The sequence below is a fragment of the Helianthus annuus genome, chromosome 3, assembly GCF_002127325.2.
Source record: "Helianthus annuus cultivar XRQ/B chromosome 3, HanXRQr2.0-SUNRISE, whole genome shotgun sequence".
NCBI classification, from domain to species: domain Eukaryota; kingdom Viridiplantae; phylum Streptophyta; class Magnoliopsida; order Asterales; family Asteraceae; genus Helianthus; species Helianthus annuus.
Window position 1 is genome coordinate 23,388,276 of NC_035435.2, and position 72,089 is coordinate 23,460,364.

At 39.4% G+C, this 72,089-nt stretch overlaps 3 protein-coding genes, 2 long non-coding RNA genes and 1 other non-coding gene across 7 annotated transcripts; 3 read left to right on the forward strand and 3 right to left on the reverse strand.

Moving 5' to 3' along the window:
* The first annotated feature begins 20,793 nt into the window (after positions 1 to 20,793).
* LOC118490377 (protein REVEILLE 1-like) lies at positions 20,794 to 21,393 on the forward strand. The gene is made up of 4 exons (XM_035987980.1): positions 20,794 to 20,799; positions 20,890 to 21,001; positions 21,089 to 21,150; positions 21,229 to 21,393. The coding sequence occupies exons 1-4, from the start codon at positions 20,794 to 20,796 to the stop codon at positions 21,391 to 21,393; spliced, it is 345 nt and encodes a 114-aa protein (XP_035843873.1).
* Positions 21,394 to 21,851: 458 nt separating this feature from the next.
* On the forward strand, positions 21,852 to 22,244 carry LOC118490156. Its single transcript, XR_004888410.1, has 3 exons — positions 21,852 to 21,921; positions 22,002 to 22,065; positions 22,148 to 22,244. It is a non-coding gene; the product is annotated as an uncharacterized LOC118490156 (long non-coding RNA).
* A 6,352-nt stretch (positions 22,245 to 28,596) lies between these two features.
* Positions 28,597 to 30,787, reverse strand: LOC110927591 (retrovirus-related Pol polyprotein from transposon RE1). The gene is made up of 2 exons (XM_035987981.1): positions 29,711 to 30,787; positions 28,597 to 29,607 (listed from the first exon to the last, which is right to left on the reverse strand). The coding sequence occupies exons 1-2, from the start codon at positions 30,785 to 30,787 to the stop codon at positions 28,597 to 28,599; spliced, it is 2,088 nt and encodes a 695-aa protein (XP_035843874.1).
* A 4,186-nt stretch (positions 30,788 to 34,973) lies between these two features.
* LOC110928769 lies at positions 34,974 to 38,694 on the reverse strand. Of its 2 annotated transcripts, none has more exons than XR_002586674.2 (8): positions 38,109 to 38,694; positions 37,906 to 37,981; positions 37,649 to 37,756; positions 37,195 to 37,397; positions 35,886 to 36,193; positions 35,470 to 35,542; positions 35,327 to 35,370; positions 34,974 to 35,245 (listed from the first exon to the last, which is right to left on the reverse strand). It is a non-coding gene; the product is annotated as an uncharacterized LOC110928769 (long non-coding RNA). The 2 variants fall into 2 exon arrangements; XR_002586673.2 differs by having other exon boundaries at positions 37,868 to 37,981.
* Positions 38,695 to 44,339: 5,645 nt separating this feature from the next.
* Positions 44,340 to 44,837, forward strand: LOC110931312. The gene has a single exon (XM_022174711.1). The coding sequence runs from the start codon at positions 44,340 to 44,342 to the stop codon at positions 44,835 to 44,837; it is 498 nt and encodes a 165-aa protein (XP_022030403.1).
* A 10,430-nt stretch (positions 44,838 to 55,267) lies between these two features.
* On the reverse strand, positions 55,268 to 55,373 carry LOC118490904. Its single transcript, XR_004890129.1, has one exon. It is a non-coding gene; the product is annotated as a small nucleolar RNA R71 (small nucleolar RNA).
* Positions 55,374 to 72,089: the final 16,716 nt, after the last annotated feature.

Consider the following 72,089-nt stretch of genomic DNA (forward strand, 5'->3'; position numbering starts at 1 on the left):
AACGGCATCCCCACAAAGAACACAAGCATCAGAGTCTACCGAAAAGTTCCTTCTTACCAAAGCTTGCTTCGTTGGAATGCGATCGAGAACAGTTCTCCAGATGAAAATATTACATTTGGATGGGACCCACCTGCAACCTTTAGCTGAGAAAACACACTCCTGTGTCTCGTCCTCGAACACCAAATCTTTCAGCGCTAAAGTAGAGAATTGGCCCAACGCTCAAGGGGACCACCGCCACCTGTCCACTTCGAGAGATCTATGAACCACAGCAAGCTCCTCCACACAATCAACCAACTCTGCGACTTCCTCCGCAGAACCCCCGGATCTCTAGCCAAATCCCATAACATCAAAGAATCCCTTCTGTCCGTCGGAATGCGATCTTCAACCCGACAACATTTATCTTTTTCCAGCGCGAACAACTTAGGCCATCTGAACATTAAAGGAGAATCTCTTAACTAGTGGTCTAACCAAAACCAAATGTTGTTGCCATCCCCCACCACCCCTTTGATATAACTAAGAATCCTTTTACCTTTAAATCTAACTTTTTCTTCCATTTTAACAATATTCTTCCAAACTCCCGTATTGGTCGAACCTGAAGGTAAAGCCGACCATTTTCTCGATTTACCTTGACAAGCCACCACGACTTTTCTCCATAGGCTATTCTATTCAACCCGAAATCTGCAAATCCACTTTGTGAGCAAGGCATCGTTAATTAAGTTCCATTTACATATACCAAGACCTCCTAACTTTTTAGGCCGAGTAACCTTGTCCCACGCGACCGAATGCGTTTTCCTCTCGTTCTCCGAGCCTGCCCACAAAAAATTTCTCATGATGGATTCCATTTTATTTTCACCGGCGCTTTGAAAATCGAGAGATAATAAATAGGGATGTTTTCCAAGACTGCTTTAACAAGGACCAATCTACCCCCAATAGAAAGAGTATGAGCCTTCCAAGAAGCGAGACGATTTTTAAATATCGTAACCACCAGATCCCAATTATTCACTCTGTTCATGTTTGCTCCCAAAGGTATTCCCAACTATTTAAAGGGGAAAACCCCTTTCCTACAACCCACTACCAAAGCCACGCTATCAGTGATATTCTCCTCAACGCCCACACCAAATAGATTTAATTTGTGGATATGTATCTTTAGACCCGAACAAACATAAAATACTCTCAAAATTGTAGCCATCATACGAATATTCCCCTCTTCCAAAACCCCCACAATCAACGCATCATCCCCATTAGGAAGTCCAATCCCCTTAAGTTTCCCCAAATCCCAAGCCTTATGAATAAGACACGATAACTCTTCCATAACAATAAGAAAGAGAAATGGAGAGAGAGGGTCACCTTGACGTAAACCTTTTTGGCATTGAAATTCGAAAGTAGGCGATCCATTAACCAAAACAGACGATCTTGCAGAAACAAGCACCCCTTTAACCCATTTACACCAACAAGGGGGGAACCCCATTTGATGCAGCATGTCAACCAAAAGTCCCCAATTAACATTGTCGTACGCTTTCTCGAAATCAATTTTGAATATGAAAGCTTCTTTCCCTGTTTTCTTTAACCATGACCACACCTCTTAAGCCAAACTATCCAATAATTCCAATTCTTCTTTATCCCTCACCGCATCCTCTTTATCTTTGGCACACACCTCATCCCTCCACGCTTTAATTTTGGATCTAATATGCTTAAATTTATTGGCCAGAACCACATCAGGACGTACTCCCACGTTACAGTAAGACTCCACTGCTTCGGCTACAATACTATTGAAACCCTCTTTTTCTAACCACGAATTGAAAAATTTGAACGGCTTAGCACCAAAGTTAAGCCGATTAGTTACCAAGATCACCGGGCAATGATCGGAATGTAACCTAGGAAGCACTCTCAGACAAGCTTCATGCCACGTGTTAAAAAAATCCTTACAAACCAGCACCCTATCAATTTTGCTAAGTTTGTTAGAATTTAGAGCAAGAAAAGTAAAACTTCTGCCCTTCATACTGTACTCAACCAACCCGCACTCGTCGATGAAATCACTGAACTCCTTAGCACAAGACCTATTAAACGCATAATTCTTTCTTTCTCCTGGAAACCTAACAGCATTAAAATCCCCTAACAACACCCACTGCCCAACCCCCGATTTAAGAATATCGGCCAGACTGTTTCACACAACTTCCGGTTAGCTTCCCATTGATAAGCATATAATTCCTCTATTTGGAAACCCCATGAACACAAAATACTTGAGGATCCCATATGCAAAGTAGCCCCCCAGATCTCCCCGAAGCACCCACATAATCCATCATAAAATTAGAATCCCCCATATTTTAGCTACACTCCCGAGACTCACCTCATCAGGTTTGTAACTCTTGAATAGCTATGAAACTAACCTTATGTTCCCGTCTCGGACTCTTGATCCAAACCGCTTTAACCTCAGACGCCACTCCTCTGATATTTATTGACATAAAATTCATACTTTTACCGATTGAATACCTTCCTCCCTGACCAGCTCTTCAATTATGCGGCGATGTGGTCCCACGTCAACCCCTAACTCGACACCCACATCAATCGTGCAATCCGTTTCCAAATCCACATGTCTTTCCATATCATCTTATTCTGCTCCGGTAGGATTCACCGGATCCACAGCCGAGTTGACTGGCATCTCATATTCTCCACCGCCCTGTGATCCATTACCGATAACAGTGGGATTTTCCTCATCAACGCAAACATTCATATCCAAATGAAAATTCTTCGCCATCCCTCTACATTGTCCATATTCTTACCTTCTTTATTGGTAACCGAGTCATTAAAGTCAACAGAGACATCCACCATTCTTCTCTTTTTGGACATTAGCTCACCTAAAAATCTAAATAAATTATCTTGGGCTTGTTTTGAAATCTTGGGTTGGTTACGGTGGGCCTTATGCCTTCAAGTAAGCCCGGACTTTTTATCCTGTTTCCTTACATTCTCCCCCTTATTAATTAAAACCGGTATTTCCCCTTCTTCTAAAATCTTGCGCCCCCCACCATTTTCCATTGGGATATACACTTTCTCTGTCCCACTATTTCCAATGCCCATGCATGCATCAGTGATAATTTCAAACCCTTCGACTTCCACAGCTTCGTCAACACACACAACGTCTGGATCGTCAGTCGGACTATCAACCTGGGCACCCGACGGAATCTCCGACGACCTAGTCTCCATCTCTGGCGGAAAAAGATTGTTCCAAGTCATCGAATATGGTATCCTTCTTATCCCAACTGTCCGGTGTACACATGTAATCTGACACCCAATCTCCCTGTTCTTCCGTCACCCACACCTTGAACTTCCTGTCCTTCCATCTAAGAGATACCGAATCGTTTATTCTATCACCTTCCCATACCAGGACACCGACAAGATCGAAAGTCAGATCGGTAGCTTCATAAGACATGGATGACGCGTGTACCACTTTGCCATAGAATCTACCAACAGAATCAAACACTTCAGAATCCAGTAAATGGATTGGGACACCAGTGATTTTTAGCCATGCGATTCTTTCGAATGGAAGAGCTTGACCGACCCAAACCTTGATCCACGAAAACCAAACCTTAGCATTCGAGTTAACATCTTTGAAAAAAACCATCCCCTCAAAACTCTCGAACAGAACCAGCATGTATAAACCTCCAACGTACTTAAGATCAACCTTCATGCCTTCACCAACAGAGAACAACTTATCAAGTTTAACCAAAGTTGAAAGGCCAATAACCCTGACAATGAGAGTTTTATTCATCCATTCATCAAACGGCTTCTCAAAGTTAGACACCTCCACCACCTTCTCATCCCGGATCTCTCCAGTAGGGTTTCCCATCAAACAATCCTTGAAAGTCTTCGCCGAAGTATTGGGGATGAATGATCTATACTCCTTAAACATTTGACCTCCATCCTCCATGCCAAAGGACCCACTCGGTTTGCTATAGACCTTCACCAATGGCCGAGGGTGCACATTGATCTCCACCGCGAATCTTGCTATGTTAACTCTAAGCTCGGAACTCCCCCAACTTCACATTTCTCATGCTTACTTCCAATCCCTTACACCTGAAAACGTGACAAAACCGAACTTGTTCCAGAACGTATCTCTCTTCCTTGCCACATAGACTCCCACGACCTCCCCGAAAGTGGTGAAAAATTCCCAAATTTCCTTCGCACTGGACCTTTCCGGTAGGTTTGAGACAAAAAACTTAATCACATCTCCGCTACTATCGCCCATATTGCCCGATCCGAAGGAATCGTTCTTTAAAAGGTTAATGGGATTCTTATCGATCTAGTTAAACTATATAAGATAGCCGTGTTCGATCACAGACCCACTAAGCAATCAAGAGCAAAATCCCGGAGAGAGGCTTGACAACTGTGGAGAACAATGGAAACAAGCCCCAAAGGCGAATGGAATCGATACAGATCTGATAGGGAGAAAGGTACACTCAAGACGCAGGCCGAGAATAACTCGCACGCTATTCCAATGAGTACATCCTCGTCGAGCACTCCGATGACCGTTGGTATTCAGAGATCCGGATAAAGGTGGGGTTATTTAGTGACCAATAATAATGATTTTTATAATCTATTCAAACTAGTTTTATACTTGTCCCAGTATGGGTAGTGCAACATTTTTTTTAAAAAACATATAAATTTATTTATACATCTATGATACGGTAACTAAGCAATAGGATATATAAAAAAACTCGCATACATCAAATTAAAGGTCGTTTAATCACAAAAAATGTCATAAATCACCTTGTAGTGGGTCACTGATTACTAATACATAACAAAAATAATGGGGTGAAATAGAAATGTTAAGTAATAATCATGTATCTCCTCATCACAATCCTCGGTGTCTATATAAATTTTTTTTTGGAAGATAACTTTCATTAACCAAAAACGCCAAGGCTATCTCCAAGGCGGAAATAGCCAGGACAAAAAACACAAATTACATGAAATCAAAGTTACACCATTTCCTCCAATCTACCGTATCACTTTTATATCTATTCCTGTACCATAAGAATCCATACGCTTTGACATCCGAAACGACTTCGACCACATTACAAATTTTGTTAGAAAAAAGCTTCTCATTCCGCGCCTTCCAAATCCTCCAACATGTAACTATAATAACACCTTTGAAGATATTCCTCTTAATATCCGATCCAGGAATTTGTTTATGAAGTTCTAACAAATCTTGAATCTTGAATGCGAATATGCTAGGAACTTTGCACCATTCAGAAATACCTTGCCATACCCCATTAGCAAAAGCACACCCGGTAAATAAATGTTCTGACGTTTCATCCATATCTTCACAAAAAATACAATGAGTGCTATCTATAATTATGTTCCTTTGTCTCAACGCAACTTTAGTTGGAATTCTATTCAATTCCGCTCGCCACAAAAAAATGTTACATTTGCTCGGAGTCCATTTGCACCAATCGAAAATATACCGATCCTCCGTTACAACATCAAGCGCTAACCAATCTTTTACATCAGAAACTGAGAAGTCACCATTCCGACCCTCACTCCACAACCAGCGATCCTTCCTAGCTGACAAAACAACCGAATACATCAGATCTGTGCAATCTGCAAGCTCTGATAATTCCTGATGCGACGCAGGCGCTCTCAACCATTCCCAGCAGCATTCTTCTGGACTCTCCCTACTACCGAGTCTACTCGCCACATTGATATTTTTGTTCTTTTCCAATCCAAATAGACTCGGAAATCTATCTTTCAGTTTTTGATCCCCAACCCATCGATCTACCCAAAAACGAACCGTCAACCCATCACCTATCTCGCACCGTAATTTACTGACAATACCCATACCATCAACCTTGATTTTACCAGCAGCTGTCACAAGCCGCTTCCACAAACCTGTTAGACGAGAATTAATTGGAATCAAATCCCATCTTCTAGTGGTCCCATGTATCGCCTCTATTGTTTTCCTCCACAAAGCATTGTTTTCGTCTTTAAATCTCCATATCCACTTAACAAGAAGAGCATTATTATTATTGCTCAGCTTGCTAAGCCCCAAACCCCCGTGTTTCTTGTCACAAGCAACCCTCTCCCACGCCACCCAATGCAATTTTTTTACCCCTTCACTTCCCCCCCACAAAAAACTCCTAATAAGTGATTCCAACTTACTTAACACCTTCACCGGCGCCTTAAATAATGAAAAATAGTATGTGGGTAAACTCTCCAGCACTGACTTTATAAGGGTCACCCGACCTCCAATAGATAACGAATTTGCTTTCCATTTAGATAAACGTCTTCTAAATACATCCACAACCGGGTCCCAATTTGCCACTCTATTCATATTGGCTCCGACTTTAATCCCTAAGTAGATAAAGGGGATCTCTCCTGATCTACATCCCAAACACTCCGCCTTCATCTCTATCTCCTCTCTGTTTTTCCTAATACCAAACAGTGTCGATTTATGGATATTTATATTCATTCCCGAACACAACCGGAATATCCGAAGAATCCGTCTCAAATTGTTAAAGTTGAAGTTCGACCACTCGCCTAGGATAATAGCATCATCAGCATAAAGAAGGTGCGACATCTCAGGACCATCATTTGGAAGACGAATGCCATCAAAATACCCAATCCTACTAGCTCGTTTAAATAAACTAGTAAAAGCCTCCATGACTATTAGAAAAAGAAATGGTGACACCGGGTCGCCTTGACGAATACCTTTCTGACAATCAAATTCAAAGGTTGGCGACCCATTGACCAAAACAGAAGATCGAGCCGACATCAACACACCACGAATCCAATTACACCATCTATCCGGAAAACCCATTTGCACCATAACGTTAATCAAAAAATCCCAATTAACGTTATCATAGGCTTTCTCGAAATCAATCTTGAAAAGAAATAACTCCTTCCCAGATTTCGAGGCCCACGTTAATATTTCATTAATCATAACTGGCCCGTCTAATATATATCTCCCACTAATAAAAGCTGATTGATTGTCCGATACTATCTTCCCCATGAGCGGTCTCAACCTGTTCGCCAACACCTTAGACACTACCTTACTTATAACTCTAATCAAATTAATCGGTCGATATTCACCAAGTTCCGTTGGGGCACTCGTCTTTGGAACCAAAGTTATAAAAGAAGAAGATACTCCTCTGTTAATCTTGCCTGATTCAAAAAAATACTGAAAGATATCAACAAAATCAGATTCAAAAAGGCTCCAAAATTGCTTTATGAACCGGAAATTAAAACCGTCCGGACCGGGAGCTTTATCATCCCCACATGCGAAAACCGCTTCCTTTATCTCCGTACTCGAAAATCGTCTAATCAAAACTTGGGAATCCCCGTCTTCTAACTTCTTCAGCCCAAAACATTCTAGAACAGGTCTCGACTTCAAGCTTTCCGTAAATTTTTGTTTAAAAAAACTATAAACCTCCTTTTTCACCTTCGTTGGTTTAGAGATCCAGTCACCGTTGACTAACAAACCTGGTATGGAGTTACTAATACGCCTCTTATTAATCAGACCATGAAAGTAGCGAGAGTTGTCATCACCATATCTTGCCCATTTATCCCTTGCTTTTTGGCGTAAATCTTTATATCTATGTTCTTCAATCTCCCTTATCCTTCTTTTCGCTTCCTCAAACACCCAAGTCTCCACTTCTGTCAATGTTCTGTCTTCCAAAACCATATCCAACTGATGTAATTCCTTTTTCAGATTTTCCTCTTCTTCACTCTCTTTAGTTTTCAACTCATTCTTCCATGTCGTAATGGCCTGTCGTAACCTTTTGAATTTCTGCATCAAACGAACATCTGGATCCCCGTCCACTTCGAAGCCTTCTAAAGCCTTACTAATCATCTCTTTAAATCCTTCACGATCAAGCCATGAATTAAAAAACCTAAAAGGTTTCGGCCCAAAGTTCCTCGATGTAACTTTCAGAATCAAAGGACAATGGTCTGATTTTTCGCGTTGTAGAGCTCGGTACTCCGCATTTGGCCAGTTATTTAAGTAACTCCAAGATACCAAAATTCGATCAATACGACTCATTTTATCGCCATTTACATACATGAACTTACGCCCTTTAAGGCTGTACTCGTGAAGATCCGCACCCACAATAAAACTATTGAAATCGTTAGCCGCTAACCTGTTATAATTAGAATTCTTCCTTTCATCTGGGGTTCGAACAACATTGAAATCGCCTGCTACTATCCAATAACCTTGTCGCTGGATCATCATGCTATTTATCTCTGACCATAACCTTCTCTTGAGAACTATGTTTTGCGGCGCATACAAATTTAACAAGTTAACCTCCTGCTCAATACCTTTCACCTTACCAGAAACCAGTAGAAAGTACCTTGACTTCAAGACCTCATTCATACTAAAAATCTTCATATCCCAAAAAGACATTAAACCACCAGATCTACCCTCCGATTCAACCCTCATTCATACTAAAAATCTTCATATCCCAAAAAGACATTAAACCACCAGATCTACCCTCCGATTCAACCCAATATGAATTTAAAAGTAACCCCCTAAAATTAGGTAAGCCAAGTATATTATATAAATGATGTGTAAAGATTTACCTTACCTCCATTGGTTCCTCTAAGAATATCAACCTGACCTGTAGCTCGGACTTGTGATCATATTTGCACATCAAAAGGATGACAAAGAGTGTTCACATATAAGCCCTATGTAGGGGCAAGGTCTAGCTAGGCACCACGAACTCACGTAAGGCGACCGTCTTGATCACTGTTTTGGTATAGTCGTATGAACAATATACAGTTTGTCAGTTCAGTAAAGTAAGGGTAATCAAAACCTTATTTTTTATAAGTTGATTATTGTAGGATTTGATATTACCACAAAATTAACACACAATATGTATAGTCGTACGAACAATATGTATACGTTTTGTATGTCCATAAGTAAGAATAATAAAAATTATCAATGACATTCTAAGGAACATAGAGTATTTCCTCATAAGTTTAATGTAATAAATCAATGACCATTATAAATTTAAATGGATTGCTAGAAAAAAGTAAAGTTATTTATGTCATCACTTATATTCTTCATAATAAACAGCAAAAAAATCATTTTTGTGGACTTCTTAAAGCTTCATTTAATTGTAAATGACCAAAAGTATTTGTATTGTTACGTCATGGTTTACTTACAACTGTTTCATGCGCTTTGTATATGATATAATAATAAATTAATATGTATTATTATGAGATCAAATAAAACATTTATCATTAAACCTAGTATAGTGGTATGAACTAATGAAAGAATTTCATCTCTCTACCTGAAAAGTAAGTGAATGCTAAAAAACAACAATATGCAAATAAAATGCACACCTAACAAAATGAAATAACTTAGCAAACAATGACATGAACAAAAAAAAAAAAAAAAAAAAAACAATTAGTGAAACTACATATTTTATGACGCAAGAGTCTCTATGCATACCACGCCTTGTGTAGGAATGCCGATCACAAAATAAAACAAAATACCACTTTATTAATAATAAATTGCTCGTCAAACCCACATTTTAATAGACCCTGGCGGTAAAAATTCAGGCGGTTACCTTCAAGATTTAATCTCAGCCGTTCAGACCCAAAAAATTTGGCAGTTTCCTTTTTCAACGCCAGTTAAGATTTCCTTTGTTTTCTGCATGTTTCTCGCTACGTGGTACGCTCCCTCAACCGTTGCCACCTACATATTATAACAAAAGGGTGGATATTGATCTTGCTGGCTAACCGTTCTAACGGTTCTGGGAGCGAAAAGGAGATCAAAAGGCCATCGTATGACTTCATTATCGTACATGGGTAAGTTCAATCTCCTTCTGATTATGTTTGGAATTCATTAAACTTAATTCTGCATATAGGGTTCTTGGTAATCAGACTTGGCAATTCGTTTATTTGAGTAATAAATGGTGATATTTTCTGATTGACATCTTGATTATCAGGAAATTTGAGATGAATCTGATTGTGAACAAAATCTCAGTTTACAGCAATTTGAAGAATCCTTAACCCTCTGTTTTCTTGATGTGGACTGTCAAAAAAAGTCACAAATCCGGGTTAGTTTTGCTGAGTATTCTTGATTGTGTTGTCAAAACAGTCACAATTAATTTTGTTAATTTACTGTTTTAATAAATTTCTTGATGTGGGTTCGTTGCAGACATAACGAGTCTTCTTGTACCGATAAGAAACAACCCTTTGACAGAAAATTAGAAATGTTTTCGTCTGCGTTCTTCTTGCTTGAGAATTTCCGTTCGTTCCTCGATTTCCATATATGCCAAAGGGAATTGCAGACAGACAATGATGGACGAGACCTTTCAGCAAAGATTTTTCGCAAATTACAAAAAGCGAACTAGCAGCGGATACAGAGGTTGTCCACGACTTCGTCTTCTAAAAGAGACAACAAACAGGAGAGAACCGGGGTGAGGGAATCCTCCAAGTTAACTGAAACTAACCCTGATAAAAACAGTAGATGTGCTGCAAATCCATATGTAAAACAGCCCAAATCTTGTAAGTTTTTTTTTTTTTTTTTTCAATACACTTCGTGTGCTGGTTAAATGCATATATATGGTTTGAAAATGGGTTTCAGGATTATTTTAAAAAATATATATAAGGGGGCTCTAGGTCCCGTTTTTCCGGTGGATCGATAACGAAAACCTATCCTTGTTTATCACAAACACGGTAACGGGTGCGGAATCCCTGTGACGGTGCAAACCAAACATAGTGTAAAAAGAACACACACGTAACCAAAAGATTCAATATCTATTGATTAGGGATGAGAACGGATACAAACATATACAAACAATGTTCAAGACTCTCTCTCAAAGTCTCACATCTATTGATTAGGGATGAGAACGGATACAAACATATACAAACAATGTTCAAGACTCTCTCTCAAAGTCTCACAGCTCTCCTCTCTCATATCCAAGTTTCACACAGAAACTATGAGAGCTATTTATACTAAACAGACACAGATCAATGATGAAACAGAAAGAGGGACGGCGAAACAACACAAGTCGACGAAACGGGGTGAGTTTCGTCGACATACATTTCAAATCCATTCAACAGTTTCGTCGATAATAGTTTGGCCCAACGAAAGTCAAAGCCCAACTGAAAAGTTCAAGGCCCAATTATCATACGAAACAAAATGTGTTTCGTCAGACTAAATTTTCACCATTTTAACATAAGACAAAACTTGTGACATCATCATGACATCACTAAGGTGATGTCATGGTGATGTGTCGGCAGGAAAGGCCGCGGCTCTCCGTGCTTCGCGTGTCGAACTCTAAGGCGCACGACGGAGGAATGTCGTGACGTCGGGCTTGAGCCGGACCTAACCGTGTCGAAACCAAGTCGAACCGAGCCGAGTCGAACCGAGCCAGTCGCGTCCACACAAAGTGTATCAACAAACTCATTATTGGACGCTACTCGTGATGGTTCGTCTTCTGTGTCTTTCATGTCGGAGGATCTTCAAAGTCTTCACGCTTCGTAAGAAGAAAGTGTATCAACAAACTCCCCATTTTATTTAGAAAGTGTGTTAACAAACTCCCCCTTAGAATGAACTCTCCATTGAGTCATGCTCGTGAATCTTTTGATCGTTAATTCTTCAGATCCTTGTGGTGTTGATGAGGGGTCAGCGGCAACTCGATCATCTTTATCCTTTGAGTGCCTTCACGTCGTGTCTTCATTCCAAAGCTTGTCATCGAACATGTTCTCCTCGCCTTTAGCATTTGCACATGCAAGAAATCTAAACGCATAATGAGAACAACCGCTTGGAATATAGTTAACATTTAAACAAATGACACATATGTGATCAAATCTCAATCAACCACCGACCGACAAGAGTTTGAAAGTTTAAAAATTGATCAATTTTAATCCTTTAACTTTCAAAACCTGTTAACTTCGAACATTTTGAAGATGCAATTGTTTTCCGGCTTAATATCAGGATTTTGGGTAGGATAGACTCGAGTTCCAACATCGGTCAATCAAAAATAAACTAGAAGCAAAATCTTTTTGGCTTTTATAAAGTTTATATTAAAACACACCTATTTCATTTTTCAAATGTAAAGACGGAAAACAACAAATAAATATATACAAAGATGCTGAAACTGAAAGCAATAAATAAATATTTACAGACATCCTTTTTGCGAGTTTCGAGGGTAAGAGAATCATATCAGTGTACGGTCACACCAAAATGATCTTGTTGTTCAATTAGTTAACATTTAGATAAGCATCCTATAATAATTATCGGTACTGTTGTCCACTTAAGCTCAACTTATCAGATGTAATCATGGCGAGGGGATACGTTAAGGTATGATTTATACTTACCGACCGGTGTTCATCTACACACGACACATTCCCGTATCAAGGTATGCACGAGGGTTCATCTTACCGGTGAGTATACCGTTTATCATCTGTTTGACCGTATAAAAGGTGTGAGAAACTCACTTATTTTGATTGAAAACAAGCCCTATGTGATTGAATCACTTATTGATGAGGAACTTGATTTTCGATGCACGAGGGCATAGGAGCAAGTCCGTGAACAGGTCAGTACTTTCATAGAGCAGAGAGACGAACTTGACTCCCGGATAAATGTGATATATTATCACTTATTTTGTTTGGACATGTGATTGTTGATCACTTATTGAGGTCGAATGCAATATGTATACGTATGTATGGTATCATGGAAGATCTAGACTTGCGTCCCCTTTTTTTTCGGTAAAAGATACAACCATGATACCAAGATGATAAGCAGCATAAAGACCGAATATCTCAGAACCTCGGCAATCAATCAAACAAAATTTCGGTACTAAGACCATATGCCAATGAATGGTTCCCACCTGGTCTTCACTCGATTAAGGTTTATATCACCCTGCACACTTTAAAATGATTGTGAGCCTACCGATACATCTTATATAGAGCTGCTTAACATTTTTCATTTAAGGTTCATTTCAAAGAGGTTTGGACAGACAACTGATTTACTATCATTTTCTCTTTTTCTCGTCAGGAAACTCATTTTTGTTTTTCTATTGTTTTTGTGTTTTTGAAATTTTTGATGTTTTTGGATTTTTCAAATTTTGGATTTTTCAAATTTTGGATTTACTCCCCCTAAAAGCAACAAACTAAGATAAAATTTAAAAGACACAAAGATATTTTCAAAAACGATTTCCCGATGTCGGTTAACTCATGTTTTACCTCAATGCTGTTTACCAGAATTAAGTTAATCAGAAATGATTTATCGAATTTTGGAAAAATCAGTGGGCATGTCGGTAAGCGGTGTGGACCATGACAACATTGACGAGTTTCATATTGAAACAATCACGTATGAGGTGATATTCGAGATCAACGTGTTAGGTCACAGAGTGTTGTACGAGATAATAATTCAAAAAGTAGCTTAAATATCGACATGTATAGGAGAGATTAGAAATTTAAAACCGTATCCTGCAACTGTTTCATGCATTACAAGGAATCTGAGCGTTCTCCCAAACTGGATATCCACCCGGTGTGGATTTCAAAGCCGATTTTTGGTAGCTACTGAGAAATCTCTTCACAGCAACAAGATCACAAACCTTTGGGTCCGGCTGGTCTTCTACATTGCACCAGCGAAGGTCTTTGTCTTTCTCCTTCAGAAGTAGTGTGCGGTTGTTCAATCCACTCCAAGGCATCCGCACACCCGGTTGGTTTGTTCAACAAACACATTTTCTTTAATTACACCGCGAAGAAATGTACACTACACGTTCATCTTATTGATTGTGAACTTCAAACATGCTGCAGGTGCGTACATTTTGATTGAATCTATCCTGGGGACCCGATCAAAGCGTTTAATAATCACACTTTGAAATGATTTGCATTTTCTCGAAGTTATCAATTTCTTTCAACAGACAACTCTGTTTCCCCTTTCCTTTTCTCTCCATCAAAGGCAACAATTTCTTTTGTCGGTGATCTTGTGCGAGGGCGCTCCAATATCAGTTCCTCCTGGAACTTCCTGCACACTCACTCAGAGATTAGTTGGAGAGGGGGACCCAAGCCTTAACAGACTTGGGTTGCCCCTGAGAATCAAGAAATGTAATTTCAATTTCCTGATGATTTTCAAACACTGCACCTCCCCCTGAACTTTCACCCGATTTAGGTTTCCAAGTTTGTTTTTGTTTACCAGTTTGATTCTTATAAACAGATTTTGAAACTTCTGGTTTTAATGATTGTGAAGAACTTGGTTCCCTGTTAACAAATTTGACTTCAGATTTTAAAGCTTTTTCAACTGCTTTGATGTTTTGACGTCGTTGTTTCGTTTTTTGTTCCTTAACAGTTCTTTTATCATGTTTTGGTGAAACGGGACGACGTTGAGGGTGAACCTTTTCAGGTGGTGCTCTTTCAACAAAATTTGGTTTGGGCGAGTTTGTGCAGTCTTTAATGATGTGCCCAAATTTCCCACATTTGAAACAAGTTCTCCTTTCAACAAACTTAGGAGAATCTGATCGACGACCTGACGTAGAAGTTGTAGACCCAGAGGTACTAGCTTCACACCCGTTTGTGTGTTGGGTGTAATTGTTATCACTATTACGTTTCAAAATGTTGACTTTTTGTACAAAATCGGTATTTGATTTATTTTCAAAAGTCTCCACTTTATCAGTACCTTTAGAGGCCACAAACTTAACGTCTTTTGTTTTCTTCTTGTAACGAGCTCCTTTAGAATCAACCTTAGCCTTTGGCTTTGGCTTTGGAGCTCGTTGTTGTTATTGTTTACCCTTAAAAGCAATTGGTTGTTGCTTTGTCGGTGATTTCTGTTTTCCAAATTGTTTTCTGATTTCAGTTTTTGGAATTGGGTCACATTGAGTTACAATGACTCCTGGAATTGTCTTTCCCAAAAACTTGTTTGTATTATCTTCAAAAACTTTATCAATCGAAGATGGATTGACATTTTTAATTGGAAAATCGTGATCTGAATAGATTTTAGAATCACCAACCAAAGTGTACAACACATTATTACTCTTAATGGTAGACACAGATTTCTTATCATCTTTGACATCCTTGACAGGATCTATCACTTGCTTGGCAACAGGTTGCATGGCAGGAGTAGGAGGATCACAAAGAATATGATTCTCTATTGGAATCTCTACTCCTTTCATCTCATCAAGTGATTCATCCAGGTCATTCACATCTGATTCATCATCTGAAGAATCATAGTCCACAATGGTTGGAGGGATTTGATTTGAAGCACATGATGACTTTTCTTTGTTATCCGATGAGCCCTCCGATGAATTGTCCGGTTTGAACCCTAGGCCAGTAGTAACTTCCTCATAATCAAGAGGCACACTGGGTTCATACCGAGGCATATCCTCTTCATCGGACATTTTGGTATAGTTATGTCTCAAAGGAGGCGGACACGACTTATACCCAACGCCTTTCACGTTCCCTTTCAGTTGTTGAACGTCAATTATGTGATTGAGCACAAATCAGGAGTTAGAATAACTCTCCAATTTTTGCTTGATAGCATCATGCTCGCACTTGGCAATGGCTAGTTCCTTTTTGGTTTCCTCAACGATGTTAATGTAATCGTTAATACTAACTTGTTTATGATAAACAACTTTGTTCACTTCGGAAACACTTTTCTTTAAGGTTTCAATTACAGATTTAAATTCCTTTTCGTTTTTAACTAAAGCCATATTTGCCTCTTTGCACTTTGACAGTTCAATAACCAAACTCTGATTGTGACTATGAACCGTTTCAGATTCACGTTTCAAATCATCACATTTAAGTTACATATCAGCACAATCACTACATATGATAGGAGTTTCAGATTTTACCTGACTCGTAGAGGCTGAGACATTTTCCATAAAGGCAGTTTGACAAGAAAAAGATCCATCTTCAAAATTACAATCTCCCGCATTCGAGCCTTCTTCATCTGAACTCCCGCTATAACCCGAGCTATCATCACTTTCAGCAAATTCTTCTTTGTGAACATGCTTGATGTGGTTGATGATTTTTGCATAGCAAGCAGTTCCACCTCCTTGATTACCATCTCCGAATTGTACAGACCAATTACACCCTTCATCAGCTTGAACGGTCAATGCTCGATTGGTGTTTGATGGTCCATACTGGTTCTGGTTGTTGGTGTTGTTCACAGCTACTATCCCTTTTCCACGGTCATCTTGATTGGCATTGGAAGTACTTGTCTGATTTCTGAATGGATTCTGGTTGCCTTGTCAGCTTGGCCGAGTGCACTCACGTTTGAAGTGTCCCCTTTCACCACAATTGAAACAAGTAACCGCATTGTTATCAAAACCGTACTTCATATCATTCTTGCCTTCCAACGAAGTTCTTCTTGTTCGAGCCATGAAATCCTTTGCCCTTCTAACAGCACTTGCAAACGCCCACTTGATATCCATTAACTCCATTTCATCACGGTCTATCTGCTGATAATCTTCATTGGTCATATTGATGTTTCCAATTTGACCTGCTACCAATCCACAATTGGAACTGAACATTGTGTTGAGAAGTTCCAAATGTTCCATAGCAACTTCTACACTGACTTTTGAAAGATTGGAAGTATCAACTATGACAGTGTTGGTGTTTTGGACTGAAGGATTATTGATATAATGTGCTTGTTGTTGTTGTGGTTGGGCTGTGGTTGGGGTATGGATTGTGAAAGATAAACAATTTGATTCCACTGTGGAATCGGTGACGAGCTTGTATTGGACATAAACGCCGTTTAAAGCTTCGGTTGCTGAATGGAACAAGAACTAGCTGAAGGACCAAAGCCAGGCAAATACATTTCTGTGTTTTGAGGAGGTGCAATCATTTTAGCTTTCCGAATTTCCTCTTCGTTCTTGTGCTCCAACTTCTGAATGAATTCATAGAGAGTGCCATTGGTTGTATCCATAGCGCCCGTATGCTTTAGAAGTTCAATGAATGGACTCCACTTAGGAGGCAGAGCATCAGCAAACCGTGCAATCATTTCCTGATGAGTTGCGGCAACATTATAAGAATACATTTCACTAATCAAATGATAAAAGCGAGAAGTCATATCATTTAGAGTTTCATTATCCAAGAATCGAAATGATTCAAACTCTTTCTTCAATAAATCATGGCGTGTCTTCCTAGAAGCTGCATTTCCTTCTCCTCTCGCTACCAATGCATCCCATAAATCTTTCGTGGTCTTATAATAGGAGAATTGATGATAGATGCCTTTGTGAAGTGCTTGAGTGAGAATAGCATACGCCTTCTTCTCCAGATCATATGCCTTTTTGTCGTTTTCAGGTATATTAGTAAAACCCGCTGAAGTTGATGCTGCTACTTCGAGGGCAGGGTTGCATGCATTAATGAAACATGTCCAAAGTTCGCTGCTTTGCCCTTGAACGTATCTGTGGAAACGACCCTTCCATGATGGATAGTCGTTCATGTGATTCAACTTTGGTGGCCGATTGTTGCTACCCATCTCACTCTCACTAAGCAATAGACTTTGAATGCTCTGATTTTGATTCGACACCAATGCCCATTGACTTGCACTTATTGACTGTTGTTGTCGAGGTATGGTATTCGCTAAATATTTGGCCATCAAAGTCGGTTTTGATTTTTGAACTGGTTGTGAGTCCGTACTCCTATCCCATGGGCTAGTACAACTCATATTTGATGTATGTTTGTGAAAAATTGATCACACTCTTGAAAACAGACTGTTAAGACACTTTTGCAGAGCCTCTGTTAAAAACTTTATGTCTACTATCAGTAAATCAATGCTAATATCCACGAAGACTATTTTGTTTGCTGACTAAGGCCCCCCCCCCCAAAAAAAATTCGTGACTAGTGCCCAATAAAGAAAATTTGTGAACAGGCCCCAAAAAAAATTTTCTTATCTACGAAGACGTTCAGCACTAACTTGATTCTTTTTTTACCAATGAGAATTCACGAAGACTCAATACAGAAAGTCACGAAGACTATTTTTCACTAGTAAAGGTCCAATGAAAATTTTATGTTGTCCACTAACAATTAAAGCATTAAGAGCCCATGGCTGCTTTGGCCCAAACAGTGTTTAGTGAGCCCAAACAAAAGACCTAGCGGCGATCAGTTTACCTCAGCCGACAATGCTGCTTGACTTCATCTCTTTCTTCGATACACCACCAAAACCAGTACCCACTCTCTCTCTCAGCGATACCTAATTCGATTTCACCTTCAAAGATCCAAAACCCCACTAATTTCTTTCAAACCCTCCTCTCTGCGATACAACATCAACACCTCCACCTATTGAAACAACCAATTTGGTTCACCCCAAAATCAAATTGAACCCTAAATCGTTTTGGGGGTTTTCGTTTTCTTCAAACATCCTACGATTCCACTTTCAAAGGATCAGCCGACATCACTTTTGATTCAATCTAGAGGCCTTAATCGATCATAGAGAACCTGCAAGATCAGAAGGTAATGAATTTTGTCTGATGGGTGTGATATTTCATATGTGATATAGTTTCAATGGGTGATGAAGTCTGGTGTTTGACAAACTCTGTTGATCTTGTTTGTTGGTGACGAAATCTGATATATATTTTGTTTGCGACGAAACTGATTTGATCTTGGCGAAACTGATTTGATCTTGACGAAACTGATAATGATCATGACGAAACAGCTCTGATAATTTGTTAAAGCGACGAAAGAGGATGGATCTTTATGATTCGACGAAACTGATTGCTAAAGTTGGATGACGAAATTGGAATGTTATTGTGCGACGAAACAGATGGAAGTGTAAGCGACGAAACTGGTTAATGGGCGACGAAACAGATATGTGTGAACTCTTTTTGACGAAACCCAATTCAGTTTCGTGGATGATGGATTTTTGTTTACAAAGGGATAAGGTTTGGTGAGATATTTCAGACAAACCTTATCTTCTCCTGACACGTGACACCAAATTCAAACTTTCACCATACTTTTTGAACACAAATTTCAAACAACATGCAATTTTTAATTCACAAACAGATTGTACAGTAACTCTATATAAGATCAAAAAGTGGATATTATGAACAACACTTTGAATTTCTGATGAACAAGCGATGAAGGTTTGAAGATTCCGGCCATTGACGAAACCCGAATTCCCTTAAAACTTTCACTAAAAACCCGGTTTAACACATGAACAATCAACTAACAAGGTTTTTTAGAAACCGAACACATTTTTAAGAAAATTTTTCAGAAATTTATGAATCTTCAAGAACAAAGTTTTTTAGAAAAACATAAACAATCAGTTTCAAACTTGATAAAAACCGAACAAGGTTTGGTTTTAAACAAGGATTAGAGCCAAAGCACTGATACCAATTGTAGGTCCCGTTTTTCCGGTGGATCGATAACGAAAACCTATCCTTGTTTATCACAAACACGGTAACGGGTGCGGAATCCCCGTGACGCGGTGCAAACCAAACACAGTGTAAAAAGAACACACACGTAACCAAAAGATTCAATATCTACTGATTAGGGATGAGAACGGATACAAACATATACAAACAATGTTCAAGACTCTCTCTCAAAGTCTCATAACTCTCGTCTCTCATATCCAAGTTTCACACAGAAACTATGAGAGCTATTTATACTAGACAGACACAGATCAATGAAGAAACAGAAAAAGGGACGACGAAACAACACAAGTCGACGAAACTTGGTTGAGTTTCGTCGAAATACATTTCAAATCCATTCAACAGTTTCGTCGATACTAGTTTGGCCCAACAAAAGTCAAGGCCCAACTGAAAAGTTCAAGGCCCAATGATCATACGAAACACATTTCGTCAGACTAAATTTTCACCATTTCAACATAAGACAAAACTTGTGACATCATCATGACATCACTAAGGTGATGTCATGGTGATACGTCGGCGGGAAAGGCCGCGGCTCTCCGTGCTTCGCGTGTCAAACTCTGGGGCGCACGACGGAGGATTGTCGTGACGTCGGGCTTGAGCCGGACCTAACCGTGTCGAAACCAAATCGAACCGAGCCGAGTCGAACCGAGCCAGTCGCGTCCACATAAAGTGTATCAACAGGGGCATTCCGAGAATTGAACTCGGGACCTCTCGCACCCTAAGCGAGAATCATACCACTAGACCAAAAATTTCCTCTGATGACATCCTCATCCAGATTATATTTTAGGGCAAAAGATTAAATATAAATAATCTTAACATACTAAACATACAAATTGAAGGAAAACCCAAAAAGACAAGGTGGCATTTTTGTAATTACCACCAACTATCAAAGTTACAACCAAAAATACCTAGAAAAACACAAATTTTTTTTTAACATTTTTTATTAAAAAATCGCTACATTTCGTTAGCAAAAAAAAAAACTTTTTTTAGTTTTTTTTTTTTTGCTAACGAAATGTAGCGATTTTTTAATAAAAAATGTTAAAAAAAAATTTGTGTTTTTCTAGGTATTTTTGGTTGTAACTTTGATAGTTGGTGGTAATTACAAAAATGCCACCTTGTCTTTTTGGGTTTTCCTTCAATTTTTATGTTTAGTATGTTAAGATTATTTATATTTAATCTTTTGCCCTAAAATATTTTTTTTTAGGTTTTTGGGGGGTGGGGGGTAGGTTTTTTTTAGGTTTTTGGGGGTGGGGGGTGGGGCGGTGGGTTTAGGTTTTTTTTGGGGTGGGGGGAATGGTTAGGTTTTTTTAGGTATATTTGTAGAGTAACTTTGATAGTTATTGATAATTACAAAAATGTCACCTTGTCTTTTTGAGTTTTCCTTCAATTTGTATGTTTAGCATGTTAAGATTATTTGTACAAGAACTTTACCCTATATTTTAGATATACAGTTTCTGTTTTATTTCATTTCGTAATGCAGGTTGTATGTAAATAGTTAGCTGCGTACCAGGTGTTTGATATAATATTTCTTGATTTGTGTTCTTATGTTGTTGCTTTTACTGTCAAATAGGTTAGAAAATCGTACACGATCACAAAACAAAGGGAAAAGTGGACTGAAGAAGAGCATAACAGATTTCTTGAAGCGTTAAAGCTACACGGCCGAGCTTGGCGTCGAATCGAAGGTATTTACAGTTCATCTTTAATCAACTGTTAGTTTTAGTAGGAATTCAAACATAGAAACTTGAAATCAAACACTACCTTATTTGCAGAACACGTTGGCACGAAAACTGTGGTTCAAATTAGAAGTCATGCCCAAAAGTTTTTTTCTAAGGTCTACTGCTGTTCTATACGTCCCTGAAAATTCCATTGTTGACATTTCGCTCATCTTTTTATATTTTTAAATGTTTAGGTGGTTCGCGAGTCGACTAGTGGTGATGCAAGTGAGGTGAAACCTATTGAGATCCCACCTCCTAGACCAAAACGGAAGCCGATGCACCCTTACCCTCGTAAGCTTTCGGCTCCACTTAAAATGGGAGGTCAACACGAGAGGTCAACTTCTTTTAAGATGGGGTAGCAGTGTTTTAACATGTTTATATTTGCTTTTCGTTTATTCCAAAGGGAAACTAGAGAGAACTGCTGTATTACGAGCCATATGTTCGGGTTTTGAGGAGACAACTGATCCACCAATATGTTTAAGTGGAGGTATAATTTGAGACAAACGAACGGCGGTTGCTGGGTCGACTCTGAATATGGCATAAATGCTTGCAAGGTATACAGTGCGGAAACACTCTGTTCATCTAAAGCCATTTCTTTCACATATTTCATAAGGGTTTTGTGGTTTTAGGACACTTGTAGGGGAAGAGTATGTGAATGCCCTTCAGTAAATGGTGTGCAATATCAAGGAGATGGATACACATTTTGTAAACGTATCCATATGATCCATATGTTAAAACATTTAATTGAAACTGACAACATATGTTTCATGTTTTGTAATATGGGATTGTTTAAATAAATGACAGTCGTTGGACCTGGTAGATGTACGGGCAACAATGGAGGATGTTGGTCAGATATAAGGGATGGAACGAGGTTTTCAGCTTGCTCGGTTGAGTATCGTTTCTTTGAGTATGTTACTAAAGCAGTTTATGTTTCTGGTTTCCCATCTGATCCGCTTTTGTTTTACAGGTGAACAACGTGACCGGTTGTAGTTGTCCACAAGGTTTTCGCGGGGATGGTCATACGTGTAATGGTAAGATCTTTGTTTGCACCATTGACTTGGCTTCTGTTTAAAGCTTTAGTCATATAACTATATAACATTCTGTAATGTGTAGATATCAACGAGTGCCAGGAACGTTTAGCTTTTCAATGTAACGAGTTCACATGCAATGTGACAACTCGGTATTTATATACAAAACCCCATATCAGGAGGCGTATGAGATGTCATATTAATATATTGAACTCTAAAGTTTTATCCGGCAACAAAAACCTTGCAAATTTTCACATGTAAGGTCAAGACTCCATTGATGATGATTAAGAGTATTGGGAATAATTCAAACTTTTGTTAAAGATTGGAAGCTATGGACTGTTGGGTATTACTGCACGTGCTTGGATAGTAAAACAAATAAAGTCCAGGCCGTATGTATGGACGGGATTACTAGCTCTATCTGTTTGTTATTTTTGTTTAGTCTTTTGTGTCGTTTGTTTGTTTCTATTTAAGAGCTCTCTCAGTTATGAATAAATCATCCAATTGAATACTTTGCTTTTCTGTTGTATGCTTGGTTTTGCTCTAATAAAGAGATCTGAGAAATAATAAGATCTGAAATGTATGCATGACTACTTGTATATCCAATTCATTATCTATGGTCACTTGATGTTCAAGATTTAAGGTAAATATATATACTGGTGATACGTTAGAACTTATATTGGAACTTATTTCTTTCATATATTTGATTAGAAGGGAGTTGTAATCGGCTAGACAGGTTCGATATAGTGGGCATGATTTCAAATGGAACTCATGGGCACCAGACACATTATGCCCAGTATGCTCGGTTGCACAGGAAAGTTGTGACCATCTTTTTGTCTCATGTGGGATGGCGAATCAAGTTTGGACTCAGGTGTGCTACCAGACACATTATGCCCTCTAAACTTCCATCTCAAATACTTCACTTGCATCACCGGGTTACCATCGATCCGTATCACCAAACACGAGTCATCGGTCAAGTTCACACCCATCGTGTCACATTAGATCAATATCTCATGAACTTGCCCCTTACCACAAAACTGAGCCCGTGTCGAATACGCCTTCTTTCCAAACATATACGCTCTTTTCGAAACAAAAACCGCATTTGGCGCCAAATTAGTAAATTCATCTTATCTTCTTATGCACTTCCTTCTCCATGTCCCCTAGGACCAAGATGTGTTCGCGGTTTATAGCAATCGCGAAGTAGAAGCCCGTGGTTGGTTCGGGTGATGAACCGAACTTTGCATATGTTAAGTCCCAGTAAATGTCGATTAGTATAGAACCCGAACCCGAACCCGAACCCGAACCTGAACCTGAACCTGAACCCGCTTGGATGGTTCTAAACCCTCTTCTTTTGGAGAACAACCATGGCTTGATGTCGAGTTTACAAAGAGATAAGTTGTTTGAATCGTTGATTTCTACAGAAAGACTTTGGCCCATTAAGTTTTTAGTCCAAGTCTTTATTCATTCTTTCTCTCACACATAAACACATAGTGGTGTCATAAAATGAGTATGGCTTTTCATGTTTTGGGTCACTTTTTATGATTGGTAATTTAGCGTTATAAATGGTGTTTATGAAGATGTTTTGGTTGTGAAATGACTCATGCGCAAAAGCTATCATGTTGTTGCTCATGTAAAGTGGGAACATCTACAAATGGGGTATAATTATTGGTTATGGCTATTAGTATTACCTTTTTAGCATTAAAAACCATGAATCTTAAAGGCGGGAGTGTGATACTTATTGGTTTCGTTGGTTGAAATGTTTATTCTTAACACGAATTTTCAAACACATTATCTTAACCAACACACATCTGAACTTTTGAATACCTTATTAGTTAGTGTGTAAAATGGTTATCTTAGGTTTATTTGTAATAGTTTCTATGTTAAGTTTTTATTTCAATAATGATAAAATACTTAACCAAATTTTGAATACCTTATTAGTTAGTGATATCGCGTAAGTATATAATATTTGTTTCATTTTTATATTTCCCTTTACATTATACCAAAAACGATATGTCCAAGATGATATCAACATGTGTTTTACACTATACCAAACAAGGGTTGTTAAATTACACCAACTAAATTACAAAATTTGAGTTAACATTGTGTTATTGGTTTTGATTATTGTGTTTTTAACTGGGTAGGTTTTCTGTACATTTTTATGATAGATTCTGGTCATTGTGTTTAGTTTGTTATCCATTGTGTTTTAGTCTGTTGTTTAATGTGTTTTTGTTCTGTTGTCCATTGTGTATTAATATGATATTCATTGTTTTTTTAGTCTGTTGACTGCTGTATTTTAGTTTGTTATTCATTGTGTTTTTATATCTCCACTGTGTTTTTATCGGAACCTATAACACAATGTATGACCAACCAGTACCGAAAATATCGACACCGAAAATCCCAAAAATGGGTACTGGTACCGATACCGGAAGTACCCGGTACGAACCGGTATTTGAAGGTAAATACTGGTACCAAACACGCTAAATGTCGATACCGAAGAGTCTGTTTAAGAAATTCAACTGGGTGATATATTTGGGTTTTCTATTATTTGTGTTATTGGTTCTAAGTGTTGTGTTTTTCAACTAGGTGAGTTTTTTTTTATGCATTACGTTATCGTATGGGTGTGCAAAAAACCGAATTAAGCGAATCATAACCGAATTAACCGACAAAACCGAATCAAATAAAAAACCGGTGGGTCGGTTAATGGTTTTTTGAAAACCGAAAGTTGCAGGTCGGTTATGGTTATCATTTTTTCCATACCCACTATAACGAACCAAATCGACATGTAATAAATCTTTGTAGTATTTAGGACTTTTCAACATATTTTTTATATTTGATGTTTTTTACTAAAGATTTTTAGTACTTACGGGTTTTTCATATCATTTTGTAGTTTTGGTTGAATGTTTACTTGAATTTATGAAATGTATCATATCACTTTATTTGAATATTCGATAATAATTTGTATTAATATTTTAGATTATATGTATTTTTTAATACTATGTATATATTAATATATACAATAACAATTTATTCCATGTTAAAAACTTAAGCTATTTTTAGTTAAGCTAAATACACGGTTATCACCCATAACCGACCCGCTATAACCATCAAAACTGAATAACCATAACCACCATAACCGATTGGTTATGGTTATGGTTATCCAATAACTGGCATCGCGGTTATGGTTATGGTTTTACTCAAAACCGACTCAAACCGACCCATGCACGCCCCTACATTATAGGTTGTGGTCATTGCGTTTAGTTTGCTATCTATTATGTAACGACCTGATCTTTAACAGCAGGCCCAAACAATTACATAAAGTTGTTGGGGAAATTACGGCACTATCCTTCCTTTGGATTAATTCAAGAGCAAAAACTTAGAAGCTGGATTGGAAAAAATGGAGCGAATTCAAGGTGGCCCGGTAAAATGGCTCTACAGTTATAGTGTTTGGAAGCAATTGGAAAAACTTAAATTCTTATTACTTTAGTTCATAGATGACCTGTAATACTCAAAAAAAAAATAAATAAATAAATAAATAAATAATGATATTAATGATATAGCAATTAAATAGAAGTTTAACTATTTTGAATTGGGTAATTTATTCTTTATATATTACATCAGCACCCCATTTATTGAATATTGCATGGATATTTTTTTTATTAGTTATTATTAAAGAATGATAAACTTGACTATCAACTTATCAAATTCTAGAATTTGAAACTTCACTATTTGCAATGTATATCGCATCCTACAAAACCTCCGATAATCAGGAACGATAACCCAAATAATAGATTTTTTTATGGCCAACCTCTCATACGCTTCTTATCCAAGTCACCGCACCATCCTATACCGCCTTAAGCCGCCATAAATCTTTGTTCGCTAGAGCTTTGGGCCGCGTCGCACAACCTTACCGCCGAGAGCCATTCGCCACCGTGACCACCTTGTTCGTCGGAGCTTTTCATCGTACCATCGGTTCCGTTACTTTAGTTCTCCGATCAAGACCAGCCACTATTGGGACTGTCGTAGTCGCACTCCGTCTTTGGTCTAACTCCAGGCCGCGACCATCGCTACTGTTTGACGCATTTGCTTTTGATCATCCGAAGTTCTAGCTATCGTTGGTGTCCGGTTAGCTCCGTGTAGTGTTTAAGGTATCCAATCGAACCCTTTTACTGATTCGAATATAAATCTACAAAGTGCGGTTTCGTCTAGATTATTCCCGCAACCAATCTTTTATAGATTCGACTAAAACTTGAGTAGAAAATAAAGAACTTAACTTGAGTCTTAACAAGCAAAATTGTTACAGTTTCTTTTCATTATTGATCAAGTTATTTTGGAACATTGTAGAGTTTGGTAAAAATCAACCTCAATGATTTTGAGGATTGAGAGAATAAATTATATACTGAATAATTACAACTCATACAAGGAAACAATATAATTTACAATAAATACAAATTATTTCCTAATACCCCCCTTCAATCGAAACGGTGGCGGTCCGAGACGTAGCATCGTGCGAAATACATCAAATTGAGCGCGCGGAAGACTTTTGGTGAAAATATCAGCCACCTGTAGATTGGTTGGAACGAACTTGGTATAGAGTTTGCCCGAGTTGACTAACTCACGAATAAAATGATAATCCAGATCGATGTGTTTAGCACGCTTATGTGAAATCGGATTCTGAGTCATAAACAAAGCACTCTTGTTATCACATAACAAGGTAGGACGATCCGGGGGCAAAGCATGCAGCTCTCGTAAAAGATGAGTTAGCCAGACTAATTCAGCAGCAGTGTTTGCCATAGCACGATATTCCGATTCACAGCTGGATCTGGACACAGTGGGCTGTTTCTTAGCACTCCATGATACGAGATTACCCCCCAAAAAAATAGAATAGCCATAAGTAGAGCGTCGTGTATCAAGACACCGAGCCCAGTCAGCATCAGAGTAGCCAAGGATAGATGACCTGTTAGAGCGACTATACGTAAGACCAAAGGATAACGTGCCTTTGACATAGCGTAAGAGGCGTTTGACAGCACGAAAATGATCAACAGTGGGACTATGGAGAAATTGTGAAAGCTGATTAACCGCATAAGATAAGTCAGGGCGGGTAATCGTCAAGTATTGTAAAGCACCAACTAAGGAACGATAGAAAGTGGGATCCGCATAAGGCTCACCGGAAGCTGTGAAGGACTCATGATGAGGTGAAAGAGGTGTGTCAACAGGTTTGGAGTCGAACATAGCCGCCCGTAGAAGAATATCCTTAGCATATTTGGCTTGTGTAAGAAAGTGACCTGTAGTGGTGTGAATAACCTCTAAGCCCAAAAAATAATTTAAGTCCCCAAGGTCTTTAATGGCAAACTCACGGTGAAGACGAGAAACAAATGAGTGAATAATGGTTTCATCGTTACCTGTGAGAATAAGATCATCCACGTAGACCAAAAGATACATAATGTGAGAGTCTCTTCGAAGAATAAAGAGAGATGTATCGGCACGACTGCAAGTGAACCCATAAGATAAAAGAAACGTGCTTAAGCGTTGAAACCAAGCACGAGGGGCCTCTTTAAGTCCATAAAGAGCCTTGGATAATTTGCAAACATAGTTAGGAAACTGAGTGCTGGCAAAGCCAGGTGGTTGCTCCATGAAGACAGTTTCATTCAAATTTCCATTTAGAAAAGCATTTTTCACATCGAACTGATGCAATTTCCAGTTGTTGAGAACCGCAAGAGAGAGCACAATGCGAACAGTGGATGCTTTGACAACAGGACTAAACGTATGAGAGTAATCTAACCCAGGAATTTGAGTGAAACCCTGAGCGACCAGGCGAGCTTTATAGCGTTCAATGGATCCATCAGCATGGTACTTAACTCGAAACACCCATTTAGAGCCGACAACATTCGATGAGGTAGGACGGGGAACAAGAGTCCACGTATGATTTTGTTTTAGAGCCTCAAGTTCATCCAACATGGCCGCCATCCATTTTGGGTCTTTGGATGCCGATTTAAATCCCCGTGGTTCGAGCACAGACGACAATGCAACATGTAAAGCATGTGAAGATAAGGCAGCAAGGTCGGCCTGGTGCTTAGGTTTAAAAACGCCGGCCTTAGCACGTGTCGTCATAGGGTGAAGGTTGGATGTGGTGGTGGCAGTAGGTGACATCGGGTTGGGCTGAAGTGTGGATGGTTCGGATGTTGTAGGTGATTCGGTTGATGCAGGTGAACCGATAGGACTAGGTAAGGGAGGGGTGGGTAAATCGGTTTGTGAAGGTGGACCAGGTGGAGGTGAACCGGGTGGTATAGAGGAACCAAGGGGAGTGTGGAGCTCGGTTTGTGTAGGTGGATCTGTTAAGGTGTTGGGCTCAGTGTTGGGTGGGTTTTGGTGTGATGGGCCAATTGGATAAGTAGAAGAGGTTTGGGGTGGATCACATAGTGGGCAGGGGATAGTGGGGCCTGTGGAGGAAGTGGGGCGAGTTTGTGGTGAGGGTGAAGACATGTGATTGTGAGGTTGGGATAAAGGAAGGTCTTCACAGAAAGTTGTAAGCACTAATTTTTAGGAATCCATGTTGACATTTTGGTTGGCAAAGGGATATAGAGACTCATTAAATCTGGCATGCCGCGAGATGAATATCCGATTTGTGGAAGGTTCCAAGCACCGAAAACCTTTATGAGAGGGACTATAACCCATAAAGATACATGGAAGACTCCGTGGTTCTAGTTTATGCTTTGCATAATCGCGAAGATAGGGGAAAACTTGGCAACCATAGACCCGAAAATTTGAATAATTTGGTACATGTCCAAACAAAAGCTCAAATGGCGATTTGTGATCAAGGAGCGGTGATGGCACACGATTAATGATGTATGTAGCCGAAGTAAAGGCGTCAACCCAATATTGAGCGGGAACATGAGCATTGAATAGCATAGCAAGTCCTGTTTCGACAATATGGCGATGTTTCCTTTCGGCACGCCCATTTTGTTGAGGCGTGTATGGACAAGAATACCGGTGGAAGGTTCCATTTTCTTCAATGATTTTTTGAACCGTATGGTTTACAAATTCGGTGCCTCCATCGCTTTGAAAGGTTTTTATTTTCCGCGAGCATTGATTTTGGACAAGTTTAATAAAAGCGGATAGAACCGCATAGAAACCTGTTTTTGTCTTGAGCGGATAAAACCACGTGAATCTGGAAAAATCATCAATAAAAATAACATAGTAACGAAACCCTTCAGGCGAAGTCATAGGTGCAGGACCCCACAAATCACAATGGACTAAATCCAAAGGAAATAAAGCACGTTTTTCATTCAAATTAAAAGACAAACGATGTCCTTTTGCAAGTTGGCACGAAGTGCAAATATCCGGTTTAGGTAATAAAGAAGTAACATTCAAAACACCACATTTGTTCAACTTTGAAATAACATCAAATGAAATATGCCCTAAACGAGCATGCCAAAGTTCATAAGACGCTTTATTTGAGACATCAGCAACAAGGGCTTGTGGTCCATTCTTGAGCACATAAAGTCCATCAATGCATGACCCACGAGCAAGAACCTGTTTAGTTTTCCGATCCTGAATATCAAGTAGTGTTGAGAAAATAAAACATCAACCGGATGATCTGCAGTTAGTTTACTAATGGATAATAATTTTTAGTGAGATTTGGAACTACAAGTACGTTCCGAAGATGAATATTATTGCACAGGTTGTGAGTTCCTGTGTGAGTGATTGGAAGATGCTTTCCATCACCAATAATAACCTTGTTATTACCTTTGTAGGGAGCCGAGTGATGAAGACATTCCTTGGTAGGAGTCATATGATCAGTGGCGCCCGAATCGCCCGTCCAATCAGGAGAATCATCGGTACCATGACACTTAGCATGAAAGGCTTTAGCTAAGGACTCATCAGAAGTTGGGGCTTGACTAGCAAAGGTGTGCAGATTTGGACATGCAGAAGCATAATGACCGTTGGTACGGCAAAGCTGACAGTAAGGAGGGCGACGCGTGTTGCCACGGCCCCTGCCATAAGAACCGCGAGAAGAATTTCCACGATGAGAACCACGACCTCTGCTAGACGTTGAAGATTCACGCTGTTGCTGAGCATGAAACGCAGCAGGGGGTGTGACAGAACCATGAATTGACTGAAGAAACAGTTCATGGCTCTCTGCCTGAGCGACAAGATCACGAAACAATGGAGCCGGTTTCGTGGCCCGTAAGGCTGTAGAGAAGACCTCATAGGAGGGACCAAGTCCGCATAAAAACCAATGAAGTTTATCAATGTCAGCAACAGGGTGACCAATAGCCGCAAGCTGTTCACAAATAAGTTTGAAACGACGTGCGAAAACCGTAACAGGAGATGTACCTTTGGACAGTTGGCGAAGAGAGTCCCGAAGGGACTGAACCCGTTCCACGGAGGCATTGCTATACGCCGCTTCGAGAGCACACCAAATCTGTCTCGCGGTTGTTAAGCCGAGAACTTCAGCGGCGGCTTCTTCAGTTAAGGCGGAGAGGAGAAGCAGCGATGCCTTGCGATCATTTTGGAGCCAGGAATGATATTTGGGATTGGGGATATCTTTATCATCGGACTTAATGGTTTCGGATGGTGAAGAGGACGAACCATCAATGTGGGGCGATAACTGATGGAGACCAACAAGGATGGTCATATGATTACGCCAAACTAAATAATTGTCGGCTGACAATTTGATAGGAGATAGGTGTGGAACAGAATTAAGAGTGGTAAGATTATCAGAGGCCATGAGGGAATAACAGTGATTAGCGGTTGAAATTGGAGAGAAGAACGAAGTGGGGGAAGGTGGCAGGAAAGAAAGAGAATAGTTAGGCTGATACCATGTAGAGTTTGGTAAAAATCAACCTCAATGATTTTGAGGATTGAGAGAATAAATTATATACTGAATAATTACAACTCATACAAGGAAACAATATAATTTACAATAAATACAAATTATTTCCTAATAAACATGAATCACCAAGCTTTTTGTGATCATTTGTCATTGCCTGTAGTTCTTATTATGCTTCTGTCATTCTTGTAAAGGTTACAGTGAATATGAAACTCAATTGATTTAAAATAAATATGAAGCACTATCAAATTGTGATGTATTCAAATGAGATAGCTGGTATATTATGAAAAGAGAGTTTAATTATTTATAATTTATTAATTTATTTAGTATATATAATAATTCTCGAAAGTTCATTGTTTCGTAGAGTAAATTGTGTTCTTGAAGATTATTAATTAATTAAAAAAAAACAAATGATTTAAGATTATTATTGTTCGAAGTGGTGAAGGGTATATATCAGATGAGGTGAATTATAAATAAAAATTATAGATATCACACTAGTTCCTACGGACTCAAAAAAATTAGTACGAGAAAATAGTATCTATCGATTAGTACTTAAGCATTCAACGATGGATTAAAGTTTAGAAAGTTATTCGTTGCCGAACAATCGAGATGTTAACAAATCGTGTCGATGTAATGCTCACAAATTTTAGATAATGAATTATAGGTCCGCGTACTCGTTAGAGACGACTTGATTTGTTTGCTAAATTAAGGTACGGATTCTGTTTCTTTTACATCATAGTATAATTTTATTCAATCTGTTATTTTGCAGTACGGACATTTTCGTTAAATGTTTCAGTTCGTATTGTTATATGATTAGTCTTTATTGTAGCATGCAATAGACCTTAGATTTTGTGCTCATTATTGTATGTTCCCTTTAGACTTATGTCACGATACATTTATTCTGATACAGCTTTGTACTCTGTCACCCGAGCAATTATAAGACTTGTCGTTGGGGCGTCAACGGCATGGCACTCATCGTGAGGGTGCGTAACTAAAGTTCACGGCGTTTCTAGTTTGTGCTTGTGTAGCACATGGCCCCTAGAGGCGAATAGATCGATCTTAGCTCTGACTCCTGACTCCTGACTCCTGTTGAGATGGAATAATGTGTGTACGCCTACACGCACCATCTCGGCACATGGACTATAGCCATGCATGTCTCTGTTTAGGCTCGTGGGTGCTTCTATATTACGTGACTTGTTTTATTGTTATATGTTGTCACGTATGTTTTGTCTCTGTTATGATATGTTTGATGTGATTATATGCATCTGGTTTGTTCAGTATCTGTTATCTGTTCAGTATAACTTTTGGGATTCAAGTTATAAAAGTATTTGTTTCAATGCCATCTTTTAGACTTGTTAGTGTCAGTACCGATCTGTTTTGCTTCTGTATGAATGCCTTACTTTTACTGTTGATTTCTCCGTTACTGAGCAACTTTTTGGCTCAGCCGTAGTTTCTTTCTTGTGTTTGTCTTATTTGTTTGACAGATAATTTGGCAAACTTGGGGAATAAGTGCAGAGTGTTGTGAAGATAAAGATTTATTTTTATTTCGGTAATGTAATGAAAATGTAATTAGGATCTTTTGTTTTCAACGTTATGGATTGGTTTTCGTTTTGATATCTGTATGAGTGACACATCAGGCTGTTCAGGTTGGGGTGTTACATGACATTTTTTACTAACATTTACTAATGAGTTGATGATTGTGTTACTCTATGTTTTTGTTTGGATAGATTTGCAGATCGAGGTTAGTAAAGTTCCTTTTTTCTCTTTATTATTATTATTATTTAAAGATGGAAAAATGGGTGGGTCGAAGGATTAGGTACAAGTCAAATGGGTCAGGTCAAACACTTCACATCGGCAAAAGTTGTTTAATTATTGGTTTAAGAAAGGGCGCTTAGGTGCAAGGCGCAACACATGTATAAGGGTGTACGGGGTGTTCGCGGGGAGTGGTTGCGGTGAGGGTTGTCCCCGATCGGGAATACCGCCGCCATCAATGCGGGGACCCGAATCGGGGGTGATTTAGGTGTGGAGTCACCGATGTTTATGCACGAGAATTGAGGAACGGATCTTTTGCAACGGTCCGATTTAAAAAAAAAAATTCACTTTTTTAAAACATATGTAAATAACCATCTCATTCACACCATTTTTTTATACTCAAACCATATCATTATCACACATTTTTTATACTCTCCAACCACACCCATTTCACTTTTTATTTTTTATACTCTCAAACCACACCCCCTTCACACCGAGCAAGGGACGGGTCTCGAAACCGTCTCGTGGTGGTTCGAGCGGTGCAAGTGCTCAACCACAACCCCCTTTCGGATACACTTCACAACCCCCGTTTTTTTTCCAACAACCTTCACATCCCTCGTTTTACAACACCCAACAACCCAATTTCGGCTATTTTCAAAATTTGTTATCAATGGACGCTCCTCCTCAATCCCCCGCCTTCGACCCATATGCTTTTCGTTCTCCACAAGTTCCATCTACACGAGGAAATGTCGAACGTACTCTCCCTATTTATGATGACGAGGACGATGAGGTAGTGCCCGAAACTCAAAATTTGGGTGACGACGACGAGGAAGATGAATATAATGTGGATGAAGACGCGGGCAACGAAGAAGATGACGTTCGGGAAAAAAAGGGAAAAACGAAGAGCACGAATTGGACAAAGCTCGAAGAAGAGGCGTTGGCAAAGGCGTGGGTACATTGCTCTACCAACAAAAAGAAGGGCAATCAACAAAACCGCGATAGTTTTTGGCGTAAGATTTTAGAGCATTTTAACAAAACTGTCGGTGGAAGTAACCGGACCGTTCATCAAGTACGGTCTAAATGGAACCCGATGATGACGAAAATAAACTTTTTCAACGGCTTATACCAACAAGCGGTAAAAATTATATTTTTTTAACATTGTATATTTTTTAATTTTTTTTTCTAAGTTCATATTTTTTTAACACTTTTTAAAGAGAGTCGGAGGCTCGCGAGCTCATATCGGAACAACGCGAGACGATAAAAAACTACAATTACGATCGGATATGAAAACATTGTTTAAGCCGCACGACGATGTTCCGCCAAGTATGTTGCCGTTCATCCTCGCCCGAAAGCGCGAAATCGCTAACAAGTACGGGTGGCCATGCGATTTCTAAAATTTTAATTTTCTAGTTTTAATGTAATTTTTATTTTCTACTTTGAATGTGATTTTTATTTTCTAGTTTGAATGTATTTTTTTTAAATTTAATGAAATGTCTTTTATTTAATTTATAAACATGCATAATTTTACAAAAAAAAAAAAAAATCGAACTCACCTAAGAGGGGAGTACCGCCATCAAAAAGGGGTATTAGGGGAGTATTAGAGGGGAGTTGATGTGGCACTAGTTGGTTGGTTGGGCGTAAGAGAGGGGACTTACCTCTTAGGTGAGCACCCCTTACACCCTAAGATGTTGGGTGTTATATTTTGTTATTTTTTAAATATAACTAACAGTAATATTTATTTGATTGTGTAATATTTTAATACAATTTAGTGTTTATTAAATTAAATAATACACAACAATTACTTGAAAGCAACTATTTAAAAGCCGACTAACTAACTAACTAAAGTACTAAAGTACTAAACCCACTTCAATTAAATAACTAGAGGGAATGCCCGCGCGTTGCGGCGGGTGTCTCGACTAATATTAGATTTAATAATGATGTCTGTTATATATGGGTCCTCGTGGTTTCAAAATCTTGTCATTTTCATCCCTGAGGGCCAAACCTCGAGGGTCGAAAAAACAGAAACAGGTTTCATCAATTTTATATCATTTTCATCCCTAAGGTTTGGCCACTTTTGCGATTTTCGCATATGGGTCCTCGCGGTTTCAAAAACTTGTCATTTTCATCCCTGAGGGCCAAACCTCGAGGGAAATATATCACGTAGGTTGGTGAGTTTAGAGCTATGTATTGGGGTTGTTTATAGTTGGTTTATCAGTCACTTCGTAATTTATTGTATAGTATGCCTGTATCGTTTTGATTCCTTAAGAGTACTGGTACGACATTCAGTATAGCAATCCAAAAAGATATGCCAAATGGGATATTCACAACTTGATTTTAACGTAAAAACGTCAACAACCATCCAACTTGATTTAATGGGCTAGTTCCGCCACTGTCTAAGAGTAATTGTTTATTAAAAAAATAAATATGTTGAACAAGTGTCTTGGATCAACGTAACCACCTGTTTCAGTCCACACAAAACCTATCGACCCAACCAGTCCACTGGTTGACATTCTCTAGGAACAAAAGGAGGATACAAAGAATGACGGTCGTCCTGAACTACTTTCGCAAGATCTTCTTCGTTATTATTAGGTCGCCACCCGTATCCTGAATAAATGTAAATACACGAACGTTTATTTACAGTCGATAAACAATATACCAAAAGTGTTTACAAAATAAATAACTTACCATTTGGTTTTTTCATCTAGACACCAAAGTCCCATACAGAAGATCTACAAATCAAATAGAACAATAACTGCTTATTTGAAAAACACATAACACAGGCACATGCTAAAGCTATCATTTTTAAAATATTTTTCTTAATGTTGAACCTGAGAGACAAAGAAAGGCTCCATGCAGTTCTCTTTCATTAATTTCTGAAACGTTGGCTGTGGATACTCAAATCTACATAGATGTCAAAAGATATGAAAATCAAAATTCAAGACTGTAAAATCAAGTATACGAAATTCAAGACTGTAAGATCAAACGTTAAAAAAGTGGTCTTGTAGTTCTTTTCCACCCGTTTCTTTTTAAGCGAAAAAGCATTCGACCCGTTTCTTTTTAAGTGAATAGGCATTCGACCCGCTTCTTTTTTAGCGATAAAGCACTCAACCCGTTTCTTGTTAAGCGAAAAAGAATTCGACCCATTTTTTTAAGCCGAAAATTGATTCGACCCATTTTTTAAGCGATATACTATCTATTTTTTTTTACATATTTTACCTATCAAAAAAAAACCAAAGAGTCTCACCAGCCATTCCCTGTGACTTTGAAAACTTTCTTGATGAAGCTTTTTGACAGCAATAACAATGCTGGTTCCGGGCTTAGTAGCAGTGAAAGGTTGTTCATCTATCCAGCCCTTGAAAACCGTACCGAACTCGCCTTCTCCCAACATGCTATCGGGTCGGAAATTACTGGTGGCCATTTTCAGATCAGAAAAGCTAAAACTTTTCAAATTGGGTGACTGTAATATCTCGCCCTCACTGCGGTATAGTGGCGGCACAGATGATATCGTACTGTTGTTTGAAGTGCTGTGATCATTAACATCTGAATATGCCCCTGAAATCATTTAGAAAACATTCAATTCAAGTTCATGTAAATTGAAATTAAGATCGTTCGAAAAACTCGCTCGAAATTGGCTAGTTTGTAAACGAGCCAAGCCCGAAGCAAGGTAAGCTCGGCTAGTTAGATTGTAAACCAAAAGTATAATACAATTTTTAATATATGTTAATTGTAAACCAAAGGTATAATACAATTTTTAATATTAATAGATTACGAAGTCTTTTGTTATAAATTTCATGTTAGAGACTAACACACATAAACAACAGGCGTTAAATAATCGTAGATATATGTTTCTAAGTAACGTGTCAGGTAACGGGTCAATGTGGATTTGTGTCAAACCACATAGTTTTGGTATGGTTGACGCAAAATCTTTTAGTGTTCTTTTTTATAAGCAAAATTAGTATGCCCAGTATGATTAAAAATGTTCTTTTCTACAAATAATGTTCCTTATGTATTAAAAGCGCAGTTTGGGCAACTTTTGACCGGTTACCTTCATCGCTATTTTTCTAATTTACCAGTTTGGCCCAGTAAACAAGTTGGAATTGCCATCTCTAATTAGAGCAAAACTGAAAAATTAAATACCTATTTTAGCATAAGATTAAAATGCTGGTGCCAATTTATAAAAACTTACCAGGTTCACGAAACTGACCCGTTTAACACCCACTGATTCAAGCTTAAAATAACTCATCAACTTATTAAAAGTGACCCAGTTAACCCATGTAAGAAAATTGGCCATTTAGTAACATTCGACCCATTTCAGAAAAAAAGATAGTTTTACTTGTTCAATGAAACGGACCCGCTTGAGCCACTTGATAAAACAAATTTATTAACACGTTCAAAAAGGCTGGCTACTTTGACCCATTTAAAGGTTCAATCATATGAACCTAACCTTGAAACATATGAAGTGGATCATTGACCATTTGCTTAGAGGTTCAATAACAGGGTATAGCAGCATAAAGAATTGAAGTTGCAAGCATGATAAACAGGGATTCAGTTACCTTAACCCAGGACTGATGTAGATCAGTTTCAGAAACAGCCTCCTCGTTAGTGAAATACTGATAAAGCCCGTCTGAAGATGCAACATAATCGATCCTAAACGCCTCTAGAAGTGATGGTAAAGGCTCGGGAGACAGTTTATGTACGGAGATTTTCCAACATAATCGATCCTAAACGCCTCTAGAAGTGCATCATTCCATTTAGGCTGCAACAAATCAAAAAACAAATGAATATAAAATTTTTTGAATGATACTTCTGAAGGTCAATATACAGACACCCATTTCACTAAATACAATTTACAATATCCTTGTCTTTTTCTTGAAATCAAAACTATCATCATATACAAAGGCAAGTTACAAATGAAGGAAATGAATGTCACAGGTTATACAATAAGTAACCGGTGAAAAATTATAGATTTGCAAATGCATACGTATATAAACTTGAACATAAACTCACAGGTACACATAAGAGCAGCCGACGATCCCAGAGGCGGGTATCCGGGGAATGACGCATGGGAAATTGAGAAATGTCTGTGAATTTGTTGCTATTCCATGTCCCTTCATTCTACAAAAGATAAATTATAATAACAACAATCGTAATTTAATACAAGATTCAAAAGTGGGACCTTTGATTAATTAGCATCTCTTTTGAACCTGTTATTATTCAGAATCGTACCTTATAAGGACCAACATAGCATTCATTTCCTAACATACCTTGTATCATCCCACAAAACCGAACTAACAAATTCGCTTGAGCCCATTTAACCGTTGAATGAGTCAGAATCGAAACCTAAAAAATTATCATCAAATACTCAAATCAATCAGCACCCGCAAAACAGCAGAGTGATTTAAAAAAGTAGTCACAATCATAAACCCTAGAACGTTGTCGTTTTGAAATTCATAAACCCTAGAATCACCTGACTGACGGCTTCGTTTTGAAAAAGGTATTCTCGAAATAGATCTGATACGCCCCAATCTTTACCGTCAAATGATGTCGGATCTGCACCAGTTGCCACCACCTTCTCAAACGTTGATCGGACGGCCCCGAGAGGGTTAATCAAGCAATCGTATTGACGTCCCACCATATCCAGATACAACACTTCAAACTATTGCGTCGCCACCGTTTGATCCTTAACCGCCGTTGAATCATTGTCATCGTCTCCTCTGGATCCCTTCTCGCTCTCATGTGTGTGTGGATTCAATTCAAGGGTGGAGACTGGAACGAAGGGTTAGATTATTCGTGAGGAAGGGCGTGTCTTAAAGGAATTGAAACGATCTAACTGAAGCACTTCATTTACGTGCTATTATATTAGGGTTCCATAGCTTCTGTCTACTAATTAAGACTTTTGTTTGAATCATTGAATACAGGGAAGGAAGATGAAGTGAAGTAACGATGAGATTAAATGCAAATCAACTACAGAGGTCGATTAGGTTTCTTAGAGAGAGGCGATTTGGCTGAAACCCTAGATGCAGGATTGAAACGTGTTTTCTTTGAATTATCGTGATTGATTAATAGGGTGTCTATTTTATGTGAGAAGGGCAGAATGGGACCAAAATGGTAAAAAATTAGGATTTTAAGTTAACCTTTCATATGCTATCTTAAAATTTCAAGGTGAAATTACATTTGAGTACATAGGAGATGTATTATATAGTTATATAGATATATAGATTAATACATTAGAAATGAAGTGTATAATGAAATAAAATATATTAATCTTACATTCAGGTTCAGTCCTATTTTATATGGTTAGATTTAGAGGGTTGAGATTAATTTTAGGTAAAAAATTAGTAGAAGGCATAAAAAAAGAATATCCTACATTTATTAACTTTCACTCTCCACATGCAAAACACATAAATCATTATAATCGAACAATCTATTCAAAACGATATAAATTAGTTTGATTCACCCTTTATGATTTAGAATACTAAGTTTAATGGTCCTTTTTCCTGTTTTAAAACTTGCAATGGCCGTGTAAACCGAACCATTGTGTAAAGCGGTTTACCCTTTTATTATTCCATTTTCTCTTTCCTAGAATATGCAACTATTTATATTTATAACATTCATAAACAATTTTACATATTTTTTAAAATTCAATTGAGACTATAGATTTTATTTTAAAAGTTCGTTCAAAACGTTAAACCAAATGGTGAATATTTGTAACATTCATAAACCATTTTACAAATTTTAATATAGGCATTTGGTTTAACGTTTCGAACTAACTTTTAAAATAAAAACGATAGTCTCAATTGAATTTTAAAAAATATGTAAAATTGTTTATGAATGTTACAGATATAAATAGTTGCATATTCTAGGAAAGGGAAAATGGAATAATAAAAGAGTAAACCACTTTACAAAATGGTTCGGTATACTGATGCGGCCCAGTCATCATCAGCTGGGCTCAATACCAGGCCCAAAAGGAATTGCAGGAAGCCCGAAAAGCTATTGGATTGAGACTCAGCTACTTTTGTTAATTTTTGCACGTGTCTTTGAATTTGTCATATGCTTGCATTCAGTTATTTGCTTTCTGTTAGGAGTTAAGTAGTGGCATTATGTGACCATGAAATAAGGAGAAGATGTGCCTTAGTAGTCCATGTTCTCTCGTAAACATGCATCTTTAAATTCTGTACTTTGCATTGGAAATTAATCAAGAAAATTGCCCCAAAGTCTCTGTTCTCTTACTGTTATTTCTTGGAGTTTTGCCTACTCTACAGGCTACCCATCAATTGGTGCTTTCATTCCTTCCTTACCATGCCTCCCAAAAAAGACCCCACCTCCACTGATGAATCCCTTCAGAATTTGTGCGACCAATTCGCTCAATTTCTGGTCCAAAACGCAACTCACAATGCCGAATCAGAAACCCGTTCCATCACCCAATTCGAAGCTTTACAAACATCCATTAAACAACAAACAGACTCCACCAACCGTCTCATTGAATTTCTGGTCAAAACCCATGAAAAAGAGCATATGAAACCTCCCTCCAGTTCACTTTCGTTCACCACTCCACCCGACCACCATAATAACCCCCGTCCACCAAAAATCCTTCTCCCAACATTCGACGGATCCAACCCCTTGGATTGGATTTTCCAAGCTGAAAATTAGCTATTATCGTATTCCGGACACCGACAAGCTTCAGTTAGCGGTGTTTCACTTCACCGGAGAGGCTTTAAGTTGGTACAAATACCTCGCCAATAACAAGCTACTCGGTACGTGGCCTGAATTCTCCCGGGCTCTCGAACTACGGTTCGGCCCCTCTGATTATTAAATCATCAAGCTGCCCTTTTTAAACTTAAACAAACCACTTCCGTCGCGGCTTATCAGGAAGAATTTGAACGGTTATGCAACTGCATCACAGGCCTTCCCACTAAGGCTTTGCTGAACTGTTATCTTTCTGTCCTAAAACCCGACATTCTCGCCGAGCTCTCCATCTTAAAACCCACATCACTACATCAAGCTTATGGACTGTCAAAGCGGGTTGAAGATAAACTCTCCCTGGCCAAACAAAATACCTTCCAGCCTCGTTCGTTTTTCAGCAAAAATACCACAAACTCCACTCCCAATCCCGTGACACCTCCACCGTCCACCAAACCGAACACCACACCACTCCTTCCTACTCCCAAACCAACACTACCATTTACCAAACTCTCCCCTGATGCCCTACAAAAACGTCGTAGCGAGGGACTGTGTTTCAAGGGCCCAGAGAAATACTTTCCAGGCCACAAATGTAACCCCCCTCAATTTTTGTTGGTTGTGGATTACGATGACGACACCAACTCCGACCCACTCCAAAACGACGAATCCATTGACGCTCCAAACACTGATTCCACGAATCAGTTTTTCTCCCTATCATCCGCTGCATACTTCGGTATCTCCTCACCACAAGCTTTGCGAGTCACTGGCTTTATAAATCAGAAACCCATTCAAGTTCTTATCGATACGGGGAGCACACATAACATTATCCAACCAAGGTTAGTGTCATACTTGAAATTACAAAGCCAAACGATTCCAGGATTTTCGGTCATGGTGGGTAATGGTGAGAATTTGCAGTGCAATACGATGTGCCCTAAGCTAGAGGTATATCTGTCAGATACTCCTTTTGAAATCCCTGTGTTTATTTTGCCAGTTGAAGTGGCTGACCTTGTATTGGGCTTGGCCTGGTTGCGAACCCTAGGCCCAATTTTGGCAGACTTTGCCATACCCAACTGACCTTTAATATGGGCCAAAAAGCCATTACTTTGAAAGGTGAAGCCCGTCATAGCTCAGTATCTCCTTCAACCCTACACACCTTAATTTTAAAAAAAGAGCGTGGCTTCAGTTCATGCTCTGTTTCTTCTTAGCCACACTCCAACGCCACCCACAACCACAACTCTCCACCATTCCGATCCACATGTCTCCGAATTACTTCATACTTTTAAACACATCTTCTCAAACCCCACCTCATTACCTCCTCATCGACTTCAAGATCACCAAATTCCTACCCTTCCAATGTCCAACCCCGTTAATGTTCGACCATATCGTTATCCACAATACCAAAAGGAAATTATGACTTCTTTAATTCAGGATATGTTGAAAGATGGGGTTATCAAACCGAGTAACAGCCCATACTCCTCCCCAGTTTTATTGGTCCGAAAGAAAGACGGCTTTTGTGTAGACTATCGAGCTTTAAATGCCATCATAGTGAAAGACCGATTTCCAATACCTACCGTGGATGAATTACTAGATGAATTACATGGTGCCACCATTTTTTCCAAAATTGATCTCACATCTGGCTATCATCAGATTCGTCTTGCAGAAGCGGATACCCATAAAACGGCGTTTCGTACGGTCGATGGTCACTACGAATTTTTAGTTATGCCCTTCGGGCTAACAAATGCACCATCCACTTTCCAGGCCACAATGAATGACGTTTTTTCGTAACGCATTACGCAGGTACGTGCTCGTTTTTTTCGACGACATTTTGATCTACAGTGCCACTCGTGATCAACATTACAAGCATTTACATTCAGTCTTTCAAACATTGGCCAATAACAACTTTTTTGCCAAGCCATCCAAGTGCATTTTCGTAGTGGATTCCATTTCATATTTGGGCCATATTATCTCCTCTAAAGGGGTGGAAGCCGAACCTGACAAGTTACAAGCAATACAAAATTGGCCCACACCATCGTCCTTAACCAACCTTCAGGGATTTTTGGGTTTAACGGGGTATTACCGCCGGTTTGTACGTGATTATGCTCGGATTGCAGCCCCACTTACTGACATTCTAAAAAAACCAGCCTTCAAATGGACCCCAGAAGCCTCAATTGCCTTCGACAAATTGAAATCCTCAATGGTATTCCTCATTACCTTGACTCTTCCAAACTTTACTAGACCCTTTGATGTCACAACCGATGCGTCCAATGTCGCTATAGGGGCTGTACTTTCACAAGGGGACCGTCCCATACCATTTTTTAGCAAAAAGATGTGCCCAAGAATGCAAGCTTCTTCGGCGTATGTTCGTGAACACTATGCAATCACCGAAGCCGTGAAGAAGTGGCGACAATACTTGCTGGGTCGGAAATTTAACATTTTTACGGATCAACGAAGTTTGAAACATCTTTTATCTCAGGTGGTTCAAACACCGGAACAATACCGGTGTGCCACAAAGTTACTCGGTTTCGACTTCGAGATTTTTTACAAACCAGGTAAAGAAAATAAAATGGCAGATGCCCTTAGTCGCATTGAGAATCCTGTTATGTTTGCCACCTCTTTTTCCACTCCGGTGTGGCTTAATGTTTTGAAGGAGTATTACAAGTCAGATGCAGGGTCTGACTTTGCTGCTACAATGTTAAAAAACAATACAGGTTCGAGTCAATTCCAATTTAAAGATGGGCTACTTTTTCATGAAAGCAAACTTTTCATTCCAGAGTGTAATAATATTCGTGAGCTGCTACTTTGTGAATATCACAACTCAACAATTGGAGGGTATTCGGGTATCAAGGCAACTATGAAGCGTCTTTCAGTTGTCTTCACCTGGCCAAAACTTAAAGCATCAGTCTCTGACTTCATCCGAAAGTGCCAGGTGTGTCAACAAGTTAAATACCCGAACCATAAACCGTATGGTGTTTTGTAGCCGCTACCGATTCCTAGGGATGGGCTTTTTTTCCCAAATACCCGTACTCGTACCCGTACCGTACCCATACCCGTACCTGTACCCGTACAGATTTTAGGTATTTGGTACATGTATCGGTACCCAGTTTTACTGATTTTGGTATTCGGTACTTTCGGTATTGGTACGGGTACAGGTACGGGTAAAAAAGGGTATTGGTACCGAATTTTATGTAGACCTTTAAAAGTTTTTTTTCTATTATGTTTTATTTTGTATTGTGGTATTTATAGTACTCGTATTGATTTTACCAATAAGGTACCCGTATCGTATTGGTACTCGTATCAATTTTACCTATTTGGTACTCGTACTATATTGGTACTCATGTCAATTTTACTTGTCTAGTACTCGTACAAATGCTCAAAAACTAAATAAAAACAAATTGGTACCAAAGCGGGTACTGTACCGAAAATACCCGTACCAGTACCCGTACTCGTACCCGTACCGTACCTATATATTTGGTACGGTATATGGTACCCAGTTTTGTTCAAATTCGGTACCGGTATTTTCGGTACCGGTACGGGTATGGGTACGGGTACTATACCAATCCCATCCCTACCGATTCCGTCCACGGTATGGCAAGACATTTCCATGGATTTTATCACCCACCTACCTTTATCTCAAGGGAAGTCGGCTATATGGGTGATTGTTGACTGATTCTCCAAATTTGCTCACTTTATTGCACTACCACCAAAGTATGGAGCGGTCTCGCTTGCAACACTGTTTTTGCAAAATGTTTATAAACTGCACGGTTTTCCTAAATCCATTGTCTCAGACCGTGACTCTATATTTCTAAGCAAGTTTTGGCTGGAGATGTTTAAACAGGTTGGCACAATGCTGAAGTTTTCAACCACTTATCACCCACAATCGGATGGATAAACCGAAGTGGTGAATCGTTGCTTACAAACGTACCTCAGATCATTTGCAAATGATGAACCTCACAATTGGAGCAGATATTTGTACATTGCTGAATTCTGGTACAATACTTCGCATCATTCAGCAATTAACATGTCGCCCTTTCAAGCATTATATGGCAGACCTGTTCCAGATGCAAATCGTTACATAGCCGGTGCGTCGGACACGGCTTCCATCGATGCGACTATGATGGAACACGACCGTTTAAGGAAACTACTTACAACAAATCTGAAACGTGCTCAGCAATGGATGCTAAGTTTGACAAAGGCCCAACGATTAGACAAGGAATTTCATGTTGGTGATATGGTTTTCTTGAGACTGCATGATTACAGACAAACCTCAGTGGCAAATAGGCAATCAAAGAAGTTATCACGACGGTTTTATGGTCCCTTTCGGGTGGTGGAACGCATCAGGGCAGTAGCGTATAAACTTGATTTACCAGTAGACACACGTATCCATCCGGTGTTTCATGTTTCATTACTCAAGCAAGCATTTGGCAGTCCACCTGTTGTTCCATTACCACAAATAGAAAGTAACGGAGACGACGTGTGGATACTAGAATCAATTTTGGACCACCGCTGGAATGCATAAAAAATTCAAGTCTTGGTCACTTGGCAAAACAGACTTATGGAGGAAGCTACATGGGAGCAGATCAATGTGCTGCTGACACGTTTTCCAACCTTCACACCTGCTATTGATTATGTTTCACAGCTCGAGGACGAGCTGAATGCTAAGGGGGGAGCAGTTGATGCGGCCCAGTCATCATGAGCTGGGCTCAATACCAGGCCCAAAAGGAATTGCAGGAAGCTCGCAAAGCTATTGGATTGAGACTCAGCTACTTTTGTTAATTTTTGCACGTGTCTTTGAATTTGTCATATGTTTGCATTCAGTTATTTGCTTTCTATTAGGAGTTAAGTAGTGGCATTATGTGACCATGAAATAAGGAGAAGATGTGCCTTAGTGGTCCATGTTCTCTCGTAAACATGCATCTTTAAATTCTGTACTTTGCATTGGAAATTAATCAAGAAAATTGCCCCAAAGTCTCTGTTCTCTTACTGTTATTTCTTGGAGTTTTGCCTACTCTACAGGCTACCCATCATATACACGGCCATTTCAAGTTTTAAACCACGAAAAAGGACCATTAAACTCAGTTTTCTAAATCATAAAATGTGAATCAAGCTAATTATATTGTTTTGAATAGATTGTTCGATTATAATGATTTATTGGACTTGTAAAATTTGTTGGTTGAATAAAAACCAGTAGCATAAGGAATCTATTTTGATTGGGGGGGAGGGAATAGAAGAAATAAAAGTAAAGTGAAAGACATGTAATTGTTTTGTTTATAAAAGGGTGGGGGCATGATATAACCTGTTAAAAATGGTAAATTAAATAAATTAAGACAATGACTAAAAGACCCCTCTATCAAGTTAGTTTTGTTAGAGTGTTAGTCATTTTGGATGGATTTAGCAACTTTTTTGAAACCTCAGTGGTTCCTATGAGAAAAAACTCTTTTTTGGATGAATCTAGCAAATGTGAATAAACGTCAGGGACGATTTAGCAATTTACTCAAAAATCATTATTTAGTGGGTTTTATTTGCATTGTATTAATGGTTCTGGTCATTTTGTTTTTCAACTGGGTTTTGGTCATTGCGTTGTTTACGATCGTTTCTATACATTGTGTTATTATCAAAACCTATAACACAATGCTAATTTGATTTCTGCCCATTGTTTTTTATATATTTATAATTAGAGTACAAATAACATTGTGTTTTTAAAGACATTGTGTTTTTGAATACGTAACAATTATTTCTTAACTGAAGCAATTTTCTCCTAAAGAGAGTTCATGTTGACACTTTGACCTGGTCAGCCTAATGAAAAGAAGATAACATTCCACGATCTAACAAAATAATTATAAAATTAATTAAAAAACTTCTAATTAGTTAGTCCCCCCCCCCATTGATTTTCTGCCCACATTCTCCACCTAAGACAGTTCCGACATAAAAGGAAGCAATTTGAGAAAGAAAAAAAATGCAGTTCCATGGGTAGTGGGAGTTTCTTTATATTCTTATATAAAGGTGTGCGACTGATCTTGGCCGTACAAATTAGACGGTTAATCGTCAGGCTTAATCCTAACCAGAATAACCTGGTAGTTATGGCCAGAATTTGAAGGCTTTTTAGGTGTAGCAGTTTCGTGAGGTGAAGCTTTATCGCCACATTGTGTTAATGTCATCGTGTTTTTGTTCCACAACGAGGTTTTGTAGATGTTTCTGTTTTATATATGTAACATTGTACAATACTATAACATTGTGTTTTTATATAAACATTGTGTTCTTTATATGACATGATATACTTTTTATTTGTATTTTTTACAACATACAATGTCGTCGACTCCCTCCATTGTAATTTTAATTAGGATATGTATTAGCAGTTTATTATTCAAGTTAAACCATTTTCGTAGTTGTCGACCATGTTCTCTTACATAACTGATAACATCAACTGTTGTATTAATGGTTAATAAAACTTTTCTTTCTTGATAAATAATTAACCTCCCTTAACCCCCATTAACTCCCATTTTTCCAGAAGATAGTTAACTTGAGCGGTTATTATTTACATGGGGTGTTTAGGTAAATATAGGCTACGAGTTGGCTACAAAGTCCAAATTTCCTAACACAATATTATTCAAAAAACCAAAGCATTTGTTAAAACAAAATTCGTTGTAAAAAACAAAATAAGACAAAAAAAGGAAGCAATTTGAAAAAAAAAAAAAAACAAATGCAGTTCCGAGGGTAGTGGGAGTTTCTTTATATTACTATATAAAGGTGTGCGATTGATCTTGAACATACAAATTAGACGGTTAATTTTGAGGTTTAATCCTGACCAGAATAACCACCAGGTGATTATGGCCAGAATTTGAATGTTTTTTAGGTGTAACAGTTTCACGAGGTGAAGTTTTATCGCCACATTGTGTTATGTTATTGTGTTTTTATTAGACAACGAGGTTTTGTAGTTGTTTCTGTTTTACATATGCAACATTGTACTAAACTATAGCATTGTGTTTTTGTATAAAGATTGTGTTTTTTATATGACATGACATGATATAATTTTTATTTGTATTTTTTTACAACATACAATGTCGTCGACTTTCAGTTTTGTATGTGTATTTCCCTCCATTATAATTTTAACTAGGATATGTATAAGCAGTTTATTATTCAGGTTAAACCGTTTTTATAGTTGTCGACCATGTTTTCCTACAAAACCGATAACATCAACTGTTGTATTAATGGTTAATAAAACTTTTCTTTCTTGATAAATAAATAACCTCCCTCAACCCCCAATAACTCCCATTTTTCTAGAAGGTATTTAACTTGAGCGGTTATTATTGTCTGCCCACATTCTCCACCTAATACATTTCCGACAAAAAAGGAAGCAATTTGGGAAAAAAAACAAATGCAGTTTCGTGGGTAGTGGAAGTTTCTTTATATTCCTATATAAAAGTATGCGATTGATCTTGGCCGTACAAATTAGACGGTTAATTGTGAGGTTTAATCCTGACTGGAATAACCACTAGGCGGTTATGGCCATAATCTGAATGTTTTTTAGGTGTAGCAGTTTCACGAGGTGAAGTTTTATCGTCACATTGTGTTATGTCATTGTGTTTTTATTAGACAACGAGGTTTTGTAGTCGTTTCTGTTTTATATTTGTAACATTGTACTATACTATAGCATTGTGCTTTTGTGTAAACATTTTATATGACATGATATACTTTTTATTTGTATTTTTTTACAAAATACAATGTCGTCGATTTTCAGTTTTTTATATATATATTTCTCTCCATTATAATTTTAACTAGGATATGTATTAGCAGTTTATTATTCAGGTTAAACCATTTTTATAGTTGTCGACCATGTCCTCCTACAAAACTGATAACATCAATTGTTGTATTAATGGTTAATAAAACTTTTCTTTCTTGATAAATAAATAACCTCCCTCAACCCGCACTAACTCCCATTTTTCTAGAAGGTAGTTAACTTGAGCGGTTATTATTTACATCGGGTATTTAGGTAAATATAGGCTAGACGTCGGCTACAAAGTCCAAATTTCCTAACACAATATTATACAAAAAACCAAAGCATTTGTAAAAACAAAATTCGTTGTAAAAAACACAATACGAGATGAACTTCATATGTTGGTTAGTATCAGAATGTTTAGCGTGGATGTTGAATGGTGGAAACTGCAAAATGAAACCTGGTCAAAAGTGATTTCTTTTATGGCCGGTGTCTCTATGTCATTGATGATTAAGTCATCTGTGCACTATATCAATAGATATAACAAGTTCATTATAGTTCAAGAATGAGGTGAGATTGCTGAGATAAACGTAAGGACAAAGGAGATGCATTACATTAAAAGTATAATGTAATACTATATGTACACTGTTATCATTGACATGTAATATGTATATATTTTTTGTTTGTTAAGTTTATGGTGATAGCAACACTTACGTTAATCTGGGCCGTCCGATCATGGCGGTTATTTGTGAGATTAAATCTCATCCGTAATAACCCCCAAAAATTGGCAGTTGTTTTTAGAGTGCAGCAGTTAGGAAGTTACCTAAAATTACTCCCCACGTTCTCCACTCCCCCATTTAATTAATTACACATTTGCAATAAAATATAGGCAACATAAAATTCGTTACTAAATCCAATTATTCCTTTATCAATGTATCATCTAGCAACAATAAAAAAAGTAAAACTAATTTACCTCTAAAAATCATAATGTTGACAAGAAGGTAGAGGGAAAGTTATGTATTCTTTGTTTTTTTCTGTATTTTATCAACTCTAATAGTTCTTTGTTCTAAATTACAGAGATTACTGGTTTTTAAAGGCAACTTAGTTCTTACAAGTTTCAACATGGGCGAGAAATTAGTGAGGTAAAGTGCTTGGGCATTTCATTTACATAGAAAGATTATTCTAATTACCTTATTTTCTTTTATTTGTCAGTTTCTCAAAACAATCATACGAGCAAGAACCATAATAAACATTAGTGTAATACCCAACCCAGTCCGGGTCTTGCAAAAGTATAACATTTAAATATAACTAAAATGCTCACACTAAAATGGTTATTAAATGATCAGAGTGCAGGCAATCTAGAATCATAACCAATCAACAACTTTTTATGAATACAAAAGTTGATAATAGGGTAGAGTGTTTTCCGGTGCTAGATCAGCAAACAACACCCAACAACACCACCACACCATGGCGTAGTTAAGAATTGGAAGTGGGATGAGGTGATTGAAATTGACAGTTTTGTTCAAGATTCGTAAGATGATGATATGCTTATTAAAAAAACTAATTGATGCTTTTGTTTCACTCCACGATAGGCTACCATATATTGTGCTTGAAGACTTTTGTTTTTTGTTTCGTTGTTTTTTTTTCCCTTGGAAAAGTTAGGTTAGGTTTTTAGGGTATTTAGTTATGTAGTTTTTTATGTATGATGATGGTTAGATGGTGAAATGGTTTGTGACTTACTGGTCGTCATAGTTTTGTTTTAATGGATTCTTATGTTTGTTGTCAAAAGTTATTTTGTTAAGATATTGAATTTCAATGTGTTTTTTTGTGTAAAATTTTGAATACATTACATTGTGGTAATGCTATTAAGTTGAGTTGGAGTTTTTTATATGTATATTTTCCCTTCATTTAAACACGCATGAGTGGTTTAACATTTAGGTTACAGTGCCTAGTAGTTATTGACCATGTTTTCCTTAAAACATGCTTGGTTGAAGTAGCTGATATATAAATAACCCCCCCCTCAATCCCCACCCACACACACACGACACTAAGGAAAATGTATTTTTATGGTCTACATTGTGTTAATAAAATTGTCATTTATATTCAGAACTCAACATGTTCTCCTACAAAGATGGTAATTGTGTTTTTTCTTACAATCGTTTGTGTTGTATCAAGGAAAATGTCTTTTTATGGTATACAATCTGTTAATTTATTTTATTTTGTGTAACATTGTGTTAATAAAGTTGTCATTTATATTTAGAACTGATGATGTTCTCCTACAAAAATGCAAAGTTCAATTGGGTGATTCATAAATCCCCCCCCCCCCCAAGAAATATAATCTATGTTTGTTTGCCATTGATGGTTTTTTTTTATTTTTAATACTTTTGTAAACATGTAACATTGATAGATATCATTTATCTTCATTTAATGGTGTTAGCAATTCCTACGTTAATCAATTTACAAATAATTAATAAAATATATTAGATTATGCGAATTAGATGTAAGATTTTAAATTAGTATGTACGAGAATTCAAGAACAGTTGTAGTTACTGATCGAAATCACATCAAAAGTCAACATTATCTTATATATAGACATAGTTATTGATGTTCTTAATAGTTAGATAAGTAGTAATGGTGATATTAAAATATACAGTGAGTTTGGATGGTGTTAATCATATGTACCTGGACAGCGAACGGGTAAACTACTAGCTACTCATAGTTTTAGGAGTTTTTACTCACCCGTGTTAACTATTAATTGGGGTAGTTTTTATGTATGTTTTCATTTTTCAAAGGAATCGTTTTTCGTATATGTTTTCTTCCTCTCTGTATCTACGTCAGTATTTCTAATTAAAGTATAATCGTAAGTGAATATGAAGGATCTTCCATCTCTGTTAATATTGATGAAGATTATTCCTAGACTTCCGGCAAAGGCTGTTATATGGTGCAAGGTTGTGTTTAAAGATTGGTTAGCCCATCTTTCAACTCTTGAGTTTGCTAAGAATAATTGTCATTTCTTGCGAATATTAGGTGACCAGAAAATAATTGCTCTTAACAAATCATCATGTCCGATTCGTTATGTTGATGTTGAATCTCCTAGATGTGTTTTAGGCACTGTGATCTTTCTAGTAAATTTGGATGGCATGGTATGTGCTTGCCTATGTAATACTAGCGAATTGGTTGTTTGGAATCCACTAACTCGTGTGTTCAAGATGATGAAAAATTCGAATTCTCAAGGATTTTACAATATGGGTGATGATAGTCTTGGGTTTTGTGTTGACTCTGCTAGTGATTACAAAATTGTGCACATTAGACGCACTCATTTCAGGTTAACTGTTAACATTTATTCATTTAGTGAAGGTTCATGGTCAACTCCAAGGTTCTTAATTTATAGTCCATATGCTATTGCTATCTATAGTTGGTCCGTTGGGACGTTTTGTGGAAATAGTTAGTAGTTTTATTGACCAAATTCTGGTGTGTGGGTAACACATCGGTTCTTCATTTGGATGTTGAGTCGAAGGTAATATAAAATCTAGGATAGCCATATACGGGATGAACTTCATATGTTGGTTAGTATTGGAATGCGTAGTGTAGATGTTCAATTGTGGCGTTTGCAGAAGGATACTTGGGCGAAAGTGGTGTCTTTTGTACCCCTTGTGTTTATGCCATTGATGATAGGGTCATCTGGGCACTACATTGATGGAAATAACAAATTAATTATAGTACACGATTGGGGTGATGTTGCTCAGATAAACGTAAGAGGAAAGAAGATGCATGGTTTTTTTCCTATCATCTTTACGCAAGGCATCATAGGTGCAAGCTATATTGAAACTATAGTTTCACCACATGTTTAGTTATGGTTTTGTATTTAGTTGTTCATTGTTATCTTTGTGTTATATACATACTATTATGTTTGTGGTTTTTTTTTGTGGTTGGTATATTTTTTTATATGGAGAATCAATTTTCAAAATTAATGTGTTATTTTAGTTGGTCTATTATGTTTAGAATATGTTTGCTGTGTAATATTTTATGCCAATAAATATAATCTACATTTGATTGTCATTGGTAGTTTTTTTAACATTTTCGTAAACATCTAACTTTCATAGATCTTATCTAACTTCATTTAATGGTGTTATTAATAGCTACGTTAATCAATTTACAAATAATTACTTCAATATTTTAAATTGTGTGAATTGGATCTAAGATTTTAATTTACTATGTATGACAATACAAGAATAGTTGTAGTTACTAATCGCAATCGCATAAAAAGTCTTCATTATCTTAAATATGGAGACAGTTATTGATGTTCTTAATAGTTGGGTAAGAAGTCATTGTGATATTAAAATACGCAGTGCGTTTGGCTGGTGTTCATCAAATATACCCGGACCGCGGACGAGTAAACTACTAGTTATTTTGTGATAGAGTTTACAAATCAGAAGCAAAATGAAACAAGTAAATAGATTACACTTGTTCTTGAAAATTACAAATATAATGAAAACAAAAAAAATATCAAACATATTGAAAACTGCAAACAAAATACAATGGAAGAAAACAAAAACATGAAAAGATACATGAGATGGCTAAGACACCTGTTCAACATGTTTTCCTTAGAATAGATTTTGGGCCACCCAAGAGAACCCGTATGTTTCCAAGGTACAACCGCTTAAGGAGGTTGTGCTGTCGGAGTTTTGACGGGTGGTCCATTGGACAACCCTTTATGATGTTAAAAGATAAGTTTATCCCTCATTTAAGTGTGTAATTATCTCGAATTAGATAACTATTGTTGCTTATGTCTCAGGTGCGGTTTGGCGGCTTAAAGTGAAGAAAAATGCAGCTTTGGAAGGTTCGAAGTTGAACGGGTCGAGTGTGGAGCAAAAGATGAATCAAAGAAGAATACTCAGCTTGTCACCGTAAATTACGGTCCTACCTAATTTACGGTGGACCTGATTTTTGCCTGGTTCCCACCGTAAAACAGATAATTTGCACCATAACACTTTTATGCGCACCGTAACTTACGGTAGAGCCGTAAGTTACGGTGAAAGTGACGCTAAAACCGTAACTGCCATCATTTATGCAGTTTTATGGTGTCTTTTCATGTATTTCTCATCATTGGTCGGTTATTGGAGACATTAGGGGCGATTTTGAGTAATTTGGCTTGGCTTGGAACAATTTCTAACATTCGGTTTGTGATTTTGATTTGTATGAACATTGAACTACTTGTTATGATGATTCACCAAGCTATGCGTGGCTAAAACTCTCGGTGATCATCTTAGGTGAAGGTTTATCTTGAACTTTTGTGTGTTTATTTCTGAATTTCTAGAATGATAACTTGCGTTGCTTGAATATCATGGTATATGCATAATTGTTTGTAGCTTGTTAATCAGTAGTGCAATTTCTAGTCTTGATCGTACGTTCTTGGTGCCGTTGGCAACCGAGATGTCACGGGAAGGGTTAGGGTTGGTTATTGGTTAATTGATCATCGGGAAACAACCTCGCATTAGAATCCGAGTACTTTGTTCCCTTTTATCACTTCGATTATGTATGTACGAGTTATGTCTATGTAACTCTTTCTAGTTGAAATTTCACACAATTGCTAAAGAAAACTGAATCCTAAGATGGTCATTGCTCTCCTAATCTGTTAAACAACCAATCTTTCTTTGCACTTAGTTATTAATTTAGTTTTCTAAAACACAATCCAAATCATTGAACTTTATTTTTCTGCAAATTAGGTTAATTGTAGTTGATTCGCAAAGCTATAAAATCAACACACTTTCCACATACTCCCTGAGTTCGATACCCTTTTACCACTATCTATAGTTGTTATTGGGATTAAATTTGCGTGTACCACGACAAGCACGTCAAATTTGGGCGCCGTTGCCGGGGAGTAGTGCGCAACGTGTGTCAGTTTGTTAGTTTTGCTTTGTTATTTTCGGGTTTACACTGGTGTGTTTAGTGTGCAGGTTCTACAGGTGCATGCATACTAGAGGCTCTCACAAAGCGTCACCATTGTCATTTGATCCGGAAATCGAAAGAACGCTAAGGCAAAACAGGGTTTTATTACGAGAAAACCGAATCATTGGTTCACCCATTTCACCAATTACACCAAGAAACATCATGGCTGATTCACAAATTCCACCTACAACGGGTCAAACGACCTCATCATTTATACCTACTTCCACACAATCATCACCAAACACAACCATACCAAATTCCACTACAATTCCTACTCCACCTCATGACACTACACCAACCAACATCACACAACCCATTACTACCCAAGAGGAACCAACCATTACCTTTAATCCATCCACTACTATACCACCATTGTCCCATTTCTTCCCGGGTGCGGGTCCGTCATATTCAAGCCATACCATAGCACCAATTTCGACCATTGTTCATGCTACTTCAACATTTAGACCATCGAACCAAGCGGGCTTTCAATATTCAACCCTTCCATTTGGGCAATCGTCGGGAATTCAAGAAGATGGGTATAATGAAGGATTTGAGGAGTTTGAGGGTTATGATGAAGATGGGTATGCTTACGGGGGTTATGGTGATCAAGGAGAATTTGGATATGTGCAAAGTCAATCTCAAGGGATGGCAAGTGTCGGTGGAATGCCACAACAACAACAACTCATACCACAACACATTCGGCCAAGACCACAAGGGCCACCAATGCAACATCCTATCCCATTGCAACAAGTCCGGCCGCAAAATGTACAACCACAATTTCAAAGACCACCTCAACGCCCACTGATGCGACAACAACAGTTTCAACAACCAATTGCACTACAAGGGCAAGTACCAAGGCCAATGGGTCCTATTCCTCCAAGAGGTAGGTTTGGTGTACCAAGGAGACACCTTAGAGAAAATGTGAGGGGCATCGAAGCACATTTTAGGCCGGTAATCACTCAAAAGCCTTCACCGGTAGTCATTCCTCACAATGATCAGGGGAGGACTTTTGAAGTGAGGACCAACTCTTTGCAAAGTTTACCAAAATATAAGGGGTTAGCAACGGAGGAGCCTTACTTTCATTTGGAGGCTTATGACTCCATTTGTAACACTCTTGGGAGTCAAGGGTTCTCGGCCGATGATATTAAATTGGTATTATTCCAATTTTCTTTGGAAGATAAGGCGAAAAAATGGTTCTACACTTTGCCTTCGGCATCCATATATACATTGGGGGGAGATGCAACAAACTTTCTTGGATGAGTTTTACACCACCCAAAAGACCAAGGATGCACGAAAGGGGTTGAGAAGTTTCCAACAACAACATGGTGAAATGTTCCATGACGCATTTGAACGATTCAATATGATGATAAAGAATTGCCCTCACCATGGAATTGAATTGTGGGAGTTGATGAATGCCTTTCATGAAGGGTTGAGTGCCGAGGATGCTCGTGACTTAATATCCATTACTGGTGGAACTTTTGGTACAAATTATGAGAACGATGATTGGGAATTCTTGGAGAGCAAGGCAACTACATCAAAGAGGAAAGCTCAAGCATCAAGAAGAGCCCGACCGGCCATTGCCCGACCTCAAGTGCACGCCATAGATGATGGTAATGTTCAAACTACTAACCAAATTTATGATGTTTGTGCTTTGTGTAATGAAATAGGTCATGCGGCTGAAGTGTGCCAAGGGATGTTGGAAGGGCAATATGAAGAAGTCCATGCGGTTCAAGGTCAAGGAGGAGGTGGTAGAAATTACAACAACATGAACTCTAATACCTACCACCCCGGGTTGAGGAACCATCCAAATTTTCGGTATGGGAACCCTTCAAATCAAGCTAACCCGAATTTTCAAGGTAGCCAAGGTAACTTTGGTTCAAGCCAACCCTACAATAACCAAGGTGGATACCGAGGCGGGAATAACCAAGGCTATCAAAAACAATACCAAACGGGTCAAGAACAAGGGGGGTCTTCGGGTGGAAACGAGATGATGGAGATGCTAAAGAGCATGCAAATGGAGATGCAAAAACGGAACCAACTCGATGAAGTTCGAATGCAAAAGGATGAGGTTCGTGACAAAAGCATCCAATCACTAACAACCCAAATGGGTCAATTAGCAACCGACGTGGCTGAATTGAAGAAAAACAAGTGTCAACTTCCTAGCGACACTAAGGTAAACCCTTCGCATGGTACGTCACGAGGTAATGTTAATGTTCATCATGTTAGTGTTTTAAGAAGTGGAAAAGAGTTTAAAGCCAATTTGTCACCCGAATTGGTTGAGGGGGTGGTTGAGGATATTACGGGTATGGAAACTGATGATGATGTTTCACCGGTAAAACCAAAAGAATTAAATGTTAACAAACCGGGGTTGGGTGAAAATGAAAAGAGTGAAAAAGTTGAGGGTGAACCGAGTCAAGTCCCTTTTCCATCGGCTTTACTTGACCCGGGAAAGAAAAAATTATTGTATCGAGAGGTCCCCGAAAAGAAGAAATGTGGGACATGTTTGAACAAGTTAAAATTAACCTCCCACTTCTCGATGCAATAAAACAAGTACCCGCCTATGCCAAATTTTTAAAAGAGTTATGTACACAAAAAAGGCAAAACAAGAAGAAAATGCCTAAGCGGGTCGATTTAACCGGGCAAGTAAGTGCAGTTTTAAATGGGGAGCTTCCTCCTAAGCTCCAAGATCCGGGCACGCCATTGATTAACATACAAGTGGGTAATTTTCAAATGGTTAAGGCGTTACTAGATCTTGGAGCCGAGGTGAGCATTTTACCGGGGGGCTTATATGACCAATATGATTTTGGTCCGTTAGCAAGGGTGGAGACAACGGTTGTTTTGGCCGATTTGTCTCATAAGCTACCTCGGGGTATGGTTCAAAATGTATTCGTAAAAATTGATGAGTTTTATTACCCGGTCGACTTTCTAGTCTTGAACTACTCGTCCGCGGACCCTAAACAACAACAAAACGTAATTTTGGGTCGGCCATTTTTGAGCACCGCTCATGCCGTGATCGATTGTAGATTTGGTACGGTCGACATGACTTTTGGGAATAGAAAAATGCGTTTGAATGTTTTTACTAACAATTCTAATGCTAATGGTGTTGATGAGTGTTTCATGGCAGATATAGTTGACGGATGCAACCCGCATGAGTATGAGGAGGATGGTTTGGATGTTTGCCTGTGTGATTTTTCTAAACAGGTACATGCTTATGCACTCCGGGTTGAAGAGGAAAAACAAGATGCGATGGCTTTGAAAGAAGGTAGACCACCATGGACTCATCAATTTGAAGGTCTACCGGCGGAGATAGATTCGGGAACTAAACCATCATTAGAGGAACCGCCAAAGTTGGAACTTAAAGACTTGCCGAGCCACTTGAAGTATGTATTTTTAGGGGATAATGACACTTTACCGGTCATTATTGCCTCTAATTTGGAGTTGGCACAAGAGCAAGCATTGTTGGAAGTTTTGAAAGAGAACAAGGGAGCTATCGGATGGACGATTGCCGATCTCAAAGGAATTAGTCCATCCATTGTCATGCATAAGATCATTACCACCGAAGATGCAAAGCCGACACGAGAAGCTCAAAGGCGATTGAATCCGAACCTACGGGAGGTAGTTAAAAAAGAGGTAATTAAATGGTTGGATGCGGGAATTATCTATCCAATTTCGGATAGTGCTTGGGTGAGTCCCACCCAAGTTGTGCCTAAGAAGGCCGGCATTCAAGTAGTCAAAGATGAAAGTGGTGAACAAATTGCCACCCGACCGGTTACCGGGTGGCGTGTATGTATTGACTACCGGAAATTGAATGCCGCCACTTCTAAGGATCATTTCCCGCTACCATTCATTGATCAAATTATTGAAAAATTATCGGGTCAAAAATACTACTGTTTTTTGGATGGGTATTCGGGTTACAATCAAATTGCAATACACCCAGATGACCAACACAAGACCACCTTCACTTGTCCATATGGCACTTTTGCCTTTCGGCGAATGCCATTTGGCTTGTGCAATGCTCCGACAACTTTCCAACGATGTATGATGAGTATTTTCTCGGACATGGTTGGAGAGTCGCTCGAAGTATTCATGGATGACTTCTCCCTTTTTGGCACTAGTTTTGATGCTTGTCTCAACGAATTACAAAAAGTGTTAAAAAGATGCGTTGAGAAAAACTTAGTGCTAAGTTGGGAGAAAAGTCATTTCATGGTGCAAGAGGGCATTGTGTTGGGTCATGTAATTTTTGAAAGGGGGATGGAGGTGGATAAGGCAAAAATACGGGTAATATCATCTTTGCCACCTCCGAAAAATGTTAAGGGTGTAAGCTCATTCTTGGGACACGCGGGATTTTATAGACGTTTCCTAAAGGGTTTTAGTGTTATCACCAAACCCTTATGCAACTTGTTATTAGAAGATGTCCCATTTGACTTTACTAACGAGTGTATGCAAGCTTTCACTGTTTTGAAGGAACACTTGGTCAAAGCTCCTATCTTGCAACCACTAGATTGGTCAAAGCCGTTCGAGATAATGTGTGATGCAAGCGACACCACTGTTGGTGCAGTTTTGGGTCAACGGGTTGACAAGAAACCGGTGGTTATCTATTATGCGAGCAAGACTTTATCAGAAGCGCAACTAAATTACACCACAACCGAGAAGGAATTATTAGCGGTGGTGTACGCTTTGGATAAGTTTCGCTCGTATATTTGGGGGAGCAAGGTGGTGGTTTATTCGGACCATAGTGCGGTCCGGTATTTGATGGAGAAAAAGGACGCGAGCCTCGTTTGATTCGGTGGGTATTATTGCTACAAGAGTTCGATTTAGAAATCCGAGACAAAAAAAGGAAGTGAGAATGTAGTGGCGGATCACTTGTCTTGGATTCCGGTGTAAGGGATTGATGATGTTAGTGAAATCAATGAAAGTTTTCCTGACGAGCAACTCCTAGCCATCTCTACCTTCGTTGCACCGTGGTATGCTCATTATGTCAATTACCTAGCCACGGGTGCCATCCCAAGTCATTGGACCAAGAAGCGCCGACAACAATTTATGGTTCAAGTGAAACAATATATTTGGGATGAACCGGATCTCTTCAAAATTGGACCGGATCAAGTTATACGAAGGTGTGTGCCCGAGACAGAAGTGTTAGAAATTTTGACCCATGCTCATTCGTCCGCATGTGGGGGTCATTTTAGTGGGCACAAAACAGGCTATCGGGTTCTTTCATGTGGGTTTTATTGGCCCACAATTTTCAAGGATGCATGTGAGTTCGCTAGAAATGGCATAAATTGTCAAAAAAATGGGAAGTATATCGAAGAGGGATGAGATGCCATTACAACCAATCTTGGTTGTAGAGATATTTGATGTTTGGGGTATAGATTTTATGGGTCCTTTCCCGAATTCGAATGGCTTCTTATACATTTTGGTAGCAGTTGATTATGTCTCGAAGTGTATTGAAGCTATTGCAACACGAACAAACGACCATTCGGTTGTTTGTAAATTTGTTCAATCCAACATTTTCTCTCGTTTTGGCATCGCGCGGGTTATTATAAGTGATGGTGGTTCGCATTTCAAGAACTTCAACTTTGGGAAATTATTGAAGAGGTATAGCGTGAATCACCGAATTGCTACACCTTACCATCCGCAAACAAGTGGAGAAGTCGAAGTGTCCAACCGTCAAATCAAATAAATTCTCATGAAAACGGTAAGAACGGATAGAAAGGATTGGTCGAGTAAGTTAGACGATGCATTGTGGGCATACCGAACGGCCTACAAGACTCCAATTGGCACAACGCCTTACCGGATGGTGTATGGAAAGGGTTGTCACTTGCCAATGGAGTTAGTGCATCGAGCACATTGGGCAATTAAAACGGTCAACGCGGATTATGACGAGGCGGGGAAATTGAGAAAGTTGGAATTAAGCGAGATAGAAGAGATTCGGGATGAGGCGTATGAATGTGCATCGGCTTATAAAGATAAACTCAAGAAGGTACACGATGCGAAATTGAGAAAGAAAACGTTCGAAGTGGGTCAAAAAGTTTGGTTGTACAACTCAAGACTCAAGATGTTCGCGGGCAAGCTTAAAAGCAAATGGATGGGCCAGTATATCATTCGGAGAGTTGGAAGGTTTGGTGACGTAGACATCCAAGATGAGCAAACACTTAAACAACAAACGGTGAACGGTCACCGGTTGAAGCCATACTTGGAGGGGAACGACATCAACAACTTGGAGCTTGATAAAGCGGGCTACATCTTGCGCCCGGTCGATGAGGAACAACCATGAGAGGCCCAGGTTTAGTAGTGTAAATAGTAGTGTTTTGTTTTGTTTGTTTTGTATAGTTTGTACAATTACCGTATTTCCTTGAAATCCGTGTTTGAAACAAGTGTGGGGACGTTCGGGTCACGAATTACTCTAACATTGTGTTGAGGACAACACGGGACTTTCGAGGGGGTAGGGTGATTTTTACACGTTTTTGAAAAAAATTTAAAACATAAAAAAATCGAAAAAACTAAAAAAATATAAAAAAATGACACTTAAAAATCCAATTTTTGTAAAATCACAATCGCCCAGAAGCCACCGTAATTTACGGTGGAGGAAAAAGTGTTTGGTCTTTATGGTAATAAGCTACTGTTTTACGGTATAATTTTGTGTTCAGGTCTCACCGTAACTTACGGTCTCACCGTAACTTACGGTACGCGGTATAAGCTGATGCGTCGTTCCAATTTTGCATGTATACAAAAAATAAAATAAATAAATAAATAAATAATCATAACATCTGGTCACGTGATGTCATCCCCAACCACACAATTCATTCTATCTATCACCATCCATCTCTTTCAAACAAGACCCACAAATCCATCTTTTTCTCCAACCTTCAACTCTCCATAACTTTCTCAATTCTTGTCCAAACTAAGCGAAATCAGAGTCTATCTTGACTAATTTTTCACGTAGTCTCTGATTTTGCCAAGAGATTTGAGAAAAAATGCAGTTCTAGGGTCCGAAATCTAAACCCTAGTCCAAAAATTTTGGGGGTTTTTGGGAGTTTTTGTTTCACAAGCATCCTTGCATCTTCAAACAAAGGTATGGTGTTTATTTGTTGTATTTTGATGATGCATTGTGAAGATTAAGGTTAATAGTGTTATTTGGTTATCCCCACTTGCTTGTGCATAGCATTGACTTGTTACTTGTTCTTGAACATGAGTATGGTTTGTAGATGTAGGATTGTTAGTAAAGTAGTGAACTTTTTGGGGATTTCTACATTGTAGAAACACCATGCCCAAATTTTGAAAGATTTATAAAAGTTTTGGTTCACTAACATCTACAACCATAGTAACAAGCAACGGTTAAGTGTGGGGATGTGACGGGTGGTCCATTGGACAACCCTTTATGATGTTAAAAGATAAGTTTATCCCTCATTTAAGTGTGTAATTATCTCGAATTAGATAACTACTGTTGCTTATGACTCAGGTGCGGTTTGGCGGCTTAAAGTGAAGAAAAATGCAGCTTTGGAAGGTTCGAAGTTGAACGGGTCGAGTGTGGAGCAAAAGATGAATCAAAGAAGAATACTCAGCTTGTCACCGTAAATTACGGTCCTACCGTAATTTACGGTGGACCTGATATTTGCCTGGTTCCCACCGTAAAACAGATAATTTGCACCGTAACACTTTTATGTGCACCGTAACTTACGGTAGAGCCATAAGTTACGGTGGAAGTGACGCTAAAACCGTATCTGCCATCATTTATGCAGTTTTATGGTGTCTTTTCATGTATTTCTCATCATTGGTCGGTTATTGGAGACACTAGGGGCGATTTTGAGTAATTTGGCTTGGCTTGGAACAATTTCTAACATTCGGTTTGTGATTTTGATTTGTATGAACATTGAACTACTTGTTATGATGATTCACCAAGCTATGCGTGGCTAAAACTCAAAGTGATCATCTTAGGTGAAGGTTTATCTTGAACTTTTGTGTGTTTATTTCTGAATTTCTAGAATGATAACTTGCGTTGCTTGAATATCATGGTATATGCATAATTGTTTGTAGCTTGTTAATCGGTAGTGCAATTTCTAGTCTTGATCGTACGTTCTTGGTGCCGTTGGCAACCGAGATATCACGGGAAGGGTTAGGGTTGGTTATTGGTTAATTGATCATCGGAAAACAACCTCGCATTAGAATCCGAGTACTTTGTTCCCTTGTATCACTTCGATTATGTATGTACGAGTTATGTCTATGTAACTCTTTCTAGTTGAAATTTCACACAATTGCTAAAGAAAACTGAATCCTAAGATGGTCATTGCTCTCCTAATCTGTTAAACAACCAATCTTTCTTTGCACTTAGTTATTAATATAGTTTTATAAAACACAATCCAAATCATTGAACTTTATTTTTCTGCAAATTAGGTTAATTGTAGTTGATTCGCAAAGCTATAAAATCAACACACTTTCCACATACTCCCTGAGTTCGATACCCTTTTACCACTATCTATAGTTGCAAATTTCGTTTGGTTGTGTTGTTGCTCTAATGTGTGTAGGAAAATGGTTAAGACGAAAGAACAGGCGGGATCTAGTTCGTCATCATCGAAAGGGAAAGGCAAACAACTGGAACAACAACCGTGAAAAAGACAATATATGGGTCGGATAAGTGAAAGTGAGAGTGGGAGTGAAGAAGAAATGGAATTGGATCCACATGATAAGCCGATATGGGATTCGGGTCCTCTGGATGAGCAACCAGAGGAATGGCAGCCAACATTATATCATGATAGAATGAATCGACTCAAGAATAAGGCAGCGGCCTTTATTTGTGAACGAGAAGTTCGGGAAGTGGAGTTCCAACAGTTTGGCTTGTTTGATAAGTTTCGTGCTTTAGGATGGGAATCGCGCTTAAATGTTTTGAAAAAGACAAAAGCAACTTGTTCGTCACCGAGATACAAGAGTGGATGGCGACTCTCAAATGTAACAAATATGACAAGCCATCACAGATGAAGTTAGTTGGTGAAGTACACGGGGTTCCGGTGGAGATGTCCTTTGACACGCTGAAGAAGCTCGGGAAGTATGATAGTCTCCCGGCTCGTGATTACGTGATTCCCACTCTCGATGATTGTCACACCCCCAAAATCCCACACGCGGAGTACCACCGCTTGGAGGCGTGACTGACCAGGATCAAGCCATCAATCATATCAAACATAGCATTTAATAATAATAAAAGTAATTAATGTAATTCATCATGACATGATTGATGTTTCAAAACCAAACATTGTTTAAGTAGCGGAAGCATAGTAATATAATCTCAAAATAGTTATAAGTTCAGATATTGTTCATGATCCGTATCCCACAACGACCTGCTCCTCCCTGTGCAAGCTCCATAATGTACCTAAGGTCCTGCAAGGCATGCAGCAAATAATCAACAACTAGTTGAGCGAGTTCACAGAAAGTAAGTTCGTAATAGTAATGCGTATAATCAACTGGTGGGGGCTTCCCATACAAGTATATACTACTGGTGAGGGATTCTCACGTTTATCCTTTATAATGGGGGCTTCCCATTATGGTACTTACTAGACTAGTGCAACCATGTGTTCTTCTTAAACCGAGAACAGGAATACGTACTGGGTCACATAGGCTTTACGTGACGTGCCCTTCCCCGAGGACAGTGGTACGCGTGGGGGATTTTGGGGGTGTGACAGATTGGTATCAGAGCCATTGGTTATAGAGAACTTGGTTTTAATATGGGAAACGTTTTTATTAAAACCGGACTATAACCAGAACAGTGCTCTCAACGATCCACAATGACGCTTCGCTCCACGTGCAAGACTCGACATCCTAGGTAATAAGGTTTATGTTTATTGCCTGTATGCTAGAACTGCTTAGAACTTTGCTCGCATTACGCTTAGATACACATGACTTATTACATGAGAACACCTACGTGCTTACACTTTTCTGTCATCGCCCTACTCGCGAACCACTCTCACTCACGTTACTTTTTACTATGAAGATCATGTCTGGAAGAATTAACATGACACAAGCCCAGCTAGAGGCTCTCGTTCAAGCTCAAGTTGCTGCGGCACTTGCAGCTGCTCAAGCAGGTAGTATATCCTGTAGTTATAACTTACGCTAGGATCTTTAGATCCTACATTCCTAAACTAGCCCTTGTATTTAAACTTTGCCCTATTCGTACACAATAGGTCAACCAGCGCAGCAAGTTTGCACTTTTAAGAACTTCATGGACTGTCGTCCAAGTACCTTCAGCGGCACAGAGGGGGCAGTGGGACTCCTCCATTGGTTTGAAAAGCTAGAGTCAGTATTTGAAATGTGCGAGTGCCCTGAGGCTCGCAAGGTCAAGTATGCTACCGGCACCTTGGAAGGAATAGCACTAACTTGGTGGAACGCCCAAGTTCAGATCTTAGGGTTGGCAGCTGCTAACGCCACACCCTGGAACGATTTTAAGGAACTTATCAAGAGGGAGTATTGCACGCGTGAAGATGTTCACAAGTTGGAAGACGAGCTGTATAATTTGAAAATGGTTGGGTCAGAGATCGAAGCGTATACTAAACGGTCAAATGAGCTAGCCGTGCTGTGCCCAACTATGGTAGACCCTCCATACAAGCGCATCGAGATGTATCTCAAGGGGTTGGCACCAGAAATCCAGAGCCATGTTACCTCGGCTAATCTTGACAACATCTAGGAAATTCAGCGCCTCGCTCATCGCATCACCGACCAGGCGGTGGATCAGAATAAACTGCCTAAGCGTGTCAGCGCTACTGCCACAGTCACTCCTTCAGCTACTCCTGCTACTACTAGCGACAGCAAAAGAAAATGGGATGGAGATTCTAGTAAAGGTTCAGCATCCGTTCAGTCTCAAGCTCAGCAACAGAAGACTGACCATTACCAGAGTCCCAGTCAGCAATCCTCTGGTGGTCATAGACGGGGAAGATATCAGGGATTTCACCCCAAGTGTCACAACTGCAACAGGCACCATAGCGGCCCATGTAGCAAGGGTCGTTGCCAAAGGTGTCTCAAGATGGGGCACGAGGCTAAAGACTGTAGGAGCCCACGGCCTGCAAACCAGAACCAGCAACCGCAACAACCAGCTCCACAGAACCCACAGCAGCAGCAGTAGCCACAGCGTGGAAACCGGGGATGTTTCCAGTGTGGGGCTGAGGGTCATTTCAAACGCGATTGTCCTCAGTTGAACCAGAATCGCAACAACAATAACCAGGGCAACGGGAACAACAACGGTGGGAACAACAATAATGGCAACGAGGCTAGGGGACGCGCTTTTGTGCTAGGTCGAGGTGACGCAGTGAACGATCCCAATGTGGTTATGGGTAAGTTTCTCCTCGACAATATTTACGTTACTGTTTTGTTTGATTCGGGTGCGGATACAAGCTATATGTCTGTGAAAATGTGTCAACTGCTAAAACGTGCACCAACACTTTTACCCACCAAGCATGTAGTAGAGTTAGCTAACGGTAAAAGTCTAGAAGCCACGCACGTAGTTCAGGGTTGTAATCTTATCCTAGCTGGCCAAGCTTTCTATATAGATCTCATTCCCATAGTTTTGGGTAGTTTCGACGTCGTGATTGGGATGGATTGGTTATCCCAACACCAGGCAGAAATCTTATGCAGCGAGAAGATAATTCGTATTCCTCGTTCTGGTCAAGAATCTCTCGAAGTACAAGGCGACAAGAGTGGTGCGGTGGTTGGCATCATCTCTTTCTTGAAGGCTCAGAAATGCTTACGTAAGGGTCACACAGCCATTTTGGCTCTTGTTTCGGATGCATCGACGAAGGAAAAGAGACTGGAGGATATACCAGTTGTACGTGACTTTCCTCAGGTGTTTCCTGAAGACTTACCTGGCTTACCGCCTCATCGTCAAGTCGAATTTCAGATCGAGCTCGCTCCAGGAGCAGCACCTATAGCTCGTGCACCATATCGTTTAGCTCCATCAGAATTAGAAGAACTGTCAAAACAGCTGCAAGAGCTCTTGGAAAAGGGCTTCATACGTCCAAGCTCTTCGCCTTGGGGAGCTCCAGTACTTTTCGTGAAAAAGAAAGACGGTACGTTCAGGATGTGCATCGACTACCGTGAACTCAACAAGGTGACGGTGAAGAACCGTTATCCTCTTCCGCGTATAGATGACTTATTCGACCAGTTGCAAGGGTCGTGTTATTATTCGAAGATAGACTTGAGGTCTGGTTATCATCAGCTGAGAGTCCGGGAGGAGGACGTCTCCAAAACTGCATTCAGAACTCGTTATGGCCACTACGAGTTTCTTGTCATGCCGTTCGGATTAACGAACGCGCCTGCCGTATTTATGGACCTTATGAACAGGGTGTGCAAACCCTATCTTGACAAGTTCGTCATTGTTTTTATCGACGACATTCTGATCTACTCCAAGAGTCAGGAGGAACACGAGCAGCATCTTCGTCTTATTTTGGAACTCCTTCGGAAGGAACAGCTGTACGCCAAGCTTTCCAAATGCGACTTCTGGCTTCGTGAAGTCCATTTTCTAGGCCACGTAGTGAACAAGGATGGGATCCATGTCGATCCATCCAAGGTGGACTCGATCAGAAACTGGCCTGCACCACGTACGCCAACGGAAATACGCCAATTCTTGGGTCTGGCGGGTTATTACAGACGGTTTATTAAATACTTTTCGAAGATTGCTCAGCCGCTTACGTTATTGACACAGAAGGGTGTCACCTATCGCTGGGGAGAGCCCCAGGAGACTGCTTTTCAGCACCTAAAGGATAGACTTTGTAGTGCACCTATCCTCTCTTTGCCAGAGGGCATAGACGATTTCGTAGTTTATTGTGATGCATCCATTCAGGGACTTGGATGTGTGTTAATGCAGCGCGACAAGGTTATTGCTTACGTTTCGCGCCAACTTAAGATTCATGAACGGAACTACACAACGCACGATTTAGAGCTGGGAGCTGTTGTTTTCGCACTTAAGATATGGCGACACTACCTGTACGGTACCAGGTGCACGATTTACACCGATCACAGGAGTCTCAAGCATATCCTTAAGCAAAAGGATTTGAATATGCGTCAACGACGATGGGTCGAGTTACTTAACGATTACGAATGCGCCATCAAGTACCATCCAGGCAAGGCCAATGTTGTGGCTGATGCCCTCAGCCGGAAAGACACTCTACCACGGCGCGTGCGAGCGCTACAGCTTACGATTCAGTCTAGCCTTCCAGCACAGATACGAAATGCTCAGGTAGAAGAATTAAAACCTGAAAATGTCAAAGCTGAAGCCTTACGCGGTTCACGACAACGGATGGAACAGAAGGCAGACGGCGCCTACTATGTAACGGGGCGTATTTGGGTCCCACTTTATGGCGGTCTACGCGAACTTGTGATGGACGAAGCTCACAAGTCTCGCTACTCGGTACATCCAGGGTCGGATAAAATGTACCACGACATCAGAACTACATACTGGTGGCCTAGCATGAAGGCCCACATCGCTACTTATGTTGGCAAGTGCTTGACCTGTGCGAGAGTCAAGGTTGAATACCAGAAACCAGCGGGCCTACTTCAGCAGCCTAAGATACCGCAATGGAAATGGGAAGAAATTTCCATGGATTTCGTTACAGGCCTACCTAGATCCCAGCGTGGGAATGATACCATATGGGTGATCGTGGATCGACTCACCAAGTCTGCACACTTCCTGGCTATAAAGGAAACGGATGAGTTCTCCACTCTCGTAGACGTCTATCTTAAAGAAGTTGTTTCGAGGCACGGAGTGCCCACATCCATCATTTCGGATCGCGATGCACGATTCACGTCAGAACTATGGCAAGCAATGCATAAATCTTTCGGCTCACGGTTAGACATGAGCACAGCATATCACCCTCAGACGGATGGACAGTCTGAGCGAACGATCCAAACTCTTGAAGACATGCTTCGGGCATGCGTTATTGATTTCGGCAACGGCTGGGAAAAGCACCTCCCTTTGGTGGAGTTCTCTTACAATAACAGTTATCACACCAGCATTCAAGCCGCTCCATTCGAGGCATTGTACGGGCGTAAATGCCAGTCACCTCTCTGTTGGGCAGAGGTGGGGGATAGTCAGATTACGGGTCCAGAGATTGTAGTGGACGCCACAGAAAAGATTGCACAGATACGACAACGCATGGCAGCAGCACGCGACCGTCAGAAAGCCTACGCGGACAAGCGTAGAAAGCCTTTGGAATTTCAGGTCGGGGACCGGGTTTTACTAAAAGTCTCACCCTGGAAGGGTGTGGTTCGTTTTGGCAAACGGGGCAAACTAAATCCGCGGTACGTCGGACCGTTCGAAATAATAGAAAAGATTGGCAAGGTAGCATACAAGCTAAACCTACCAGCTGAACTCGGGGCAGTTCACAATGTCTTTCATGTGTCGAACCTAAAGAAGTGCCTATCAGATGAAACCCTCATCATTCCTTTTAAAGAACTCACTATCGACGAGCGGTTGCAGTTCGTCGAGGAACCAGTAGAAATCACGGACCGGGATGTGAAGGTCCTCAAAAGCAAGAGAATCCCTCTTGTTCGAGTACGTTGGAACTCCAAACGTGGCCCAGAGTACACCTGGGAACGCGAAGACAGGATGACAGAAAAGTACCCCCAGTTATTCGAAACCAACGCAACCACTGCTGAGGATGAAGCTACTACTTCGGAATTTCGGGACGAAATTCCAGATCAACGGGGGGAGGATGTGACACCCCGGGAAAACCAATGAACGATACAGCTTACCTAGCTTCCTCAGTGAGTGCATACCAAATTTCGGGACGAAATTTCTAATTAGTTGGGGATAATGTGACAACTCGAACTTTAGACTTACTTTGTGTAACGATACGTGTTTATGAGAAAGGAAGTAAATTGAATGACTATGTGATTAGGTTATTATGTCCATTGTGCTATATGTTATGTGATTGTATGTATGTATGTTATAAACGATCCGACCGCACACCCACACTTGATCGCACAAGGCTTAACCGGTCACAAAAGGCCCATTCGGGCCACTTCTTGAAATCGGATACCATTGGGCTCGGCCCACTCCCCACTCGCAAACACAAAACCAAGTATAGGGTTTTGATTTCATGGTTAGTTTGTCACAAAACACACAACACACAACAACCCTAGACACTCTCTCTCTCTCTCTCTCTCTCTCTCGTTTGCTTGGAAACCCGACGGCACTCATTCAACCGATTCCTACATCTCGGTTAGTGTTTGTATTGTTTTGCTTATTGTATGATTACATGCTTAGACTTGAATGATTAGGGTTGATGATTTGATGAACTATATGATCTAGGTATGGATGCTCTTGTAAATCGGTTATCATGAATTGATTTTATGTGAGGATGATGTTATGATCTTAACGTAGAATCGGATGTATGAATATATATTCGGCTGTGATGTGATTATGTGTTAAATCGGCTCCATGCTTGTTAAATGGTTCATATGTTTAGATTAGGGTTCATGAGAATTAGAAGGTTAAAACTCTCATTTGATCGTGTATGAGCATGATTTGGAATTGATTAACTGTTAATTGTTCTTGATGATAATATTAAGATGTGCATGATTGTGAATAATTGCCATTTGATCCGATTTGTGAAACTGCCAATGTGTTAGCTGAAATCACGGAAGTAAATTGTCTAAAATCATGGAAAGTTGTTAGATGCCTTGTTGCAACTCGGATTGCGAGTCGATACCTCACCATCCCGACTCGAGACCACAACAGCACGAGCCGCAACCACGGTTGCGAGTCATGTTGCGACTCGTAACTGGACCATGACAAGCCGAAACCACTGTTGCGACTCGTAATCTCCTGTTGCGACTCGTAACCCCCTGTTGCGACTCGAGATCGTCGGTTGCGACTCGAAACCAGCTAAGTCCGCACACACTGTTTGGACCCTACTCTATCACGGGCCCAATTGATTGGGCCAAGTAATTGGACTTGTTTACATATCTGCTAATTGGACTGATATAATTATTTGGACCGGGCTTTATGGGAATTCGCACAACAGGATGGGCCGGTTAGTATTGGGCTTACTTGTTTAAACCGTACAAGTTGTATGTATTGCTTAACTGTCAAATGTTGCCATGATTTTTACGTGATTAGTAACGTGCTAGACTATGTGAAACAAACGTGTATTATCTAAGTCAAGACCTGACTTGTATTATAACCATGATAGGACGTGGTTGACCATTTACTAGCTTATCTGTACTCTTTGTGTATCTGCCGAGCAATCCAAGGTGAGTTCACACAGCCAAGGCATGGGATTCCCGGGTTGGGAATTGGGTTGGAAATGTTGGAAAGAATTACTCGTAATTACGCATTCACTAGACTATAGACCATCGTCCTCAGGATAGTCAGGACACGTTACGTAAAACCTACGTAACCCAGTAATTGCCATTTGTCTCCCGGGTCGGGAGGACACGTTACGTAAAGCCTACGTAACCCAATACCTTCTACTGTCTTCCGGGTCGGAAGGACACGCTGCGTAAAGCCTACGTAGCCCCCCACGCGTACCACTGTCCTCGGGGAAGGGCACGTCACGTAAAGCCTATGTGACCCAGTACGTATTCCTGTTCTCGGTTTAAGAAGAACACATGGTTGCACTAGTCTAGTAAGTACCATAATGGGAAGCCCCCATTATAAAGGATAAACGTGAGAATCCCTCACCAGTAGTATATACTTGTATGGGAAGCCCCCACCAGTTGATTATACGCATTACTATTACGAACTTACTTTCTGTGAACTCGCTCAACTAGTTGTTGATTATTTGCTGCATGCCTTGCAGGACCTTAGGTACATTATGGAGCTTGCACAGGGAGGAGCAGGTCGTTGTGGGATACAGATCATGAACAATATCTGAACTTATAACTATTTTGAGATTACATTACTATGCTTCCGCTACTTAAACAATGTTTGGTTTTGAAACATCAATCATGTCATGATGAATTACATTAATTACTTTTATTATTATTAAATGCTATGTTTGATATGATTGATGGCTTGATCCTGGTCAGTCACGCCTCCAAGCGGTGGTACTCCGCGTGTGGGATTTTGGGGGTGTGACAATGATCTTTTGGTGAAACTGGAGAAGCACCCGATCTGGAACGATATGTTAGCAACACTATTTTTGCCGGGTACGTATCATGGAGTCTTGTACCGGAAAAATTTGAGAATCGAAGCAAAGCTGTTGCTGGCTATTTGTTTGTTGAATGTTATACCGCGAAGAGGAGATAAGGAGCAGGTGAGACTCCCGGAGGTACCTGTCCTCTATTCGCTAATGCATGGGTCTCCACGTTTTCCGATACGCTACCTAATCATGAACCACTTGTGGATCAGCCGAAACAAATATGGAAGGGACATTCTCCCATATTGTCGGATCATAACAGGGCTGATGAAACAACAAAAAGCTCTTACGTCATGTCACACCCCCAAAATCCACCTGCGGAGTATCACCGCTGGGGAGCGTGACTGACCAGGATCAAGCCACCAATCATATTGAACATGTAATTAATATCAAGTAAAATATATGCAAACCAATCCTTCAATACGATAGGTGTTCAAAACATAATTATAGTTTCAAAGTGTAGCGGAAGCATAAGTATGAAAACCCAATGTATAACATAAGTTCAAATGTTTAAATGTTTTAACATGGCATCCACGATCCATGCTCCACAACGACCTGCTCCTCCCTGTGAAAGCTCCATATATCTAACGACCTGCAAGCTCCATATAGTAAGCCTTGTATTCGTTCATTAAGTCATGTATCGTAATAGTTCGTATCGCGACCCTCTAGGCATGTATGCGAAGATTAGGGAAAGTTCTCAAGTATTCTAGACTAGGTATGTTTGTATCGCGGCCACCCGGCACCTGTGCGAAGTTTTAGTGTATAGTTCGCAGCCTTCCTAGGCATGTGTGCGAAGATTAGTCATATTATCGCAGCCAACCCTGGCATGTGTGCGAAGATCAGTCATATTATCGCAGCCAACCCCGGCGTGTGTGCGAAGATCAGTTCTATAAGCATCACTAGTCTAGTAGTATCTTAACCAATCACCTACCTCACCCAAGGATCATATCACTACGTTCCATTATCTAGAGAGGTACAAATAAATAAATCA

Bases quoted from the DNA above. Each gene is read 5' to 3' on its own strand.
- LOC118490377 (XM_035987980.1), top strand. The intron at 21,002-21,088 runs GTATTTACAGTT...CCTTATTTGCAG, and splicing joins AGCTTGGCGTCGAATCGAAG to AACACGTTGGCACGAAAACT. The intron at 21,151-21,228 runs GTCTACTGCTGT...TTAAATGTTTAG, and splicing joins CCCAAAAGTTTTTTTCTAAG to GTGGTTCGCGAGTCGACTAG.
- LOC110927591 (XM_035987981.1), bottom strand. From the start codon at position 30,787: ATGGCCTCTGATAATCTTACCACTCTTAATTCTGTTCCACACCTATCT. The intron at 29,608-29,710 runs GTACTTGTAGTT...CTTGATATTCAG, and splicing joins ATAATATTCATCTTCGGAAC to GATCGGAAAACTAAACAGGT.
- LOC110931312 (XM_022174711.1), top strand. From the start codon at position 44,340: ATGTCGCCCTTTCAAGCATTATATGGCAGACCTGTTCCAGATGCAAAT.